Source organism: Chenopodium album, chromosome 6 (genome assembly GCF_948465745.1).
Source record: "Chenopodium album chromosome 6, dcCheAlbu1.1, whole genome shotgun sequence".
In the NCBI taxonomy this organism is placed as follows: Eukaryota; Viridiplantae; Streptophyta; class Magnoliopsida; order Caryophyllales; family Amaranthaceae; genus Chenopodium; species Chenopodium album.
The window spans coordinates 16506576-16578664 of NC_137839.1; the positions used below are offsets into that span (position 1 = coordinate 16506576).

The window sequence follows — 72089 nt, forward strand, 5'->3', positions numbered from 1 at the left end:
TTTATCATTTATTTAACTAAAAGATTATGGATCGGACTACAATTTCCCCCCAATATTTAGACCAATTACACGACGACACTTGTCATAGGTAACCGGTTTAGTAGGTTACAAGTTTTTTGTCTTGTTTAAAATTGAGACCCCCCCAAAGGTTATAATATTCAGGTATATATAATTCAAAGGTTGTATTATTTTTTATTTTTTTTTTTAAAAAAAGGGCTAAAGGTTGTATTATTTATGGCATTTTTTGCAAATATATATGGCTTCACTTATTTGTTTTCTCTCTTCTTTTTCTTCAAGAATTTTTTTCTTCTTCTTCAAGAATCGGTTCATTTTTGTTGTTAAAACTTTTGTAAACTGAAAAGAAAATCTATGTTATTAAATATCTATATAAGATTTTTATATGGGTGAACCTTAATTGTATAAGTTTCCAACGGTAAAAGTTTGTAACATATTACATCATTCACCATTATTTCAAGCACATTATTTTTTAATCCACTAATAATGTATTGATAGAGACCTGTGCATTGCACGATATACTAATCTAGTTCTAAGAACGTTTATGTGCCACATCGACCCCTTTCATTACATCACGTTACCTACTCAACCTTTTTTTTATGTCAGATCACCACTCAATCCACTTAATCAATATGCCACGTCACCCAATTACAACTATCAATCATGTTATAAGCATGAAAGTAAATGTATATAATTGCAAATCACAAGGTCTAACTAAAAAGAAAAAAAAATAAACACCATTAGGGATGAAAGTGATATGGACAAAAACTGAAAACCTAACCAAACCAAACCGAAATTCGGTTTCGGTTTTGGTTCGGTTTGGGGCTGTCAAAAACCGAAAATCGAAATCCAAACCGAAGTTTAATTTTAGAGCCCAAAGATTTCCAGCCCATATATCCCCTACATATATATAGCAAAACCCTAATTTTTTACTTCCCCTCTTAAACTATTCCAGGTTCTCATTGTCGCAGCCTTCCTTTGTTCCTCACCAAAACCCTAATCCTCCATTCCTCACTCAACACCTCACTTACTCCGGCCACCTCCTCACTAACTCCGGCCACCTCCTTCCTCAGTTCGACAGTTCGTGTTTGTGCTCCCTCAAGTCACTGTTTCTCAAAGCCGCTCGCGTTCTGGTGTTCGTCATCACCACGACACCACCTCCCTCAATCCGATCACCACCTCCATCACTCCTTCAGTCATAGTTTGTCACCTTATTCCATTGTTACTCGTGTTCACCGCTACTTATGTTCACCGCCACTCGTGTTCATCGCCGCGTTTCGCATTCAATCACCACCACCACAAATTTTCTGGGTTATCCTTGATTTTTTTTAATTATCTTTTATATTATAATCTATAGTTGTAGATGTTAGTCTTGTAATCAATACAATTTATTAATTATTATAGTTGTGTTAGTGTATTACTTCTTTTTTTAACTATTTTTTTTTTTTTAGATCTATTCATTATAAATTTGACAGTTTTTTTAAAAAAATTATTTTTCTTCAACAATCTAGAAAAATCCCCTTAAAAGTTCGGTTTTTGATTTGGAACCGAATTAGGTTTTTAAATTTGGGTTTAGATTGGTTCGGTTTCAAATCTAGTTCGGTTTGGATTCAGTTTGAAAAATTCAAAACTAAATTAATTCGGTTTTGATTCAGTTTGGGTCAAAATCAAAACGGAATACCGAACTTTCTCACCTAGACACCATAAATATTAAATATTAAATACATATATTCACAAGATTAAATTAAAGTAGCAACTTGGTACGACGATAAGACCAAATATTAAGCTAATTGGTGATTAAATGAAATAATTCACTAAGGTAGGGTGGTTCCGAAACCTTAACCTCATTCAAAACCCTAAACGAATATTAAGCTAATTGGTGATTAAATGAAATAATTCACTAAGGTAGGGTGGTTCCGAAACCTTAACCTCATTCAAAACCCTAAACGAGGTGGTTTGGTTTCGGTCTAGGCGAAGGAGAAAGAGAGGGGGCGGGGTTGTGTGGTTACGGTGCGAGGAGAGTGCTCGGGGGTAAGAAGAAAGAGGGAGGGTTATGGATGGGGTTTTAGGGGGGCAGGGCGATGGTCGAGATAAGGAATAGGGTACAGCCTGGGCGCCGACGGTGAATCTAAGGGGAAGGGGAGAGGTCGTGAGGGTGGTTGACTAGTGGGGTGGTGGTGTGGGTGGATAATTGGTGGTTGTTAATCTTTTTTTTTAATAAAAAAACTACCCTTAGTTAATTTAGTCCTTGTTTGTTTTTTGATTTTCTGTTTTTTTAAATCAAAAAACCAAAAATAGAAAACAAGAAAATTGTATTTCAACTTTTTAGCTATCATTTATCAAATTAATCATGATTTTGAAATTTTGACTAATTTATGATTCATTATATGATTATAAAAAAAAAATTAAAAAACACCAAAAAACTAAAAACCACGCACATCAAATCATCAACGCCAAATGAGCCCTTTATTAACACTTTAATGAAATTAGGTTATAAGACGGTAAAATTCTTAAATAAGGCCATATTTTGTATAATTCATTTTTATGAGGGTTACCAATTTCGTATCTCACAAATTGAGGATCACCATTGAAAATTTCCAAAAATAAAACTACTTCCAACGTAACATTGTTATTCTCCAAAACAATTCATTAACTACCTTAATTCAACAATTCTTAAAAAAAAAAAAAAAAAAAAAAAATATTAAACAAAAATAAACAAGAAAAACAATATTATTCCATAATATATATCCCTTGCATAGTAAGGGTACAAGCTAGTATATATAATTTATGGAACATGCATCATTATTTACTTACACAACTTGAAATGAAATGGAAAAAAAAAAAAAAAAAAACAACCTTAAAATGGAAAATTCATTCTATGGCAAATTAAACTTGTGAAGCAATCGATTTAATTATGTATCAACCTTGAAAAATTCACATTCATAATCAAATCTATCATTGCCAATCAACTCATGCAGATTAGGGACCATTTCTCCAGGAGCAACCCCAGGGGTCACGGCAGGTCGGGTTCGTCACCGTAATCAGTAGGACCAACAGTTGATGGACTTGGAGCGTCAAGTAAATGGCGACTTGTTGTAGATTGGCACCCCTCCTTGGACTCTGGTAAACAAAAGTGAGAGTTTTATTAATGAAGTTTCAAGACAATTCGTAATTAAACCCGAGGTTTTAACGGTAGAAGCTACTTGTAACCATACATCACCCTCCAAAACCACTAGACCCACCATGCAAACTACTCAAAAAAAAACCCTAACCATCTCCATAAACACCCCTAACCACCTCCAAAAACTGGACTTTATCTCTTCAATTGATAGAATTCGAAGGTTCGTTGCTAGGAAGAAGAGAGGAGAGTGAAAGTCTAATTAGAGAGGAAAGGGGAAAAATGAAAGGAATTCAAGGGGTTTTTTCAAGTGGCTGGTGATGGCGGCTAGGTTGGTGGGTGGTGGTGTCGGCCGTTGGGTTGGCTAGGCGGCGGTGTCGATGTCGACGCCTCGGCAGCTAGGTTGTGGTTTTGTGGTTCTGAGGAGAGAGAAAGTAATTGGAGAAAAAATTGGGAAAAAAAAAAAAAAAAGGTGTGGACACGTGACCTTCATCTTCATGTGATGGTCAACACCGAAAAACCGAGTCAATCCCCCTAAAATCGCCCTAAGGTGTGTTCTCGTAAAAAATTCTAATTTTAGGTTTAAAAGGTGTTATTTGACAAATTTTCCATAAATAACAAAAAAATAAGAAAAAAGGTATTTTGGTTAATAAATTTAAAAGGCATTATAAATTATAATACTACATGTTTTTCAAAAAAAAAAAAAAAAAAAATTATAATACTACATCAATAAAAACTGTTTTTTTTCAAAAAATTCAAAAAAAAAAATAAAAAATATATATCAACTTACAAAAACTGCTATTTTAAAAAAAAAAAATGGCTTTTTTAAATTAATAAAAAACAACTACTCTCTTCTTTTTTGTTTTGAACGGAAAAACAACTACTCTCTTTAATCATACATATTATCTTAAGAAAAAAAATTAACCAGTTCAAAACACAAGGATCGATTTTTTTTTTTTTTTTTTTGGTGCTTAGAGAGCCACAAGGGCGGGTGATGAGAATCGATCCCAAGATTATCTTGTTGCCATGCTTAATTTTGATTATAAAAAAGTTTATTAATTTCTTTTTATATAGGTTCCATTATTTACAGAAATAAAACTATAAATTACAACTTTACAAGTAAGCCAAAATAATAATCCTCTGAAAAAAAAAAAAAAAAAAAAAAAAAAAAAAAAAAAAAAAAAAAACTCACCAGCATGTAGGTTGTAACGGTTAGACTCAACCAGGAGTCGAGTTGAAACCGCAGAGGGGAAGAGAAGAGTGAAGGCTAGAAGAATGCCAACAAGATAAACTGATTTTGAAGAGATCATCTTACTTATTTTGTCTATGTGAAAGAGTCGAACATGTATTTGTAGCCCGTCAAAGACTTGAGGGTAGGGGTGTCCTTATCAACCCGGTCCTACTTAACCCAAATCAAACTTAAACGTTTAAAACCCCATATGGAGAATGATTTATAAAACTATCTATATTTGTTGTATATTAAAAATCAAGTATATACGCCGCGTGTCACCCTCCATTCCACTAACAGAATGTTACACTGAACTGCTATTTGTCGCTCCCAAATTACCAGGTAACACTCCCTTTTTTACTTGAATGGACCACTATGCCCTTTATGCAATTTGGGTTATAAAAAGAACCTTGTTCCCCATTTGGACACCATACATGAAATGGTCCCCTTACTTCACGACATTACTGTCCCGAGCTTCCCAAAATCGGTCCCCACGACCTTGCAACCAAATCGGTCCCCACGACCACCTAAATTTTCTATTTTCAAAAATCGTTAAATTTTCCGACGGGTCTTGGGTCATGGACGGCGAGTGGAACATACGTACGCCGGAGAATGCGTCGGATCATTCTGTAAGTTTTTTTTTTTTTTTTATTTTCGGTAATTAGGACATCCGCCTAAAATTTCCGGATGTCCTAGGTACATCCGCCTAAAATTTCCGGATGTACCATGGAACATCCGGGAATTTCAAGCGGAAGTAGGATCCGCCTAAAAAATCCGGATGTTCCATGGTACATCCGGAAATTTTAGGCGGATGTACCAAGGGACATCCGGAAATTTTAGGCGGATGTCCCTATTAATTTTTTTTTTTTTAAAATGTTAAGTACGTTTATTAAGTTTTTTTTTTATGTATTTTTTGTTCGTGATCTTGTGATTATTGTTGTGATTTAGTATTTGATAAGTAATGTTATTTTGTTGTATTAATATGATTATTAGTAATATGTTTATTTTTTGTTTCATTATTATTATTATTATTATTATTATTATTATTATTGTTATTATTATTGTTATTATTAGTAATATGTTGATATTATTGTTGTTGTTGTAGTTGATATTATTATTGTTGTTGTTGCTGTTATTTTTATTGTTGTTGTTGCTGTTGATATTGTTATTATTAATTAGTAGAAATATAATTTTAATATTAATATTATTATTATTATTATTATTATTATTATTGTTATTATTATTATTATTTATTTATTAATTAATGTTATGGTCTTATAAATTGTTTTGTAGTTGTTGTTATAATTTTTTTATTATCATTAATATTGTTATTGTTTTGTATTTGTTGTTATTATTATTAATATTGTTATTAGTATTGTTATTATTATTATTATTATTATTATTATTATTATTATTATTATTATTATTATTATTATTAGTATTGTTTTTATTATTTTAATTATAATTATTATTATTATTGTTTTTATTATTATTATTTTGACATAAAGCATGTTTTGTTTAATTTGTATAGGATATGGAATCTGAGGAAGGCGGTGACGGTGTGAATTATAGTGGGAATTTTGTCACCGATACGTTATTTCCTACATTTGACGATGCTGTTACATGGGCTGATGGTGTTTCCATAAATTTGGGATTTATATTGGTGAAATCGTCTTATAACAAAACCAGAGATGGTCGGCCGTATCGGTATTTGCGATGTGATCGGTCACGAAGGAGCAAGCCGAGAGATTTGGAGAACGCGATACGGAAGGACACCAAAACCAAAGCTAATGGTTGTCCATTCTACATCAAGATATATTATGATGTCAGCACCGAAAATTGGAAGATCATTGCGAAAAATGATCACACCGGGACACATAACCACCCAATGATTGTGTACCCAGAGGGTCACCGTAAAGTGAGCGGATTGAGTCCGGGTGCAAAACAGGTTGTGCGGGACATGACAAAGTCCAAGGTTGCTCCCCGTAACATCATGTCCACTATTGCCGAGCAATTTCCTGATGATCATCCAAACATCCGACATATTTACAATTGCCGAAATGACTTCAGGATGGAGATGTCCGAAGGAAGAGGAGTTGTTCAGCAATTTCTTCATCTGGCGAGAGAGAGTAAATACATTTACTGGTTCACGAACGATGATCACAACGTTTTGCAACATGCATTTATGGTGCACCCGATCATGGTCAACATACTCCGCACATACCCACATGTCATAGGTATGGATTCTACTTACAAGACCAATCAATATAACATGCCTTTCTTTGAGATAGTAGGCGTGACACCGACAAACCAGAATTTTTTAGTTGGATATGTTTTCATGCGCGACGAGTGCACGGCTAGCTATCGGTGGGTGTTGCAGAGATTAAGGGAGTTGATTGGGTTTGATAAAGAGCCATCTGTATTTATTTCAGACCGTGATCTTGGGCTATGTGCGGCTTTGAGAGAAATCTTTCCAGGGACGTCACATTTACTCTGTCTATGGCACATCAACAGAGATGTGGAGGCTAAGGTGACGAAGATGTTTGGAAACAAGAAGGTTGGTGTCAGTTTTAGAGCTGGGAGATGGTTCAAAATCGTGAATGCAACAACACAGGCGGAGTATGATCGTGCTCTAACTGCCATGCAAGTGAGGTGGGGAAAATATCCGGAAGTGATTCAGTATGTTGAGAGAACTTGGCTTTGTCATAAGGAGAAATTTGTGAAATTTTGGACGAACCAGGTTCTTCATTTTGGTAACACCACCAACTGCAGAGTTGAGAGCCAACATTCAGCAGTGAAAACTTGGTTAGAATCATCCACAGGTTAGTTGTATTATTTTATTAGTTGTTCTCGTTGTTACTTAATTGTAATTGTATTAATTGTAATTGTATTTGAATTTACTAATTAGAATCATTGGCAGGTGCTTTGGATACCGTATGGGCCCGAGTCCATTGTCATATCGGTAATCGCATCATACAAATTCGTAATGACTTGGAGGCATCAAGGTCTAAAATTGGTCAGATGTACAGACAGTTGCCACTGTCACGTATAAATGGCAAAGTGTCTCAACATTGCTTGAAAGTTCTGGATGACGAGACGAAAAGGATGCGAGATTTGAGTTACCAGGTCCATGAACGGTGTGGATGTGCTATGCGTCTGACCCATGGTCTTCCATGTGCTTGCCAGATACATGATTCGATAGTTGCACAGACAGGATTGTATAGCAGCCAAATTCATTCTTTCTGGAAGATACTGGTTATTGGTGATGGTGTTAACATTCCTGAAGTGGTAAATGATTCGACCGAGGAGGCTGCACATTTTCGGTCCCTAATCGACGAAGTCATGGAAAGTGACCCGGCCGTACGTCGAAATGTAACGCGAATCATTGAAGAGGAGCTACATCCAGATCATTCACACCTTGAAGAACCACATATCAACCTTAACACTCGTGGTCGACCGAAAAGAAATAACACCAGGCGTGATCATAGCTATTTCGAGCATGTGAACCGTCAACACACTCAACGTGGTGGTGACCCAGAACCAGGTATTTTCGAAAATTCTATATTTAATATAAAAATATGTAAACTTAATACTTGTAGCTTTACTAATAATTTATCTTTTAATTTTGTGTTGTAGATCCAAGTGACATTAGTCAATGAAGGTATTTGAACTTGCTTCCAGCCCCAATGTTGCCGTACATTTCGTCTTGGAAGGATGTGATTGGTGATGGGAACTGTGGCTTTCGTTGTGTCGCCGACTTCTTCTTTGGCGATCAAAATAAGTGGTTTGACGCTCGGGAAACAATAGCGAACGAGGTCGCTGGTCATCCTGATTTGTACGAACGGATTTATGGGCTTGGGCGACTTTGGATGAACGTGGAGCGTATTCGATGGGATGGTGGGGCTGTCGGGGAGCGGCATTGGATGGTTACAATTCAAGATTTATTTCCTATTGCTACGTGGTTCAACGCAAGGGTGATTTGTCTCGGAGTAGGCCTAGTACCAACTTGCTACTACCCATGCATCACAGTCTTACCGCTTAGGGCACGCAACGGGGTTTGGTCACCGACTCGAGAGTTTGTGATTGCTACAGTTGGTGGATCACATTTTATCCGTCTTGACCTTGTACCTGATTCACCACTCCCGCCGATCGCCGGTTGGTGGACGCAAAACCACGAGGATAGTGTCAATGGATGGGATCAAGCATATCAGTTGAGAAGGGACATGTGGGATGCATTAGTTAGGTAGTTTGTAATGTACATTTACTAACTTTGAACATTTGTAAGAAAATTAGAATTACAAAATTAATTTTAAATGTATTTGCTTTTAATCTAACATGATATGAAACAAAACATCAAATATAAAATAAAAGAAGTGTCCAGTTTATACAGTACATTTAAAAAACAAAAAATAAAAATAAGTTCATAACATAAGTAAAACCACTAACAGAACATCTAATCAAAATAATCTAAAGTCCCATTTTTGACTTCCAATCAAATACAAGCTGCTCAGTCATTGTTCGAGTCTCACTCGACATTTCAGGATACTCAGCTAGTGCTCTTTGGTGAATCTCCATGGACCGACCCATCCACTGCAAATCAAACAATAACATATTTTAAACACAAAAATTCATATAAGTCATTGTTAATATAATAATAAGCATAAATACTTACGTAATCAGTGTTAGTCCGCTCAGGCAGGTTGCTTGTAACTCCTGGACCTGGAGATACCCGCGGGTGAGAAAACCTGTACAGCCACTGCATGTAACCGGGCGCAACCGAAGGAGCTGCAGCACTAAGCCTGGGTAGGGCACCTAAAACAACACTCTGAGATACCCCAGGGACAAACCTCTTCCACATCACAGCTGTCATCTCAATCGGGAAGTCTACCCGATACATCTTCAAGTTAGTCGGCCTCTTGGCCTTCTCTGGCCTGATGATCTCGCGGGGAATGCCTTGCACGAAACCAAGCTGGCGCACCACTCTATCAGGCATGTACGGCTCAATGATGTTACGGTACTGGATGCAGCCAATGAATAAAGTGGGGGGCACTCGTAATGCAGGATCAGCTCCGTACGGTAGCCAGTTCACCTCACGGTCAGTAAGCGCATCAATCCTAGTACGAAAAGCTAACAGGCGCTCCAGGTTCTTGCTAGGACATCCCGCTCCTACATCCCAAGCAGACGCACGAGGCATTTGAAGGTCCCGGGTCAAGGTACCCTGCTGTGGCCGAAAGCACGGAAAGTACTCGTAAATCCACGCTTGCAGAAGCGTGAGACAACCAGCAATCGAATCAGCACCTTTCCGTGATGCCGTGCCCAGTTGCCGATACAAGTAGGCTAGTGCAGCTGTTCCCCAAGCATACTCGTTAATAGGGACATCCGTGTGACATAGCTCGTGGAGGAAGGAAGGATGCGTACGGTTACCACTCTTGTCTACAAACAGTGTACCTCCAAGCACTAACCACAAGTATGCATCAAGCTGCTCACTAAAATCCCGGTCGACCGCCAATGTGGACTCAAAAATCTTATCAGTCAACACCCCACTACCCTGCCAAATGGTCTTTGTGCCGCAAACCTCAGACAGATCATCTGGAGTCATATCCATGGTGACCGAGCACGCGTCCCGTAACACGTCCGTGCTAGGAGTAGTGGACACCATATTGCCTGCAACCCGTAACCCAAGTATGTTGTACACGTCGTGCAGCAAGATCGTAATCTCCCCAAATGGCATGTGAAAGGTGTTCGTATCTGGCTGCCACCTCTCAACAAAAGCAGAAATCAACGGCCAATCAAGTCTCTTAAACATCAGGCCGGGCAAGTGAGACAACCAACTAGCATCAATCGCCGCAATGTCCTCCGCAGATTGACGGCCTCGCCAAGTGAACAAGTCAGAACATAACTTTGTCCTACTCAAACAGCGTAAAACACTACGCTCCTGCTCCATCCAGATATACCGTGCCACGTGACCGCCAAAACTAGGGATAACTGACCCATCCTCAGGCCCACCCGGCATCGGTTCCTGCACTAACCATGCCTCTGCAGAGCTGGAAGTAGGCTGACTCGACCCACTACCAACAAATCTCCCAAACTGACCCCTATATACCATATGGAAATCCTGAGGGTCCTGTTCTTCATCTCGGTCACCAGCATGACTAGCCGAACATTCGTCTTCATCGTCAGATATGGGTGCTCCACTTGCAGAGTACAAGGGCCGACTATTACCAGACTGTTGGTCTCTCGACCAACCACTAGTAGACTCGTATTGCTGCTGCTCCGGCTGAACCGGTGAAGATCGAGATGTCTGTCTCCTAACAGATGCATTCAGACGTCGTGATATTGCATGTCGAGCACCAGAACCCTCGATCTACATAAAATTAAAAAATAATCCGATTTTAGTAATAACAATAACAATAACCATAATAACCATAATAACAATAACAACAATAATAACAACAACAACAACAACAACAACAAATACAAATTAACAACAACAAATATAACCTTAACAACAACAATAACTAACAACAATAACTAAAAACAACAATAACTAACAACAATAACTAACAACAACAACAACAACAAATACAAATTAACAACAACAACAATAACCATAATAACAATAATAATAACACTAATATCAACAACTATAATACTAATCATAATTCAAAATATTAATAATAGTACTACTAATAACAACAACAACAAAAAATTAAACAACAACAATAACCATAAAAACCCTAATATCAAATTAGTTTAATAATAATACTAATCATATTTTTAAAAATAATAACAATAATAATAATAATAACAATAATAACCTTAACATTAATAATAAAAATAACAAAATCCAAAAAAAAAAAAAACAATAATTAACAACAACAACAATAACCTTAACATTAATAATAAAAACCTAATATCAACAAAATAATAAAAATTATCATATTTTTTTAAAATAATTACATTACAAAATATAATAAGCACAATAATAACAACAACAACAATAATAATATCAACAATAATCACCATAACACTTCAAAATAACAAAAAAAAAAAACAAAATCCGAAAAAAAAATAAAATTAACAATTTTATTAACGGGCCAAAAAAAAAAAAAAAAAAAAAAAAAAAATGGAACTTCCGCCCAAAATTTCCGGAAGTTCCATGGAGGATCCGCCTGGAATTTCCGGATCCTCCATGGAACATCCGAAAATTCTGGGCGGATGTCACTTCCGCCCAAAATTTCCGGATGTTCCATGGAGGATCCGGAAATTCCAGGCGGATCCTCCGTGGAACTTCCGGAAATTTTGGGCGGAAGTTCCTGGATCCGAAATTAAAAAAAAAAAAAATACCTCGTCTCTACCATCGCCGCCGCCGCCGCCGCCTCCGCTGCTGCCACCAGCGCCGTCGAAGGTCCTCCCTCCAAATCTCAGCCTAATCCGCCTCGAATCACCCATTTTATTTTGTGTTTATGATGATTGTTGTTTTTTAAAAAAATGAAGAACAATTTTTGAATTTTATTAAAAAAAAAAGAAAAAAATAGTTTTAGAGAGTTAGAGAGTTGAGAGTAAGAGAGTTAGAGAGAGAAGTAAAGAAGTGAGAAATGTTGGTAGGGAAGGAAAAAACCGTATTTATATATTAGGGGTAAAATTGGAATTTCAAGAAAAAAAGGGAGCGTTACTCGGTAAAATGGGAGCGACAAATAACAACCCCCAATGTTACATCATCCAATTAGAAACAAATTAAACAAGATGTCATATCACCCAATTAGAAATATAAACAAAACATATCAATTAAAAAATGTTTATGTCAAAAATTGATTTGGGTCAATTGGAAAATGAATAAGATGTCATATCAATTTTTGCTATCTAATAATTTTGTTTATTTAATTTTCTTAAATAGTTATGTGGACCATAAGAGTGTATTTATTTGTACTTTAAATTGTTTTCTTAGATTAAATCTAAACTAAATTGATGTACTTAAGATTATTATGTATATAAAAAATAATACTATAAGTCAAATTCATCTACATAAAATATAACACATGAAAATTAAAATACAATAATATTTAAAGTATTGATATATGCGGGACATCCCCGCGGTTAAACACTAGTTAATACTCTTTTTTTTTTTTTTTTTTTTTTTTTTGAAGGGGGGAGATTAAAATTCATTAATAATAAGCCATACGGCACTTACATAAGAGATCGTAATCGAACAATACAAAGACAAAAGAACCAATTACAAGTTCGAAATAAAGGAAACTACAATTGCGCTCGCAAAATGACTTTCTTAAGTACCCTTGGCTCATATAACGCTGTCCTATGCAGCCTCTTGCAAGGGGGTCTGACAATATGTTGTAGTTTCTGACGTGAACCTTCATTGGCTCAGAATCCCGTACTCCTCGACCCGAAATCAAAATTGGTGTCGTACACTTCACCTTAGACAAGAGAATCTCCGATTCAAACACGGATATCGGCATGGAAGCATAACCCTTTAGTTCAAACCAACAGAAGATCAAATCGAAGCCCCATAGCCAAAAAACCCGGCTTAAATCCTGCACCAGAAGATCGGTAAACCGATCTGCATGCCCCATATCACCCAACCACACCACACAGACAGAAAAAATAACAAAACTAAAAAGCACACAAAGACTCCTAAAAGAGAAAACAGGAAGAAACATAAAAACTAAGACAACGAACGAAACCCTAACAACCCACCCCGCCGCCACTCCGAGCTCAACCACCAAAGCTCCAAGGTTCACCAACCCAACCCACATGCCGCCTGACAATAAAACCCGAGCCACCAAGGCCCGCCCGAGAAGCCCATACCCCCCATACCCCTGAACCGCGGCAGCGACGGCCCTACGCGAGGGACTAAGAACGGCCCTACGCGAGGGACTCAGAGGGATCTCCCTCCCCGTTCTCGAAAACAACGGCGCAACGACGGACAAAACGGAGGGGCATAGCCACGGCGGGGAAGCGGCAACGAAAACCGGCGGCAAGCCGGCATCAAGGCCGGTGAGGAACTGGAGCGGCCGAAAAGGGGAAGCGGTGCGCGATGCTAGGCCGGAAATACCAAAAACCAAAACGAAAACTAAAACGCAAAAGAGAAAAGAAAAAAACATACTAAAGGAATAGATCGGAGGCTCGCCGACGCCGTGGCATGGGCGGTGAGCCGCACGCTGGCCGGTGAGCCTCATGGCTGGAGAAGTTATGGGGAGGCGAAAGGGTTGAGGGGCGCTAGAGAGAGAGAGTTTTTTTCCTTTTTTGGTTTTCTAGTTCTATTTTGACATGACATTTGAAATACTTGATATTACGTAAAACTAGTACTTGATTTTGATCCAACTTGATGATATACGCTAAGTAACAGCTACAACTACATTTTCATTAGTTTAATTTACACTAATTAAATTCAACTAGTTTATTAGAATGGTAAAGAAATAATAGTTTATTTTGTTTAAAACTACTATAAAGATAGCGTTATTTGTGAATAACTACTTTTTTTTATTATTTGTTTAGAACTACCGCAAATTATGAAACGTTTGGATAACACTACCGAGTAACGTTTTTTGTCCAATTAAGACATTATTGGGCTCACTTTTTCACTTTTCCTACCTAATTAATACTCATATGGTCCTCTGGATTCTTGTAGAGATTATGAAACCCTAGATTTTCAAATCTCGTCATACAAATATAAAAAGAAAATAAACTCAAGAGAAAAATAAATCATCTTAATAAGGATGAAATCAATCTATTTATTGAAATCAATTAAAAGGTTTTTAGAGCTTACCATCGGTAAGAACACCAGTGGAAGCCCCTACAAAGATTCACAACTTAGACTAAGAGAAAAGAGATGGTAGAGATGGAGAGAAAAGAGAGAAGAGAGAAGGAGAACTTTAAAAAAAAAATTGACGAAACCTAGCAATGGAGGTTAGAAAAAACCCTCCTAACACAAAACACCCTCCCACCATTTAATTTAAGTTTTAGTTTCATATTATTGTTCAAATACAAGCTTGTATTAGTGCTTGTTCATATACAAGCTAGTGTTAGTGCTTCTTACTTTATTAATGACAATTTTTTATATATATTACTCTCTCCGTTTCATAATAATCGCAACACTTTGACTGCTACAAATGTCAATGCACAACTCTGATCATTTGTATTTCTAGAAGCATAAAAGGTTAGCATAATGAAAATATACATAAACACTAACCCAAAAATATTTTACATGTATTTAACCATATGTGGTTTATATTTTTTTATGTAAAAGTATAGTCAAAATAAACATGTGAGTGCAAAAGTAAAATTGTTGCAATTATTACAAAACCGAGGGAGTAACATCTATGACAGTATGTATGGATAATAATTACACTAATATTAATGTATATATTAATTATTATTGATTAGTCATGTTGGTACTCGTTTTAATTGTCTCAATAATGTATATTTTCTAAATATAAAATAATTTAAATGACACAACCCTATATGAAGTAAGCCTCTGATGGCTATATAAGAATTTGTGCAAATAATTTATGATTATCGATAATAATTAAAGATATTTTTGTTTACACGTCTTGATTGACAAATATGCCGGTTAAAGTGGGGGATTTATTTTCAAAGATGAAGTAAAAAACTCAAAGTTGAAAGTTCAAAGTCTAGTCTTCTCATCCCGTCAAAAAAAAAGTCTAGTCTTCTCCAAAAAAATAAAGCCCTTAAGGAAGTGCAACCAAAAAAGAGGGGGAAAAACATAGTGTCTAAAATTCAAAGTTGAAAGTTCAAAGTCTAGTCTTCTCCACAACTTGCCTACTTGCATGTCTCTACATCCTAATCCCTATTAATAATGAATTACGAGTATATCTTTCTTCCAACTTTCACCTTGACTATCATAGTATCATGTATGCTTTTGTTTGATAAGTGTTTACAGAAATCCGATCCATTACTGAATTTACACCATAGTTTGTAAGAGTTATCTTTCTCTATTCTTTTTTTCGAGAAGTTATAGCAATTATCTTGAAAAATAAAGCATGTCCGGCTCAAGCATTGTATTTAACTTGATCGTTTTCGCCACGTCTATGCTGTTGTGTTTTCAGCACTCTAAAGTGGGCGGGAACAATGAAACAGAGAGATTGGCATTGCTTGAAATCAAAGCACAAATACGCGATGATCCCTTGGGTATCATGACCTTGTGGAATGACACCCGACACTTTTGTAAGTGGCACGGTGTTACTTGTAGCCGTAAATACGAGCAAGTGACGAAACTAAACCTGTATTCAGCACATCTCACGGGTACACTCTCTTCCCATATAGGAAATTTAAGTTTCCTTACAGAGTTGTACCTTGAAAACAACTTTTTTTATGATAGGATCCCGAAAAGTCTAGGAAAATTAAAGAATATGACCTTTTTATCTTTAGAAAACAATATGTTTCACGGCATAGTCCCTCCTTCAATCTTTAAACTCTCGTTATTGAGACATTTATCTTTCCTAAACAATGACTTAAAAGGTAACCTACCTTCAGATTTAGGCAATACTCTTCCTCATCTTACATTCTTGTCATTAAGCTATAATCAATTCACCAGTCATATTCCGGCTTCAATATCCAATTGTTCAAATTTAGAAACTCTCCAACTCCATAATAACAATCTTCGAGGACAAGTTCCTTCTCTAAACAAGTTAGTTAGACTAACTCACCTCGTCCTTTCTCATAACAACTTAGGTTATAATCAACCCGAAGATTTTAATTTTGTTTCATCCTTGGCCAATTCTACCAACTTAAAACTATTAGAGATTGATCAAAACAACTTCTATGGAGCTTTTCCTCAAGTCATTTGCAATTTCACATTGCTTACTTACTTGTTTTTAGATCAAAACCACATATATGGTGAAATTCCAATGTGCATCGAAAACTTATTGAAATTGCAAATTTTTTCGGTTTATGATAACAATCTTTCTGGGGTCATACCCCAAAACATAACCAAGCTCCAAAATCTCTACAACTTGTATTTGCATAACAACCATCTAACTGGGGTCATTCCACCTTCAATCGGAAACTTAACTAGGTTGTCAGCCTGTTACCTAGCTAATAATCAAATTCAAGGCCAAATACCTTCGAGTCTGGGAAATTGTACATCACTAACATCATTATATCTTGCTAATAACAACCTTACTGGCAAAATACCCTTAGAACTATTTAACCTCCCCTCCTTGTCAGTCCAAGTGGATTTATCCAAAAACAAACTAGTTGGTTCTCTACCTGATGAAGTTAGACAACTAACTAATCTTCAGACCCTTCTACTCTCGAGCAACATGCTGTCTGGTGAGTTACCAAACTCTATCAGTAGTTGTGTCGCGCTAGAGTACCTGTACCTAGCAAAAAACAAGTTCCATGGAGCTATTCCTGATGCATTGCACTCATTAGAGGGTCTCATTGAACTCGATTTGTCATACAACAATTTGTCAGGTCCGATCCCACAGTTTCTAGAAAGTTTGCAGTTGCGATGGCTGAATATATCACACAATAACCTTGAAGGTAAAGTACCCATTGGCGGAGTGTTTAGCAATGCAACTAATATTTTAGTCGATGGTAATAGTAGGATCTGCGGAGGCATACCTGAACTGAAGTTACCCCGCTGCCAAAACAGTCAGAAAAGAAGTTCAGTGCAGAGGAAAAAATTGACAGTCGCGATTCTTTCTGCATTTTTTGGAGTCATTTTTCTGCTAGCTTCACTTGTGTTTGTGTATATATTCTGCAAGAGAAAGAGGATTCAGGAGCCTACACCTTTCAATGGCACGGAAAATTTTCCAAATTTATCATACCAAACTCTGTTTCATGCTACAAATGGATTTTCTGCGGAAAATTTGATTGGCAGTGGTACATTCGGGGTTGTGTACAAGGGAATTCTAGAGAGTGATGGATCAACTGTTGCCATCAAGATATTTAACCTTGAATATCGTGGTGCTTCAAAGAGTTTCATTGCTGAATGTGAGGTCCTTCGAAACATTAGACATCGAAATCTTCTGAAGGTGATAACAGCTTGCTCAAGTGTTGATCATCAAGGTAGAGATTTTAAGGTATTAGTCTATGAGTACATGGTGAATGGAAGTTTGGAAAATTGGTTGCATCTATCACAAGCAATAGATAAGGTTGAAAGTACATATAAAACATCGAGAACCTTGGATTTTCGCGAAAGACTTGATATTGCAGTTGATGTTGCATTATCCTTAGATTACCTTCACCATCAATGTGGTGCCCCTATAGTTCATTGTGACTTGAAACCGAGCAATATCCTCCTTGATGATGAATTGGTTGCTCATGTCGGCGACTTTGGGCTAGCCAAGATCCTCCTTGAAGGCATCAAAAGTAGTCATGCAAACCAGTACAGCTCTGTTGGAGTTAGAGGAACTATTGGTTACACACCTCCAGGTAATAACTCAACTTAATTGGTGTTCTTATTATTATTTGCTCATAAATTCTATGTTTTCATAGTACTAATATTTGAGGCATGATCTGAAAGCAGAGTATGGTGTGGGAAATGAGGTGTCTACCATTGGCGATGTCTATAGCTTCGGGATTCTTTTACTCGAAATGTTTACAGGAATGAGGCCTACTAATGACAAGTTCAAAGGCGGCTTGAGCCTACATAGCTTTGTGAAAAACGCTATACCTGAAGAGATCGAGATGATTGTAGATCATACTCTAATAGAAGACATAGACAAAGAGGATGAGACGCACAAGAGTGTGATGTTGGAGGCCTTAACTTCTGTACTTGTTGTAGCACTTTCTTGCTCAGCTGAAGTGCCACAAGAAAGGTTGGACATGAGTAATGTAGTTGCAAATCTATCAATAATCAGAAATAAGCTTCTTGATTAAGATTATGTAATATAGTTAAAATCCATGTTTTCGTCTAGTTTGTAATCTAGTATGATTATCAATGTATAAAAAGAATGAATTTATAAAGGAAGGACTGTTCCTTTCAAACTTATTTTATTATTAATCACTCAGTTCAATCAGTTAGTCATTTAGTTCATTATCCACACTTTTGGCTATATGAGCCAAAAATACCAACTAAATAAAATTAAATCAAAGATAAATAATATTAGGGGATGGTTCAACACCAACTAATCATGGAACAAGCATTACAGAAACAGAACTTAACCTTTTTCTGCAAACTGCAAGATAGTTGATTGGCACAGCTGAAGGGCATGTCCATCCTCAGCTTATCCACTTTCCTTGTAAAATTGCAACAATCTGGTACATCGCGTGAGTATAAATAGCATCCATATATGAAGCTGTTTCAGAGTACCTGGAGGCAACTCCAGAATCCTGTCATCCAATTCCTGAACTATGCTTTCACACTGGTCCCAGAACTCGTATCGTAATGTCTTACCACAACTCTGAGCCAAGATCAATAAGTCCTCAATAGTTTCTTGCCATCCAGGATGATTTTCTGTATCCTTTTCTAAAAGACCAACTAAATCTGCTGCAAAACAGCTAAATCGTAGTCTACTTCTTCCTTGTCTTTCTCAAACCTTTCTCGTATCAGGACTAAAACCTCCTACATATTATATCGATTTCAAAAGGTAAAATAAGTACTCAAAGGAATCATAATGTATAACATCCAGAGAAGGATGAGACTACATAACAGTGTACTTACCTCCTAATTATTTAAGCCAAAGCATGTGCATAGACCAAAATCCTTAAAAGCAAAAGAGAATTCATGTACGGGATGCAGAATTTCAGAACTCCCAAATTTAGCTCTTAGCTAAACTTGGGGATGATGCCATTTTCTTAGCTCTTATGGGTCTTTGATAAAGTCAGTAGGCATCCATCTATTTTGGATAATACTCAAAGAATTAGAATATGGAAAAAAAAAGTTTGCAGTGTAGAATAATATTGTAAATAGCACACAACATTTGTCAACAATAACTTTCTTTTCAATGAAGGAGTGCAACTGAATTGATGTAGTTAAAGTTTCATAAGAAATCACATAGATATCCATTTTGGTCTTCCCTATAATAGCATACAGAGTAGAAATTTGGATGCTTTTGCTTAATACTTATTCTTTATACAGCTCTTTCGATAACAAACCCTTGACAGCCAATATTGAATCATTAAAAGCTACTAAAACAGCTTGAGCTAGACCCTTAATCAGCCTAAGTTTTATAGCTTCATGATTCAGCTTTTATAGAAAAAGTGTCATATAATGTGTGTTCAAAAGCAATACAGAAATAAATGAGCAAAAGACATGAATAAAGGACTCTGGTTTTAAGCCGAAAATTGAAGAAACAACCTCAAACTATTTTGCAGCCCCATGTGGTAGAAGCGCTAGTTTGTGCTCAAGACTGGTTTCACTTCTTATGATCCTCTCATAATTCATGAAAACTTGCTTAAATTAAAGAATATGGAGGATGGTTAGATCTTCTCAATTAAAGTTTAAAATGACAATTACTTTCATACTTGTATTTTTAACCTTATGTTGATATATTTCTCTCCTTTTTTGTGATATTTCAATTGCAGGTAGGCCAGAGTAACCAACAATTACGATTAATGTCATTGGAAAGTACCATTTATAAAGTTCCAACTATGAGGTACTGTAATATTTGTATGTAAACTTGGATATTTAATGAAGAATTTGCTTAATTGCTGAACTTTATTGTACATCGTATCATTCATTGTACATTTGCTGAACTTCATTGTACTCCTACCTTAAACGAATTAGTAGTATTTTTCAACATTACTGATCAAAAAAGATTATCTTAAGGGATTCAATGCGCTAGTATAAAAATTTCGGATAGCCCATATGAAGAAATACCCCTTGTTTTATAACTGCTACATGAAATAGGTATCCCTATTACCCAGTTATACGAAAATTGTTGTATCTATTATATCCCAGCTATATGAAATAACATCATGTATTTTAGCCAATCTAATTCATAACAGTTATATGAAATAGATATGATTGCATTACCCAAGCTATCCGAAATACTACTCTTCTTTGTTCATCCCAATTTGATTTATTCAATGTAATTAAAGTTGGATTGATTTGTCATAAAAAATTTATATTCTTCAAGACTTCAACATCTTATATGAAAATTGCAGCCCTTAATATTCAACTAATAAGCAAAATATCAAAAATTCTGGGAAAACTGAATGAAAACACACAAATTTAAAACATCTTTTACAATTGTTCATTCAAGAGAAGCTAATGTCAGCAAAATTTTATTTAAAAAACTAACACTCTATAATTACTCTGCAATTGAATACTTAAAGCACCAAAATTCTTAAACTCTAGCGCAAAAAACCAAGAAAATAAACCCTAAAATTAAATGAAAAAATGAGGGAGATTGTGAAGATTACCTTTACTACAACAATGAAAATTCAATTGGGGCATTATATGAATTGGATGTATGAAAAGAAAAGAAAAGAAAGAAACAAAGTTTTATTAGTTTCATGGGTTGGCAATTTAGCATGGTATTGTGTATTTGTGTTCAAGACTCACTAGTCACAACTAACATTAGTTTAGTAGGATAGCTGAATAAACAGGATTGGCCCTCTTTCACAAAAAAAAAAAAAAAAAAAAAAAAAAAAAAAAAAAAAAAAAAAAAAAAAATTAAAATAGGATAGCTCGTTAAATAAGACAAACAATTGGTAGCGTGTGGAATAAGCCAAGCAAGATAGTGTGTAGAATAAGTCAAGTGTTGACTTGGTTGCTTTTGTGGTAGCATGCTTTGTACACTTTGTAGTTGGCTTGTAGAATAAGCCAAGCTTGATAGTGTGTTATATAAATTATAGCATACTACTTGTATAAATAATACAAGTAGAAGTGGGATGATATACTTCTTACTCTAAGGTTTCGATCTGAGTAAAAACATAAGAGAGTGAGTAGTTGTAGTTAGTAGCATGTGAGTGCATAACTAGAGAGCTTGTGAGCTCATTAAGAGTGTTTGTAATTGTGGTTTTGTAGCTCAAATTCAATAGTGATGAGATTGTTTTTGAGAAGGGTAACAAAGTTACCCATAAATTGCTTTGTGTTGTCTTTTATTGTTCTTTGGAATTGTTGTTAATTATAGCTTGCTTTCGATCCCGATTTCCTAACACATGGAAGAAGTTGTGCAAGCCGAAGTGTGATGGTTTCCTGGGGTTCCGAGATTTCAAATTGTTTAATTGGGCTCTACTTGGTAACAAGCTTGTAGGTTGCTTAAAAAATCCGAGAAGTTTGCTTGAAATTAAAGAGGGGAAAATTAAAGAGGGTTCCTGGTACTCAATCACTTCGGGTTATTTCACCTCGAGGTGGGTTTAGTACGAAGATGAAAGTGAGTGATTGATCGATTCGGAGAATTGTTGCTGGAAGATGGATTTACTGCCCCAAGTCTTTTTTACCTTTTGAGGTGGATAGGATTCGTAGTATTCCTATTAGTAATCGGCTACCATGTGATTATTTTTGTTGGGGTTTTGAGAAAATAGGGAGAGTATAATGTGAAGTCAGCTTATTGGGCTTTGTTTGATGATGCGTGGCGAGGTGAGGAGGTGGCTTCCACCAACTCCTGTTCTATTTGGAAGAATATCTGGACCCTTAATGTTTTTGCCTCGGGTCAAGATATTTTGGCAGAAATTTTGGCAAAATCTACAAATTGCTGCCAATAAATTTATACTAGATGTAAGCCCGTGCGATGCACGGTTTTTAAATATTTCATTTTTGTATATATATATATATATTTTTTTTTTGTAATTTCTTAATATTTTTTGTTTTTATTTTCTATTCTATTATTTTAACATTAATTTAAGATAAAATATTTTGTTAAGTTTTAAATTATTCTTATTCAAATTTCACGTATATAGAACTTGAATTTATAAATTGAAATAAATATTATCTCATTCATCGGATAATTAGATAAAAACATTAAATCAAAATATATTTTTTAATTTCTAAATATTTGTTAAAATAATAAAAATCCTAATGTAAAAGATAATATAATAGATAATTTTTGTTTTTTTTTCATTATTTAAATCTTAAATTACTATTTTTTTGTTTTCAATTCTCAAATTTCATTTGTTAATTTTTTTTTAAATGGCAACTGAAAATATAAATTCTAAATTAATATATAATTCTAATTTTTCATTGGTCAAAATATTACTTTTGCTTATGTGGCGTGCAATGCACGAATTTTCATATACATTTTGTATATAAATATTTTTTTGGTGATATCTTAATTGTTTTCTTGCATTATAAGTTTTAAAAATTTTGTATGAAAATATCATAACATCAAATGATAATTTCAATTTTTTAAATATCAAAAATATAATTTTTAGTTTTTTAAATAATATAAATCCTAATATCTAAAGATAATTTTTAGTTTTGTAACAAATAAAAATGATAAAATTTAGTGTTCTTAAATAATTAAAATCCTAATAAATTACTATTCGTCGTTTTTACCTACGTGGCAAAAATTTAAAATTTCATTCGTCACTTTTGTTTAGGTGGCGAGTGATTTTTTTAATTCTAAAATAAAATAGAAATCTAATTTTTAATTGGTCGAAAATATACCTTTTCTTATGTGGCGCTCCCAATGCTCTCCAAAAATGCCTACTTTATTTATATAGATTAGATTAGGAAATTTTGCAATGGTACTAATCCGGTTTTTTTAAATTTTTTATTTTTTTAATTTTCAATAGTAATAAACACTAAAATATCAAATTATCTTTGGTAATTTATAATTTGTAAAACTAATTCAGTGACAACATTAATTAAACATTTTAAGGAAATATTAACCATGGTTAATGTTTTAAAATGGAGGGAAAAGTTCCTCAAAATAAAATAAAATAAAATGGAGGGAAAAAAGAAATGCCTAAAATACCCTTTTTAACAAAACCCTACCCACACCACTTCTTCCCCCTGCCACCCCTGCCCGCAAGTCCAATCCCCCAACTCCAGCCACGCCTACCAAGATCCCCTCTCTGGCGTCGGCGCTAGGCTGAACCCCCAGCTCCCCCTTGTCATCGTGTTAAATATTGGGGAAAATATGTCTCTCATTGTATTTTCTCATTCATAATATTCGACCACATTACAATATACATAGACAATAAGAATTCTTAATCCTAATATTCTTAAATATCTTAACTTCCTAAAATCTATCACAATATATCACATATCTTTTCACAAGAATATGTCATATGATATTATTCTCATAATATCATATCACAATATATGTTCCTATCTCAATACATCGCAACTCCTAAACCACCCAATTCCATCGATTCTCGACACCTTCAAAGTTACACTGTCAATCGTCTCTTGCAAACTCCGATCTCACCGTCAATCATCTCGGTACCACTAAAGATTAGTGTTAATGTTTAGTGGTAGTGCGTGGAAGGATGAAACAGTTTGGGTACAATTTAATTAAAAGACAATAGGAAGACCTCCAACACGTTAAATACGGTTGAATCACTAGTATGGATACTTGATTGTTTGACGGGCATTCTTGTAGCAGGTGTGACATTTCAATTGTTGAAAAACATACTTTGACAATATAAATTGATTCATGATAACTATGTTTATGACTAATTTGATACGAAGATAGGTACGTAATTACGAAGAAATTAAACAGAATAGTTTTCTCTGTCTAGTACCCCTTAAATACATGTCCTTTGTAATTTTGGTATTCTCATCCGAATATCAAAACCAAAATCAAAAGCAAGCTTTTTTTATAGCTCAAAATAGCCGATTAAAATGGCCTCTTCCAAGATTATTTTTCTTATTGCCATTCTTTTTGCAATTACACTTCTTAATTCTTCACAGGTCTCAAACTCAGCTCGGCACCTTGTTGAGTTAAACTCAACTAAAAATCCAGGTTAGTAACCCGTTTCCAATTTTATCCATTTGTTAATACAATTTGCAACACTTACACTTTGTTTGGATTGAAGGAAATGGAGGGAAAGGAAGAGAAGGGAAATGAAGGGATGAACTTGTTAGTTGAGACGAACTCTACAAGAGGGGGGGTGAATTGTAGATGAGTTCCTAGTGACTACTTTTCTAAATATAAAACTGAATAAAACAAGAACTTGTAAAGCACACAGTATTTTACGAGGAAACCTTCTAGTGCCCAACTAGAAGTAAAACCTCGACCCTACCTTAGGGATTTCAAACACAAACACTTTCACTATAATAGGGCAAACACCAAGTTACAACCTATTATAATTAAGTCCATACTCTCAAGTTCCTAAACAAACTCTCTACAGAACAACACCCTGTTCTACCCAGTCTAAGTCCCACACTTAGACTCTCTCGTACTCCCCAAGTACAATCTTCCCCTTCTCACCAGAAGCTTTCTCTATATGCAATAATAACAAGATACTCTCACCCAAATAACCCAAACCAAATACAAGAATTAACACCTAGTATATGATAGGCAAGCTATGCATGAAACCCGAAACTAATATGACAAGATTATAAGCTTTTCAAACTTACACAATTAAAGCTCTGTAATTCTTCACGCATAAAACTCACAAAAACCTTAACTCATTTCGTTCTCTACTATTTATACAAGCATGACTCGTATAGAAAGTAGGTTTTCATAAACATAAATAAGTTAAACTTAACTTATCTTAAAACACGGTTTTTGTAAATCTTTTAGAAGAAAATCTTTTCAGAAAATAAGATAGATATATTAAGTTAAAAAGCATAATATCTTTTCAACAAACTGATTTTAAGAAATAAACATTTAAGTTAAAATCTTTTTCAATTTCTATCTTTTATCTTTTCCGATTTTAATTTATTTGCCAAGCTATCTCGTCACGCCTCTAATAAATTCCATGCATATCCTACTTAACATATTTAACAATGAATCTAGAAGATAAAATCTTAACTAAAACATTGCTGCGCTGCGCTCTTGATCTGGTAGGATTACTTGGGCTCCACGCTTACTAAGTTCCTCCAAAGATCTTAGTCAACCATCTTCAGGTTCCTGTTAGGGAACGTTCCTGTTAGGGAACTCAGTTCCTGTTAGGGAACTCTTCTTCTATTGTGAATAACTTTCTGGATAAAGAACTTCTTCAAGTCTTCCTAGCATCAGCTACTTCTTCCATCTCCAAGATCTATTTCACCTTAGCTAAACAAACACTTGAAAAACCTTTATGAGATGAGTTTGCTGTAGTTTAAGTTCCTCATCATCAAAACCTTTAAACATCAACAATTTCCCCCTTTTTAATGATGACAAACTTAAGCAAACTCTTTGAGAAAGTTAAAACAAATAGAAGGTCGTATTTTTGTATTTTTGAATAAAAGACAGAAAATAAACACACAACAAAAACTAAAACAGAAATAACTAAGACAGAAAGTAAACTAAACTATAAGCATCATATCAGAAGAAAGTTCTGATACTTTCTCAACTGGAACCCAGAACAACTTCAGCCTCCATGTTTGCTTCTTCTTTTCCCCCTTTTGGCATTATCAAAAAGTCCTGCTTTTTCAAGTTTATTAAGCATCTACCCACAGCCCCACAAGCAATTCATCGAGTGTGGGAAACTGAAGGCAGCGCTGCTAACTTCCCTTAGGAAAATTCCACTCTCCTGTTTAAGCATTCATAATAGACAAATGTACATATGTATAGGCAGTTCCAAAAGCATTCATTCAAATCAAAAGAAGTTAACATCCTGCTAAAATTATTACAAACCAACATATTTTAAACATTTAAAACAAACAGAAAATGTTCATGACTGCTAAGAAGTTAGGATAGGCTATTTAGGAAAGCTAGAAAGGAAGTGGCTAGGTCTGCAATAGGTCCAGAATCTGCTTGATGTCTGCCTTCTGCTGTGCAATGAGAGCTTCCAACCTTTTCTCAAGACTCTCCAGTTTCTGATGGAACTGCTCCTCTTGTTCCTTCAGAACCTTGTCCTGTGCTTGCACTGATTTCTTCAATTCTTTTAGTGCCTTCACCTGCTCCTGCACTTGTTTTTCCAACTTCTGGAACTGAGACTTGCCAGCAGACTCTTTGGCTTGAATTTCAACCCTCTCCATTCTGTCAACCAACTCAGCCACTTGACCTTTGAGCACCTTATCATCAGTATCCAACTCTAAGGGCTTCTCCATGCTGGTCTGAGGCAGAGCACTTGCAGATAGCCTCCTGCTCTTCCTAACAGGTTTGTCACTCACTTCCTTTTGTTTTCTCTTCCCTGTTGATTTTTCAGCCTTCTCTTCTTTCTTCTCTAGTTTTTGAATTTTTCCTTGAACAACCTCCAGACTTAAACCTACCAGAGTATCCCCATCAATCACATTCTCTGGCTTCTCATCCAAGCCAACATACTTCCCTTTAAGCTTCACACCCAAACTCTCAAAAACAGTTGACAAAATAGCACCATAACCTACTTTTGTTCCACTTGGAACACAATGAGCTAAATGCTGATACATAAGTGAGGGAAAATTAATTTTAATCCTCCTTGACAGACAAAAGATTACAGCCATGTCCATCAAACAAGCTTCACCCTTCTTTGCAGTTCTTGGTAAGATGGTTTTCTTAACAAGATTGAATAGCAGTTTATTTAAAGGACTTAGATCATTATGACTAATAATGTTCTTCCCCCTTTTTCCTCCTAGGGCTTCAACTATGTCTCCACTTAAGTAATTTCCAACTTTGACACTTGACTTACCCTTAATGTAAGTCTCATACCCTTCCATGGGTGTCCTCAAAATTTTACTCAGAGTTTCCACATCTAATTCAATGTTAATTTTACCAACCTTACTTGTTATAATTCCTAATTTTGCTTCGAAATTTTCACAGAATTCAGTCATAGCACTCGGATACATCAAATTATTAGAAACTTTAACCAACAGATACTCCAAGCCTTGGAACTTAATTAAATCAATAAATTCAAGAAACCTATCACTCCTACACCAATCTAAATCAATACGATGACTAACAACATACCTATCAGCTTGCACTTCAAGCTCAGCTTGATCAATTTCTTCCTCGTCCTCTGATTTCTCCTTTTCGGAACCCTCCTCTTCCAAATTGCGAGCAAACTCCTCAACTTCCTCAATGTGATCCTCCAATGACTTTTCTTGACCTTTCTTCGCCTTCCATTCTCTCAATTTGTCAAGAACTGACTTGGTGATGTTTTCCAATTGTTCGGGGTTAGGGTTTTGCATGGTGGAAGATGGTGGGTTAATGATTTGTGTTTCGGAATTTGAGACAATCAGAAGTGATGAAACTTCTTCTTGTTCAGAGGTTTGGTTATGGTGGGAATTTTCAGACGAGCTTAGTGAGGTGATTATGGCCATGGTTTCTTCTTCAAGAGTGTTGTAGAATAGTGTAGAAGGTTTTCACAGTGGAGTAAATGATTTTGACAGCGTGATGATGTAAGGTGGTTGTGGGTGCCTTTTATATTTAATGAAGCGGTGTAAGGAATTTAATAAGTTTACTGAGAAGTCATTAATTGAACAAATTCAATTAATTTTCCAAAAATAAAACACGCAGGATGTATTTACCAAAATCAATTTCTTTCTAAATTCATTTAACTTTCAAAACAATATCACTGTTCACAAATACGCAATTGGAACACGCTTTCTACACATATACAATGTACATTACTACTAGCGAAATTAATTGAGCGTTTTAATGAACTTACCTTCAGTAATTAACAACGGTGACACTTCAGCTATGTTTAGCACACCAAAGTTGTGTTAAATGCTCTTTTTGCTTTATTTACATTATTTTTGACTCTGCCATATCTTGGAACTTCAGAGGCTAGTACTTCAGCTTGATCATCCCAAGTTCCAGTCTCAATTTCTCAAACCTTTCTCTGATCAAGGGCTTGGTTAGAATATCTACGATTTGATTTTCAGTTTGACAAAATTCTAACTTAATATTCCCTTGCTCCACATTATCTTTTAGAAAGTGATGCCTAATGTGGATATGTTTTACCTTTGAGTGTTGAACTGGATCCTTAGAAATACATATAGCACTTGTGTTATCACAATAAATAGGTACACATTTAAAAATAATACCAAAATCTCTGACCTGTTGTTTTATCCATAGAACTTGTGAACAACACGCTGCTGCTGCCACATATTCAGCTTTAGATGTAGATAAAGCAACTGTGTTTTGCTTCTTGGAACCCCAAGAAACTAAGCAAGGTCCTAAAAATTGTACCATACCTGAAGTGCTTTTCCTATTTACCAAATCACCTGCATAGTCAGCGTTAGTAAAACTATTTAAATCAAAAGAATCACTTCTAGGGTAGAAGAGACTCAAATCGTCAGTTCCTTTCAAGTATCTAAGGATTCTTTTTACTGCTGTCAGGTGAGACTCCTTTGGATTTGCTTGGAACCTGGCACACAGACCTACACTAAAAGATATGTCAGGTCTACTAGCTGTTAAGTAAAGTAGTGAGCCTATCATACCTCGATACATAGATTTGTCTATGCAAGTTCTAGATGGATCTTCATCCAATCTAGTAGCAATTCCCATAGGAGTATTATTGGTTTTGGCATTTTCCAACTTGTATTTCTTGATTAGTTCCTTAATATATTTTTGCTGATGAATCATAATTCCCTCTTCAGTTTGCTTAATTTGCAAACCAAGAAAGAAATTTAATTCTCCAGCCATGCTCATTTTAAATTCTCCACTCATAAGGTCAGCAAAGTACTTGCACAAAGATTCATTAGTTGCACCAAATAAAATATCATCAACATAAATTTGTACAACTAAGATATCAGTTCCATTTGACTTTAAAAACAATGTTTTATCAATTTTACCACGTTTAAAACCATTAGCCAAAAGGAACTTAGATAATTTTTCATACCATGCTCTAGGAGCTTGCTTTCACCCATAAAGAGCCTTGTCAAGCTTATAGACATGGTTTGGGAACTCTGGATTTTCAAACCCAGGAGGCTGTTCCACATAGACTTCCTCATTTAAGTACCCATTTAAGAATGCACATTTGACATCCATCTGGTACAACCTAAATCCCATATATGCAGCAAAAGCAATAAGTAAACAAATAGCTTCTAACCTGGCTACAGGTGCAAATGTTTCTTCATAGTCTATTCCTTCTTGCTAATTGAAACCTTGTACAACTAGTCTTGCTTTGTTCCTGACAATAATACCATGTTCATCTAGTTTGTTCCTGAACACCCATTTTAGTCCAATGGACTTCTTGTCTTTTGGTCTAGGTTCCAGATGCCAAACTTTATTTCTTTCAAATTCATTTAGTTCAGCTTGCATAGCATTAATCCAGTTAGCGTCAGTCAAGGCCTTAACATAGTTTTTAGGTTCCATGGAAGAAAGGAAAGCATTGAATGCACAGAAGTTCCTAAGCTGAGATCTGGTTTGAGTTCCTTTGGTTATGTCACTCATGATTGCATCTACTGGATGAGATTTCTGATGTTTCCAGGGCCTTGGAGTGAAATCTTTGATTGGATACAATCTTTCTTCATTATTGTTGACTGGTTCTTCTGTAGGAACTTGATTCTGGATCTCAGGTTGAACTTCTTTAGGAGTTTCCACTTGTTGTCCTTCATTATAATTTTCGGTCTGTTCTTGAAGTGGAGTTCCTGGTGCATTCTCCAACTCTGGTTCAGCATTTGCTTCAGGATTCGTTACATCTGCAATTTCAACTTGCTGCTTCTGCAGTGATGCTGGTTCCTCCTCTGGATTCTGCTTGCGCACAAGTCCAATCTCGAAATCATCATCACAATCCTGTACATCAACCAATTGTTCAGTCTCATCAAATATAATATGTACAGACTCCTCAACACACATTGTTCTTTTATTATAAACTCTGTAGGCTTTACTGTTTGAAGCATATCCTAGGAATACTGCCTCATCACTACGTTCATCAAACTTTCCCAAGTTCCTTTTACCATTATTATGAACAAAACATTTGCAACCAAAAGATCTAAAGTAAGAAATATTAGGTTTTCTCCCTTTCATAAGTTCATACGGAGTTTTGTTTGTGATGGCTCTAACAGATACTCTATTGAGTATATAACATGCTGTGTTTATTGCTTCTGCCCAGAAGTTCCTAGGCAGTCTGCTTGATATCAGCATTGTCCTCGCCATATCTTCAAGACTCCTACTCTTGCGTTCCACCACTCCATTTTGTTGTGGAGTTCTTGGGGCAGAGAAGTTGTGATCCATACCATATTCATTACAGAATTCATCAAATTTGGAGTTTTCAAATTCTGTTCCATGATCTGATCTTAGATGAATCAAGTGATTACCTGTCCTTCTCTGTTCTTTCTTTACAAAAGCAACAAACTCATCAAACGTTTCATCCTTGCTTACAAGAAAGAAAACCCAAGTGAACCTTGAAAAATCATCAACAATAACCATTACATATTTCTTACTACTTCTGCTTTGAATCCTCATTGGACCACAGAGATCCATATGAATGAGTTCCAAAGGCCTTTTGGTACTTACCATCTTTTTGGACTTAAAGGAAATTCGGGTCTGTTTACCTTTAGCACAAGCTTCACACACTTTGTCATACAAAAACTTAATGCAAGGAAGTCCTTCCACTAAGTTCTTAGATCTTAGTTTATCAAGTAAAGAAAAGCTTGCATGACCAAATCTCTTGTGCCATAACAGAGGATCATCCTCAATAACACTAAGACATGTTAAACTGCTGTTAGGAACCACGTTAAGATCCACAACATATGTGTTCCCTTTCTGAGTTCCTTCTAAAATAATGTTCCCAGTGTCATTGTGGATGATTCTACACTTATTTGAAGTAAAGCTAACAGAATTACCTTTGTCACAAAACTGTGAAATACTTAACAAATTGTGTTTGAGACCCTCGACTAAAAATACATTATCAATAGCATGGGAACGTGACCTTCCTATTTTTCCAATAGCAATTATATCTCCTTTCATATTGTCGCCAAAGGTCACAGTTCCACCATAGTAGGCATCCAGTGAGAGAAATCTAGTTTTATCTCCAGTCATGTGTTTAAAACAACCACTGTCGCGGTACCAAGTGTTGTTCCCCCTCACTGGAACCTGCAAGAAGAATTAAACGTTAGAGTCAGGAACCCAGGTTTCCTTGGGTTTCTGTGTAACAGGAGTTGATTCATTTTTCTTAACCCAGATTTGTTCTACATGTTTGACATTCTTCTGAGTGCACTTCTCTTTCTTAGGACATTTAACCTGCTTATGTCCAGTATTGCCACAGAAATAACAAACAATACTACTAGGCAAATTAACATACTTCTTTTCTTTCTGGAACTTCTTCTTAAAACCTAAACCTTCAGTTCTCTTGGTCTGAGCTTTAGTGATTCAATCAGGAACTCTATACTCTATTGATTGTTTACCTTTCCTAGCTCTCTCAAGTTCCCCCTCAAGACGTGCTTTATCCGTTTTTAGATCTTCCAAATCATATTTTAGTTTTTCAAAGTTCGGATATTCAGTAAGTGGAGGAACTTCAGAGTTAGGAGTATCTACACTGAGCTTTAGTAAAGATAATTCCACATTTAGAAGTATATTATCATGTTTCAGATTTTTAATAGTTTCTTTTAAAATTTTATTATCATCGAAAAGACTAATGAACCTATATTGAATGTCAAAATTCATGTTATCAACCCATTCACTGTTCTCTTTGTAAGTTGCTAAAGCTTTATCACTTTGCTGTTTGGATCTATGTAATTCCTTTAAATCTTCTTGAATTTCCAGAACAGCATTTATTAGATTCTCTTTAGACAGATGTTTTAAACCATTGTAAGAGTACCATACCTCATATTCTAGCTCCTTTAGTTTGGCAGCTTCATCAGTTTTTGCCATCAGACACAGATGAGCAGTCTCTTCTAAAGGTTGGTCCTCTTCTTCTTCTGAATCTGTATCTCCCCAGGTAGCTAGCATGGCTTTCTTGAAATTGTCCTTGGTGAAGTAAGGCTTGTAGACTCTTGACTCTTTGGATTGCTCCTTGCCTTTAGTCTTTCCTTTCTCTCCATCCTGAACAGGACAATCTTTGATAAAGTGATCCTTTGACCCACACTTAAAACACGTTGTGTTTCTGGAACTTGTGAACTTCTTGTTCCTATCAAACTTCCTATTGTTCATCATTTTCTTAAACTTCCTTACTAGCAAAGCCATTTCTTCCTCATCAACTTCTGATTCTTCATAGTCTTGAGCCTTGAGAGCCAAACCCTTATTTCTTGAATTTTCAGTGTTGGAACTCAGATGAAGTTCATGTGTCATCAATGACCCAGCTAGTTGTTCCATGTTGAACTTGGTAAAGTCCTTAGCTTCCTGCATGGCAGGCACCTTGGATCTCCAGCGTTCATCTTGTGGTAGGCTTCTTAAGATTTTCCTTTCCTGTTCATCAATAGGAATATGTTTGCCAAGGGAGTTCAGTTCATTAATAATATCATTAAATCTAGTAAACATCTCCTCTATGGTTTCTTTAGATTGCATTTCAAACCTCTCATATCTAGACATTAATAAATCAATTTTGGATCGTTTTACCTCATTAGTACCTTCATGAGTTACCTGTAGTAAATCCCAAATCTGTTTAGCAGACTTGCATCCCATGATACGATTATGTTCATGAGGTCCAAGTCCACAGTGTAAATACTTTATTGCTAAAGCATTCAGTTCAAGTTTTTGATAATCTTCCTTATCATAATCAGAAATGGATTTAGAAACTACCTCATGTTTGTCATTGGTTTGATTTATTTCAAAATCACCAGCTTCAATAACACGCCAAACCTGGTAATTTTCAGCCTTGATGAAAATCTCCATCCTGTTATTCCAGTAGGCATAGAACTTACCATTGAACATAGGTGGACGTTGGGTTGAGTACCCTTCTTCTAGTTTCTCCTTGTAATTCATCTCTCCAGGAACTTACTCAGCAAAGTTATCTGCAAACACGTGAGAACCTTGCTCTGATACCAATTGTTAGTTGAGACGAACTCTACAAGAGGGGGGGTGAATTGTAGATGAGTTCCTAGTGACTACTTTTCTAAATATAAAACTGAATAAAACAAGAACTTGTAAAGCACACAGTATTTTACGAGGAAACCTTCTAGTGCCCAACTAGAAGTAAAACCTCGACCCTACCTTAGGGATTCAAACACAATCACTTTCACTATAATAGGGCAAACACCAAGTTACAACCTATTATAATTAAGTCCATACTCTCAAGTTCCTAAACAAACTCTCTACAGAACAACACCCTGTTCTACCCAGTCTAAGTCCCACACTTCGACTCTCTCGTACTCCCCAAGTACAATCTTCCCCTTCTCACCAGAAGCTTTCTCCTATATGCAATAATAACAAGATACTCTCACCCAAATAACCCAAACCAAATACAAGAATTAACACCTAGTATATGATAGGCAAGCTATGCATGAAACCCGAAACTAATATGACAAGATTATAAGCTTGGCAAACTTACACAATTAAAGCTCTGTAATTCTTCACGCATAAAACTCACAAAAACCTTAACTCATTTCGTTCTCTACTATTTATACAAGCATGACTCGTATAGAAAGTAGGTTTTCATAAAGATAAATAAGTTAAACTTAACTTATCTTAAAACACGGTTTTTAAGTAAATCTTTTAGAAGAAAATCTTTTTAGAAAATAAGATAGAGATATTAAGTTAAAAAGCATAATATCTTTTCAACAAACTGATTTTAAGAAATAAACATTTAAGTTAAAATCTTTTTCAATTTCTATCTTTTATCTTTTCCGATTTTAATTAATTTGCCAAGCTATCTTGTCACGCCTCTAATAAATTCCATGCATATCCTACTTAACATATTTAACAATGAATCTAGAAGATAAAATCTTAACTAAAACATTGCTGCGCTGCGCTCTTGATCTGGTAGGATTACTTGGGCTCCACGCTTACTAAGTTCCTCCAAAGATCTTAGTCAGCCATCTTCAGGTTCCTGTTAGGGAACGTTCCTGTTAGGGAACTCAGTTCCTGTTAGGGAACTCTTCTTCTATTGTGAATAACTGATAGGGTAAAGTCGTATCCCCTAATAAAAAATAATTACCTAATTCACTAACTAAAGTAGATAGGGAAGTAGGGTCGATCTCCACAGGGAAACAAGTCTTTTTACTCCTAATTAAATATTATAATCTAAATTATTTAAGTAACCAATATTAAAAGTTGAATATGAAACTAAACTAAAAAGAGTAGGAAAAGGGAGAAAATAATATATAAAAGGATCTAGGGCATAGGTTCACCAATAAATAATATTCCGGGGTAAAATAGGGTAATCAATTATTGACATTGCATAAATAACATGATTAACAGGCTCTCGCAATTTATTAACCAACATAGACCTAACAGGCTCTCGCAATTTACTAGATCTAAGTTCTTATTGAAAATAGCCTTTAATATCAAATTAACATCTGCTCGATTCATCAATTTAATATTGCTATACTTTTACAAGCCGCAATTGTAAAACATTAAAACAATCCAATAAGAAATCATCATGCAATACCAACAATCAATAATAGTCAATCATCAATGCATCAATTAATCAAATTGTAAAGGGCTCTCGCTACTTATTACAATCACACAATTAAATTACCGGTATTAAATCTCATCTCACGAATCTTGACTTAACCATTTATAAATTAACTTGCCTATTGAAACTAGACCTAAACATTAATTCTCATCTCTCGATTCTTGAATCAATATTGTCAAACTCATGCATAAAAGATAGGCATAATCTAGTCACAGAGCATTAAATCAATCAATAGGAAATTAATCTAGCATTGATAAATAACAACAATAAATTTACCCCTTCATATTATTTATTAGATCCCCATAAACCCTAGAAATTAAACTACTCACACATAATTAAATATAAACTAAGCAAAGCAATAAAATAAATCATGATCAAAGGAATAAAATAAATAACTAAGATTAAGGGAAGAGAAATCGTCACCAAAGTAAATCTGGAATTAATCAAAGAAATAAGAACAAAGGTTTAGAGAGAGATTAAGAGAGAGAAAACTAAGTAGAGAGAGAAAGTCTAAGAGAAAGGATTAAGAGAAGAAGAAGTCGTGCTAAAATCGTATTACGGAGGAGTATTTATACTCCGTACAAAAATCCTAAACTAAAACAAATTAAAACGACTCTAATTGTCTCCTAAATAAACACGCGCCCGATCGGGCGAGGCACCGCCCGATCGGGCGCGCCTTTTTTTCACCTCTAACAACAATCTCACGCCCGGCCGGGCGCGTCACCGGGCGCTCCTCCCGCCCGGCCGGGCGCGCCTCCGGGCGCCAGCCTTTTTGGCCGGGCGGATCATTTGGGCCAATATTTGGACTTCGATTGGGCTCCAATTCTTCAGGCCAATCTGGGTTTCTTCTTTGGGTCTTGAATACTCGGTCCAAACGCCCCGGTATCACCTCTACCAAGCCCTTAATCACCGGTTCGATGGCTCCAACCGGCCCTGGGCTATAAAATCTGGTCGTGCTTCTCCAGTGCTCGTGATTGCTCCAAAATATCTCGGGAAAATACTCCAAAAGCATAAATCCCTGCAAAAGTCAACCAAATCTACGAAAACACTAGAAAACACCAATTAGTAATAAAAGTGGCTCTAAAGAGCCAAAAACACTACTAATTATGACCAAGGGACGGGGGTAAAATACTATATAAAATGAATACATCAAACTCCCCCAAGCCAAACCTTTGCTTGTCCCTAAGCAAAGATCTCATCAATGAATCAATAAATATGCTTCACCCCTAAAGGTAAAAAAAATCAAGCACAAACGATCCAGGGTAAATCAAATAAACACGCTTCAGAGTCAACCAATCAAATCCATCCAATTACCTTTCTTCCCTAACAATTGTCAAACAGAGCAAACCACAAGAGCATATAGAATTCAAGACTAGTGCTCACACACTCGACTCTCATTTATGTGGTGAGTAAAAGATGTACTCGATCGCTCTCCAACCACCCCTTTATTGTGAACAATGCCCTCCCAACTCACACTCTCGTGTGTATAAAAACAATGAACGCTCAATCCTACTAGTCGACTCGAAATATGCCAAATCATAACTTGCATTGATAAGCAACACTTTCACATTCATACAGTTCTATGCACAAAGGTCGGAAGGTCTTTAAAGCTTGTAATGTAAGGCTAAGGTAAAGGGTAGGATAAATTTGGAAATACGTGAGAGAAAAGCTATGCTTAAGGGAGAAATATCCTAATAAAACTCATGATCAAAAATAAATAATGATCAACATCTCCTACATAACCAACTCTAACATCAACCAAATATACTCCAATCATAATAAATAAACCCAACTCTTACAATTTCACTCATAAGATATAATAATGGAGTAATAGAGTGAATAAACAAACTTTATTTTCCAAACTTGAAATTTTTCCATTGAGGTATCAAAATTATTCTTTACAAACCTCCAACTAGAACATTTGAACATTTTTTTTCTTTTGAAGTTCGCTTATTTTTTCACATTTTTTTTTTCTTTGAACTTCTCTTTTTTTTTTTCATAATATCATGCTTTATTTTTTCAAGAAAATATAACTCTCAAACTCATCAAAAATAAACATGAACAATCAACAAAACTACTTCTCAAAATCCCACCCAAATTGTGCAAATAAATAGCACACTACAAACTCCCTCACCTCACTCACTAATAGCTCCCCCAAGCCAAGCTTGGGACTAGTAACCAATGGGGCAAAATAGGCTTGTAATGTGGCTAATAAACAATAAAAAGTCAAGGCAACAACATGGGTAGCAAGAAGGGAACAAATGTATCTACAATATCTGGAGGCTACCTAAAAGAACAAATGCCTTCGTCCTCCACAATGTGCATAATAATGAATCATATAAACATTACTAGTAGTTGCAAACCAATACTCAAATTCATTGACATACCAGGAAAAATGGAACTATCACACATTTCCTAACCAAATCAACTAGTCAAGCACTATATTCACAAGTAGTTGGACAAAATTGACGCATGTTAAGGTTTCAAGGCACTCAAACATCAAATCATGATCAACTAATCCATAATGCTTATCATCAAATCATGATCAACAAAATTGACGCATGTTAAGGTGTGGAGGTGTTTGGGTAAGATTGGTATTGATTGGTTAACAAACCTTTTCAACAAGATATGGACGGCTACAAGGATCCCACAAGATTGGAGGAAGAGCACCTTGGTCCCGGTTTATAAAAACAAAGGAGACGCTCAAGATTGTTCTAACTATCGAGGAATTAAGCTTATGAGCCATACTATGAAGTTGTGGGAAAGGGTGATTGAACAAAGGTTGAGGGCATGCACAAGCATTTCAGATAACCAATTTGGTTTTATGCCTGGGAGATCTACTATGGAGGCAATCCATTTGATAAGACAAATGATGGAGTTTTATAGGGTAAAGAAGAAAGATCTTCATATGGTCTTTATTGATTTAGAGAAGGCATATGACAAGGTGCCAAGAGAGATACTTTGGTGGGCAATGTTGAAGAAAGGTATCCCACGAAGGTATGTAGACCTAGTTAAGGATATGTATCGGGATGTGTCAACAAATGTGAGGACATGCGGAGGGTTGACAAAAGATTTCCCTATTACAATCGGATTGCATCAAGGGTCTGCATTAAGCCCTTTTCTTTTTGCAACGGTTCTAGACGAATTAACTAGACCAATTCAAGATGAGGTTCCATGGTGTATGCTGTTCGCAGATGATATCGTTTTGGTGGATGAGACTAAGGATGGGGTTAATGTCAAGTTGGAGCAATGGAGGCAAAGGTTGGAATCTAGAGGGTTTAAGCTAAGTCGGAGTAAGACTGAATATTTGGTATGTCGTTTTGGCACTCAGAGGGGGACAAGCAATGAAGTGGTGAGTTTGGATGGAAAGGATTTGACCATGAGTGAATGTTTTAAGTACCTAGGGTCGATCATCCAGAAGAATGGTGACATTGATCAAGACGTGACCCACAGGATTAAGTCAGGGTGGCTTAAATGGAGAGCGGCCACGGGAGTGCTATGCGACCGCAGCATTCCCTTAAAGTTGAAGGGAAAATTCTACAGGACTGCCATAAGACCAGTGTTGCTCTATGGTACAGAATGTTGGGCTTCTAAGAAAGAGCATATTAAAAAGATGGAGGTTACGGAAATGCGCATGTTAAGGTGGATGTGTGGAAACACTTTAAGAGATAGAATCAGAAATGAGGTTATTCGCAAGAAAGTAGGTGTGGCGGGCATTGTAGATAAATTAAGGGAAAATCGTCTGCGTTGGTTTGGACATGTAAGACGGAGACCCGAGGGTGCACCGGTGCGAAGAGTGGAAGAGTGGGACCATGGAGGGATTAAACGAGGAAGAGGGAGACCAAAGATGACTTGGTTGGAAGGAGTGAGGAAGGATATGAAGTGCATGGATTTACGTGAGGATGAAGTTTTGGATCGTAAGGGATGGAGGAGAAAGATTTATGTTGATGACTACACGGAATAATCAAATTTGGTTCATGTTAGCCGACCCCACTTTTGGGATTAAGGCTTTGATTGATTGATTTATCATCAAATACCAGGAATCAAAACAATTTTTCTCAAGTAAGGGGCACAGGGAAGCATAATTTATAATTCATTGGAACGTATTTTTGTATTTTTTAATTTTTCAATTTTTTTTGCATTTTTATATATAAAGAAAGCAATAAAGCTAACCTAGAAAGCGAAAAATCTAACCTAAGAAAACACACCAAAAATAAAAGAAAAGAGAAAAAGAAAAATACCAAACCAAAATCTCCCCCAAGCCAGAATCAGACAATGTCCTCATTGGCTCGGAAACTAGCCCAGCATAGCTAGTCCTCATCATCCTCGTCCATCGAGCCGAAGCCCGCACCTCCACTGCCACCTGCACCACCTGCACCAGAAGAGCTACCACCAAAATAGTCAGCGTGAAAACTCCCCCCCGCCGGTCCCCCGAAAGGAATGTCCTGCCCGTACCCGAAAAAGGAAGAATAGTCAGAGTAAATACCACGGGCAGTGGGATCCCTACCGTATCCCTGGGGTGGAGGCTGAAACCAGTCAGGGTGGATAGCGTCGTCGGGAATGTTGCCCCGACGAGCATAATCATCGTACATAGGGTAGAGAGCTCTACCCTGGTTCCTCTTTAGGTACCCTAACCTGTGGTCAATAGAGCCCACCATCCTCCTAAGGTCAGTCTGTGCATGCTCAATACGTCCTAGGGCCTGACCTATACTCTGAAAGTCCCAAACTAGGTCAGAGTCAACATGAGGGACGGAATGAGACATACGAGGTGGAGAGAAAGCCACCTCGGGCTGGGGCTGAGGTGGTGGAACTGGTGGTGGTGGTGCCTGTCCCCTAGCGTTGGCAACTAAAGCATCATAGGTATAGGAAAGTTGCCCTGGGGGAAAGGCGGTCAAGTCTGGACTGGGAAGGGGAAAAATAGGCAAGGGTTGCTCATTCCCAGTCCTAATACACCAAAAGGGTGTCTGCTCGCTATCCGGCCTAACCCACCCCACATCTTCAAAATACCTAGCAGTCATGTAGGTGTCTGGTCCACAGTTAGTCAGCTGGTGGGGTCCGTCTACTACAAAACCGGCCTTTTTCACCGCTATTCGAGTGATAAGGCCACCTAAACGGATAGTGGACTTGGAAGTGGTGCTGGCTGTGGCATGCCGACTCAGGTGATGAACTATGAACCTGCCTATGTTCAATTTCCCGAACCCGTATACATAATGTCCTATTATAGCTAGTTCGTTGGTTTGAGCGTTATGAGGCTCGGCCCTACCCAAGAAACACAATCCCGCAAACCTTTGCCAGATTTTCGGGACAGGGTGGTGAATGGGTTTGGTACTAGCATGTTGGGGGTCGGGGGCAAGTAAACCAGTCAAAGCAAAATATAAATCACCCATTTTATAATCTTCATGCCACTGGTGAGATAATTCAGAATTTAATTCAAAAATTTTACAAAATTCAACAAAAGTTAAACTAATATTTCTGTTATTTAACCTGAAAAATAAATTAGGTCCATTTCTACTACTAACAACATGAAAAGTGGACAAAAATTCACATGTAAGTTCTCGGTATGTAGGATAATGCATGTCAACGAATTTTCTCATGCCAATATCATTCAAAAATCGTTTAACATAATCAAACAAACCATATGATTCTAAGGTAGGGCGGTGTAACCACCGAGAAGGGATTACCTCACGACCAACCAAATGCTCCAAACGTTCTTTCTGTTCCCGGCTCACGATCCGGATCGTCGGCCAATACGGGAGCTGTAAGTCTGGGTCGTACTCCTCCCTCGAGCTGGAGCTCCTACCAAAAATTGATCTTGCTCTCTTTGAAGCCATGTAGAGAAATGGGTCGAAAATTTTTTGGAATTAAAACTGAAAAATTTTTATATGAGAGTGAAGAGGATGAAGAGAGGATTACAAATATATAAAAAGTTTTGAATTTGGATTGGTAATGGAGGAGAAATCTTAGAGAGAAGTCAGAGAAAATTTGAGTTTTAGAGAGAGAAAGTAATGGAGGAAAGAAGAAATGAAGAAAGAAAGAAGAAAGAAAGAAGAAGGGACGCGTAAGTGGACTCGCGCCCGGTCGGGCGGTGGTTCGCCCGATCGGGCGATCTGGAGAATGTTGGGCTTTTTCTCGCGCCCGGTCGGGCGGACTTCGCCCGGTCGGGCGATAAAATTTGTCACGTGTTCGCGCCCGATCGGGCGCTTCTCGCCCGGTCGGGCGATCTGGCCAAAATTTTCCATCTTGTTCTCGCGCCCGATCGGGCGAAATTTTGCCCAGAAATTCTTCATTTCTCGCGCCCGGTCGGGCGAGGCTTGCCCGATCGGGCGGACAAACTAGTCCGTATACGTCAAAATTTGCGCCCGATCGGGCGCCTCTCGCTCGGTCGGGCGAAATTTCCTATTTTGAAATATTGCTCTCGCGCCCGATCGGGCGAGCTTCGCCCGGTCGGGCCCGAGACTAATTCGGTGATAGCTAATTTCCTTCTGTTCTCAAAAAGTTGTCTAACTATTTTCCTTCAAACCTGTACAAATACTCAAAAAAAGACTCATTAAATTCCCTCATCTCTCCTCACTTAAGAAAACGAAAAGAAAAACTGGTCCAAAAAACATTAAAAATACGGGTTGCCTCCCGCAAAGCGCTGGTTTATCTAGGTCCCGCACGACCTTCTTACCAAGTACAATTCCTAAGACCCTTGGCCTAACGCTTGATCGGGTGGTTTCTCACCCGGTCTAGCGATGTTTAGGCCGCAATGCGGCTTCCTGACATGTCCTGTGGGACGCCAAGTCGCCTTATCTGGTGGATCCTCCATGACTTGGACAGGGGGATCTTCAATGCTACGCACTAAAAACCCTTCTTCGATTGAATGTTGCTTCAAATTGTCATTGTGTTCAACACTTGCAACTCGATCTGGCGGAACACTTACCGTAGGCTCGATTTGCACAACTTGCTCTATCGGTTCCACTTGTTCATCCTCGAAACCAAGACCAACATTGTAGAATGCTCTTTCTATTGTATCGACTTCCTTCTTCCATTTGTCTATCTCATCTGAAAGGGATACAACACAAGATACCGCCTCCAAGGGATCTTTTTCAAGAGCTTGGGGCTTATTAGAATAATTTACAACCACATTAACACTGAAACATTTCTCCTCAGTCATGGAGCTTTTGAGGGTATTATTCAGATTAAAAACCACTTTATCATCCCCTACAGATAGTGTTAGCTTACCACTTCTAACATCTATGACTGCTCCTGCAGTGTTAAGGAATGGTCTACCCAGAATAATTGGGGTTTGCATATCCTCAGCCATATCAAGAACAACAAAGTCTACAGGTATATAAAATTTACCTACTCTAACGGGGACGTCCTCTAAAACACCTGGGGGTATTTGAAAGAACGGTCGGCCATTTGCAGAGTTATATTGGTAGCTTTTAATTTACCCATATTTAACTTAGAACACACAGATAATGGCATAACGCTAACACTAGCACCCAAATCACATAATGCATTATCGATCAGAAGATTACCGATATGACAAGGGATAGAAAAACTACCCGGATCTTTCAATTTAGGTGGAGACTTATTTTGAAGTACGGCACTACACTCTGCAGTGAAGGCTACTGTCTCTACCTCACTAATAGACCTTTTTCTCGTCAAAATTTCTTTCATAAATTTTGCATATGAGGGGATTTGTGTGATCAATTCAGTAAAGGGGACTGTTACCTTCAAATCCTTAACCACCTCCAGGAACTTACCAAACTGCTTATCCAAGTTTGTCTTCAATTGACGATTGGGGAAAGGAAGTTTGATAATTGGCTTTTGAGCATTTTTCTCTTTGTCTGGAGTAGCCACCTTCTCCGGAGTTTTACCCTGCAATGTAGGATTAGATGTGTTAGTATTATCTTCTAGCCCTGCAGGGCTAGCAACTACATTGTTTGGTTCAATGGAATCAAGATTAGCATTATTTAATAAAATAGGTTCATCAACTCTGGGCATAGAGGGCCCTTCATAGTTTGAACCACTTCTTAGAGTAATCGCAAATGCTTGATCCGTAGGCCTAGTCAGCTGTGCCGGCAGGGCTCCCTGTTGGCGTGCTTGTAGAGTAGCGGAGAGTTGCGCAATTTGATTATCTACAATTTTGTTATGCGCTAGAATTTGATCAATTGTCGCATCTTTGCTCTCCATGTGCTTTTGCATATTAACCAACATTGCTCTAATTTCCCCTAAAGAAGGGTCTGAAGATGAGGGGGGTTGTTGTGGTTGATTCTTTTGGCCAGCATTGGGATGATAGTATTTCTGCTGCTGTTGCTGTGGCACCTGTGGTTCTTGTGGTGGGGGATTTTGAACATTAGTGCTCCGGTAGGAAAGGTATGGATGATTCCGATACCCAAGATTGTAAGTGTTGGAGTATGGGTTATTCTGCCTATAAGCTTGGAAGGCATTAACTTGCTCCACGGAATTCCTGCAATCCTGCTCCCAATGACCTACAATACCACAATTTTCACAGAAAGCCTCATTAGAATTATTATTAATCGCAGAAACATTGGCTACGTTAGCAGTGCTCAGATTATCTAATTTTTGACAAATAGAGGTCAGTTGAGCTTGCAAAAAGGATACAGAATCGACGCTATGTTTCCCCTTGTTAGCAAATCCTCTTGGATTCCCATATTGGGAATTGTGTATCGCCATATCTTCAATAACCTGACCTGCGTCATCAACATTAAGATTCATAAATCTCCCACTAGCTGCAGAGTCTAAAATTATTCTAGAAGAATTTCCAATGCCGTTATAAAAGGCTTGGATTAACTGCCATTGTGCTAAATTGTGGTGAGGGCATTCTCTTTGTAAGTCCTTGAACCTCTCCCAAGCCTCATATAAAGACTCATCGGCTTCTTGGGCGAAATTCTGAATCGCACTCCGTAGTACTACTGTTCTCTCTGCAGGATAATATTTGTTATAAAAATTCAAAACAAGAGTTTCCCAGTCAGTTATACCAAGCGTAGTTCTATTTAGACCATTAAACCACAATTTAGCTTTTCCAGTTAAAGAAAAGGGAAAGAGAATCTCCCTGATTTGGTCTTGAGTGACCCCGGCTTGCCTTATGGTGTTGCAATATTGACAATAGTCGGCAATGTGAAGATTCGGGTCTTCACCCTTGGCTCCACTGAATTGCTTCCTCTCTATCATCGTTATAAATTGAGGCTTAATTTCAAATTGAACCCCATCAAGAGCCGGAGTGGGAGTGAGATGTGGGAAATCCGTAAGCTTTGGTTGTGAATAATCACTAAGTTTCTTTGGAACCGCCATCTCTGATTCTGTGTCTGATGATGCCTCTGAATTGCTAGAACCAGTTGGAGAATCTCGGTGATTATTGTTATTATCACCAGAATCCGCCAGGATTTGCTTGTAGAAGTTTTTCTGTCTATGGAAGGAACGTTCGATCTCAGGATCGAATGGGATGTAACCTGATCTGGAACACCTGGGCATAAACAAAAACTAGAAGCAAATATGAGATTTGTCTCAGAGAACTAACGCTCTCTGAGACAAAAAGGGAAATAATCTAGACTACAAAAATAATCAGAAATAAAAATAAAACCGTTTCCCCGGCAACGGCGCCAAAATTTAATAGGGTAAAGTCGTATCCCCTAATCAAAAATAATTACCTAATTCACTAACTAAAGTAGATAGGGAAGTAGGGTCGATCTCCACAGGGAAACAAGTCTTTTTACTCCTAATTAAATATTATAATCTAAATTATTTAAGTAACCAATATTAAAAGTTGAATATGAAACTAAACTAAAAAGAGTAGGAAAAGGGAGAAAATAATATATAAAAGGATCTAGGGCATAGGTTCACCAATAAATAATATTCCGGGGTAAAATAGGGTAATCAATTATTGACATTGCATAAATAACATGATTAACAGGCTCTCGCAATTTATTAACCAACATAGACCTAACAGGCTCTCGCAATTTACTAGATCTAAGTTCTTATTGAAAATAGCCTTTAATATCAAATTAACATCTGCTCGATTCATCAATTTAATATTGCTATACTTTTACAAGCCGCAATTGTAAAACATTAAAACAATCCAATAAGAAATCATCATGCAATACCAAAAATCAATAATAGTCAATCATCAATGCATCAATTAATCAGATTGTAAAGGGCTCTCGCTACTTATTACAATCACACAATTAAATTACCGGTATTAAATCTCATCTCACGAATCTTGACTTAACCATTTATAAATTAACTTGCCTATTGAAACTAGACCTAAACATTAATTCTCATCTCTCGATTCTTGAATCAATATTGTCAAACTCATGCATAAAAGATAGGCCTAATCTAGTCACAGAGCATTAAATCAATCAATAGGAAATTAATCTAGCATTGATAAATAACAACAATAAATTTACCCCTTCATATTATTTATTAGATCCCCATAAACCCTAGAAATTAAACTACTCACACATAATTAAATATAAACTAAGCAAAGCAATAAAATAAATCATGATCAAAGGAATAAAATAAATAACTAAGATTAAGGGAAGAGAAATCGTCACCAAAGTAAATCTGGAATTAATCAAAGAAATAAGAACAAAGGTTTAGAGAGAGATTAAGAGAGAGAAAACTAAGTAGAGAGAGAAAGTCTAAGAGAAAGGATTAAGAGAAGAAGAAGTCGTGCTAAAATCGTATTACGGAGGAGTATTTATACTCCGTACAAAAATCCTAAACTAAAACAAATTAAAACGACTCTAATTGTCTCCTAAATAAACACGCGCCCGATCGGGCGAGGCACCGCCCGATCGGGCGCGCCTTTTTTTCACCTCTAACAACAATCTCGCGCCCGGCCGGGCGCGTCACCGGGCGCTCCTCCTGCCCGGCCGGGCGCGCCTCCGGGCGCCAGCCTTTTTGGCTGGGCGGATCATTTGGGCCAATATTTGGACTTCGATTGGGCTCCAATTCTTCGGGCCAATCTGGGTTTCCTCTTTGGGTCTTGAATACTCGGTCCAAACGCCCCGGTATCACCTCTACCGAGCCCTTTATCATCGGTTCAATGGCTCCAACCGGCCCTGGGCTATAAAATCTGGTCGTGCTTCTCCAGTGCTCGTGATTGCTCCAAAATATCTCGGGAAAATACTCCAAAAGCATAAATCCCTGCAAAAGTCAACCAAATCTACGAAAACACTAGAAAACACCAATTAGTAATAAAAGTGGCTCTAAAGAGCCAAAAACACTACTAATTATGACCAAGGGACGGGGGTAAAATACTATATAAAATGAATACATCAATAACTTTCTGGATAAAGAACTTCTTCAAGTCTTCCTAGCATCAGCTACTTCTTCCATCTCCAAGATCAATTTCACCTTAGCTAAACAAACACTTGAAAAACCTTTATGAGATGAGTTTGCTGTAGTTTAAGTTCCTCATCATCAAAACTTTTAAACATCAACAGAACTATCTTTCATTTGAATAAGAAATGAGGGAGGAAGGGAAGAGATATGTAGGGATTAAATTGTGAGAAATTGATCTCTCCAACAATGGAGAGATTTGGAAGGAAAACTCATCTTTCTTCCCTCCCCTTCACCTCCCTTCCCTTCTTTTCAGTCCCATTTCTTTACCAAACACACCGTTAGGGCTTGTCTGGCATCATTTTTGGTTTTCAGTTTCCTTTTTTTTGAAAACTAAAAACCAAAAATAAAAAACAAGAAAAAGGTGTTTTCACTTTTATGTTGTCAGTTTCAAAATTATGATGATTTTAATAAGTCTAAATAATTTTAGATTCATTATGTGACATATATAATATATTTTAAAAAACAAAAAACCACAACAATGCCAAATGAGATCTTTTGATGATTTTTTTGTATTGTCTACAACAACACAACAACAACAATAATAATATATGCTCGGCTCGACTCTGCTCTGTAGAATCCTGTTCTACTCTGCCCAAAAGAGGCCCTTAGTATAAGAATAATTATCAAATAATAAAAATTGTAAAATACTAATGATAAAACTGTAAAATATGATTTTGTATCAATGATGTGTTAAGAGTTTGTATTAATATTTAGGGCCCTAATTTATTAAACAACACGGACATTATGTGGGTGCAAAACTTGTATGTTAGTAAGCATAGCAAGTACTCCATACCATTAAAATAAATAAAAATAAATTTTAACTTTTTCCATATAACATCTTTGCTAGATAATGATTATAAATAATTTATTGTGCAGGGACCGTGGTAAAGTCACATTTTCGCAAATTACAAACTGCATATGCACCGACACAACCACCTTACAGTCCTGTTGAGGTCCAACCTCCGGGCATTAAAGTTTAGAATTCACAAAAACGAAAAGAATGAAGGGAAAACATATGTACTTATATAATTTATGTAGTACTATATATGTATCGGCGGATAATCTAGCTTCTTTGTTGATGTTTTTTTAATGGTAGTTTTTTTTTTTTTTTTTTTTTTTTTTTTTTTTTTTTTTTTACAAGTTTTTTAATGGTAGTTTAAAACCTGACTACTTTTTTTTTTTGACAAATGATACAAACAGCAAATTACATATTAATACTAAAACAAATAGAGTTAACCGCTGCTTCCCCTGCAATTAGATGAGCTCTGTGGACGCGCTGGCGATCCGCCTTATGAATACTGCAAACCCAAAACCTTGAGCCAAGTTGTAAAATCCTCCGAATGAGCCATATATAAGCGATATTACCTTGCTCCTCCCCACGAAGCACGATGACCAGATGATATGAATCAGTAAAAACCGTGAGAGACAGAATTCCTCGATCAAACGCCCACTGTAGCCCATACATGCAAGCCAACGCCTCTGCATGTAAAGCCGAGGAACAAACCCCGAAGTTACTACCTCCACTGATCCGATCATCAGTGGGTCATCATTATCCAAGCACCATCCCATTCCTGCTCGTCGAGAATCTTTGAACAAAGAGCCATCTACTTGAAGAGAAAGCAAAGCACTCCCATAGGGAGTCAGGACAAGCTGAGCAATGTAAAAACCAGGCAGAGAAGAGGCACCGCCATCTGTCGCCGCAGTAGTAGGGATACTAATAGGGGCATCAGAGTTGACAAAGATTGAATGATTATCCATGACCTCCTAAAACAAAGACTCAAAAGGCCGAGACGCAGAGGAATCCCTAAAATTCTGGAATTACAACATAACCACAAGCTCCACAGTGTACCTACCAAAGCGAGAACTAGAAAGACCATCCTGACTGATAAAAAGTCGGATATAATCTTGGATCTAATCTGAGAGAGAAAGGTCTCCATTAAATACTGAGGCATCCAGCCCTCCAAACCTTTCGTGCAGTAAAACACATTCTAAAAAGGTGTTGTAAATCCTCCGGTTCCGTACGGCAGAGGTAACAACACACGCCTAGAATCGGAACTCCTCTATGATTGAGTTCCACCTTGACCGCAAGAGCGCGGTGTAGCAGTTTCCATAAGAACAACTTCCATTTAGGCTGCAACGGGAGAGACCAAAGAACCTTCTAGAAAGAGTCAGTAGCGGAAGGTGTAGAAGGAGGGGAAAGTTGTTGTTGAAGCATAGCATACCCAATTTTAACCGAGTACTTTCCAGAAGGAGTACCCGACAAATAACGGAAATAGTTCGAGTCGTATCAGGGATCTCCATTGCCAGGATTGTTGAAGCATCCGCAGGAACAAACCAATCAACAACTTTAGTAGTATCCCACCCCATGGTCTGAAGATTGGTGAAAATACTAACAGTATGAGGAGCCGAATTTGGCAAAGGAATTCCTGGTTTGAACTCAGGAATGCAACCATTTACCCACCTAGCTGACCCAGCTAGAGTGGACTTGCCATTACCGGTTTTCCAGTTACAACCGAAATTCAACAGAGTGTCCGCCTTGAGCAAACCCCGAAGGCCATAAGAGTGGCGACCAGAATAACGCGGCCGAGTATTAGGTTTGTTGGAGAGAAAGGTCGTACGAGCACTAAAAACTTTAGAAACTACCAACTGCGGGTTGGTAAAGAGTCTCCAAACTTGTTTCATGAGCAAAGTCTTGTTTAAGGAAGATAAGCAGCGAATCCCCAAACCACCGAGGCCATGAGGAAGGTGCGTGGTATCCTTATTTACCTAGTGCATACCTTTAGTATCAGAATGCGCCCACAAGAAGCGCAACAATAAGGAGTCGATTTTCCCAGTCACAGAGACGGGGAACTCATAACAAGCGAGAGCATGGAATGCCTTAGAAATAAGGATAGAGTTAATAAAAATTAACATCTGCAATTGTGCGAGGCGTATGGCAAACAATTAATTCGCCCAGTAATTTTGTCGATGATAAATTGAAAGTGATCTTTCTTTCTTCCGACGAAGTCAATTGGAGCTCCCAGATGATGATCGAACACCTGAACATGCTTCATTTGGAAAATATATTTGAAGCCTTTCTGAGCAGACGTACAGATTAATCAAGGACTTGGACAAGTTTAGTTGTTCGCCTGATATCTTAGTAAATCGCTGAATAATCTGCATGATATTAGTACAGGCCGTAGACGAAGCCCGAAAAAAAGATGAAAGCGTCATCCGCAAAGAATAAACGCGAGACAGTAGGACTCATTCTAGACAGCTTGATTCCTTGAAAAAGCTTCAAATCCTGTCCCAAATGCAGCATACGAGAGAAGATATCCATGCAGAATAGGAAAAGGTACGGGGAGATGGGGTCACCCTGGCGAAGACCACATTGTGGTTTAAAGGTAACCGAAGTAGAACCATTAATCAAGGATTTGTAAGAAACCGTGGCAAGGTATTGTTGGATCATCTGTAACCAACGGTCCAGAAACCCATAGGCTTTTAAAACCTGCAAAAGAAAACTCCAGTGAATTCTAACATAAGCCTTGCTTATATCAATTTTGATCAAGGAGAGCCAATTAGTTCCAGTTTTTGAACAATTGATTTTCTCCATTAACTCATGACTCATCAAAATATTATCCATCATAACGCGTTCTTGAACAAAGGCGTGATGAGAATTTGAGATGAGAAGAGGAAGACATTGCACACCCTGGCCACCAAACACTTGGAAGCACATTTATACACTGTGTTACAAAGGCTGATTGGACGTAAATGCCCCACCTCTGTTGGTGACCAATCTTAGGAATTATAACAAGAAGGGACTAATTTCACTATTTCAGTAGAAATCCCGTGCGGAAGAAACTTTGAATGCCGGAAATAACCAAGTCGCCCACAACATCCCAGAAAGATTTGAAAAATTCGACTGTAATTCCATCCGGACCCGGAGACTTACTATTCCCTAAAGAAAACATTGCACTTCGAATCTCAGAAGCAGAGAAGGGACGATCCAGGTTTGCAAGTTAAGAAGTATTGAATCGTGGAAGATCTAATTCACGTAAAACAACGTCAATTTCCAGATCATAAGGAGGCATAGTATCACATTGAAAAGTATCTTTTAGGGATTTCACTACCACACGCTAGACATCCGTCTGGCCATGCTGAAGAGTTCCTTGGTTGCCAAATAAGGAACTAATCTCATTCTTCTTTTGCCAACTTTTAACCTTCAAGAACAAAAGTTTATATGAACAATCACCTTTAAGTATCCAGTTTTTTTTACAGCGTTATCTCCAGAATTGCAGTTGCAACAAAATACTATCTTTTGAAGTAACTATATTGGTCATATAGAGAGAGGCATCAGAAACTGGTTGGACTAGCTCTCCCTCAGTTGCAAGATCCTTCGAAAAAAATTTCCAATCTATGCCCCAAAATTTCTTATTATTAAGACACCACCTCCTAATGAGAGACTTGACGTGTTGCAGATTCTTAGAGAGAATGAACATTGGCGAGCCAGTGACGTTTCTTTGCCAAGTAGTAAGGACAAAGTCATGTATATCCTGATATTCCAAACACTAGCTGTCCAGTTGGTAAGGACGGTTTGAAAGTTGTATAAACGGAGAATCATCAAAGAATATAGCAGCATGATTAGATATCAGAATCGGTTGATTGAGTAACCGACTATCGGGATAATTATGAAACCAATTAGAAGTCATGTAAGCCCGGTCCAGTCGTGTAAAATAAGTTGATCATCGTCCCTATTATTCGTCCACGTATATGGAGGACCTTTAAAGGGGGTAGCAAGTGTAGGGAATATTTCAAGCACTATAACCCCAAAGCTTGGACCCCACTGTGATCATACACTTAAGTATGGTGGCGTCCAAAACGAAAGAAAAGAGAGCAAAAGGGTCGCCAACAAGTTTTAGGAACTTGTAAACCGTTCACAGGGTGAAGGTTACACCCCTTAAACGATCCAGGAGATCGTCAACTCCATAAGGTCTAGAATCAAATAGGGTTTGGGGATGAGGGTACGAATCCAATCTACAAAAGAAAGAACTCGCCCTATAAAATAGGCCTCTACTTTATTCTACTCGTATTCATGTGTGCTTTCTGACTAACATGCAATCATTAGATTAACCCTAAACCTGTTTATCTATGTTGGTTGAATATTAATGCACAAACAAATCTATTATTGGCGATCACTTGAGTTAAAATCATATTAGCCTAAACCAAATTATTAATTATCTTATTAAGCGTGATTTCAAGTACAAATTCCCTTTAAACATGCATAAAAGGTGTGATCAAGCAATAACAATAAATAAATAATATCAAGCAACATAATAATAATCATAATCATGATAATAATAAGGCTTAAATATAATAGCAAGATCCTAGGCATGATACTAACAAGATTAGTAACAAATCCTAGCATGTCACTAAACATTAAAGATCAAAGCTTTAAACCTAACATGGTACTAACATGATATTGGAAAGAACAAGAGGCACCCTAAACATGATTCTAGAAAGCAATAAAAACATCCTAACATGATACTAGGAATTAAAACAATATAAGCATGTTTTCTACAAGAATAGAGCAATAAGATTACATACTTTGACGCCTCGTACCTCTTTCTAATAAGAAAATACACACGTTAGTAAACTTCAATGAAAATAAAATCAAAGAATTAAATTAAATAATTGAAAGAAAGAGTTAAAAAGTTTAGACTGGATTTGGGACCAAACCCTCAGAAATTATCAACCTTGCACGTATAGGGCGAAGGCAACTTCGAACTTGGCTAAGTGTTTCACAATCTTGTGAATGCGGAATTGTGTTTAAAGGGGTAGTTTAGAAAGAGAGAGAGAATATCAAGTAAGCCTTGATGAGAGTTGATGATTGTTGATTATAGATTGTAGATTGTAGATTGTAGATTGTTGATTTGAAAAAGAGAGATATGACCTCTATTTATAGGAAAAAAAGAGGGTCGAAAAATTAATAAAAGAATCCAAATTCGAATCGAAATAAAACTCGTAGACAGTAGTTTTTGCGTATTTTGTTTATATCATATCTTTTGATCCAGAAGTCCAAATAAGGCATATAATATGTCGTTGGAAAGATCTTGAAGTATACTTTGCAACCAAATTGGAATCAGATTAAAATATTTTGTAGATAAAAAGATATAGCCGAAATAGTAGGACGGTGTCAGTTTTGGATAGAGTTTAGTATTTCTTTCATATCTTTTTCATTACAGCTCGGAATTAATATTATAATATATCATTGGAAAGATAATTTCAAGATCTATCCAACCATATAAAATTTGGATAAAAAACATGAGGCACGAAAATAATATCTGACTGTCTTTGGACATGTTTAAATCCGAATAGAATTAGGACTGTTAAAAAAGGAAAGTTTTATAAAAAAAGGAAAGTTTATATTTAAATCAAATTCTATGATCTTATCTTTTGAAAAAAGGATAATTAAGATTTTTTAGAATCTTATAGAAGATTCTAATCAATCCTAATTTGTTTAGGAATAGGATTAAACCTTTGGACCCTCCTCATGATCATTGAGTCGTAGGAAAAATCCGGTTTGGGCCCAGTTTAGTATTTTGGCCATAACTTCCTCATTATTCATTGGAATTGGGCTTATAATATATCGTTGGAAAGTTCTTTTCAAGCACCATCCAACTACACTATTATTGGACCCTTATCATAGACCAAACTAAACTGGATTGAACGTTTTCATAAAATAGAATGGGTTTTCGAAAACGGAAAGAAAGATTTTTAATAAAAACAACCGCAACACTAAACTTTTCACACTTTCACCTCATTCGATTATGGTTTGACGCGAAAGGTATTCATCACTGGGTTTGGTTTTGAGGAGACACAAATGGGTGTCTACAGCAAGTAAACTTGATTTCATCCTAAAATTAATAAAGGAGTCCCAACCTTTATTAATATTAGACCCTCCCAACCTATCATAGTGATGCTCTATTTCATTTATATCTCCAAAAATCAAACAATTAAGAGCAATAGCAAATAAATCTAAAATCAAACCCTAGACCTGAGGTCTATCTTCAAGAACATGAGCACCATAAACAAACATCACACATGTACTAGTTCCATTAGTAAGTTTAACATTACATAGTACAACATTTGAACAGCAAAAAACACAAGAAAGTTCTTCCGAACCATATCAAAAAACCACTAAATTAAACCCCCGCTAGTACTTACTGCATCAACCCCAAAAACCGAAGTAGGACTAGAAATACTAAGTAAGCTAGTCACAACTATTTTAATGATCAACCAATATACATATGATGTTTATATATATAACTATATATATCATATAAACAATATGATCAAACAATACTAGTTTATATATATGACTACTATTTAAATGTTTATATACTAGATATATATTATGTATTAGGAAAATTTGAATTTTGGTACCTCAAATATAGGGGTAATTGAATTTTAGTACCCATCTAAAATTTTATTTTAAATTGGTACCTCCAAAAGTGTAACTTTATAGGTTTTGGTACCTCCGTCCATGTTCCGTTAAGTTTTCCGTTACTGGGGTCCATTATCTAATTATTTAATAATTTAAATTATTAAAAAAAAAACATTTTTAAAATAAAAAAACAAAAAAAAACTAATAATAAAAAAAAAACAACCAGCCACGCGGCCAACGACAACCACCAAGCCACGACGACCACCAAGCCACGAAGCCCTGCCACGGTAGCTGCCGCCGCGACCAGGCACGAAGCCCAGCCATGGCAGCTGCTGCCGCAGCCAGGCACGAAGCCCAGCCACATCTGCTGCCGCTGCAGCCAGACACGAAGCCCAGCTACAGCAGCTGCCGCCGCGGCCAGGCACGAACCCCGAACCCAGAAACCCAAGAACCCACCACCCACGATCCCCGAAACCCACCACACCCCACCACCCACGAACCCCCGAAACCCACAACCCGACCACCCACGAACCCCTAAACCCACCACCCACAACCCACGAACCCAGAAACCCACCACCCTACCACCCACGAACCCCGAAACCCACCACCCACAACCCGAAAATTTAACCTAAAAACCCTAAAAATTGATTTGGGAGAAAGGGGGAAGGGTGATGTCGAGGCAGCCAAGAGTGAGAAAGAGGAGGGAAATCGGCGACGAGTTACCATGGTTCCTAATACCCTCCGGGAGTCCAATTGAGTGGGTGGAACCATCCAATATGCCTTTAAACAGTCAATTTACCCGTTCCAAACTTGCACCGATATCGTGACCTCAAGCCTACCACGGACATTTATGGCAACATATGAGGGTCATATATGGTTCCAAACGTCATTATATGACCCTAAGATGTATCCCCTAGGGTTTTCGATGTGGTGGTTTTCAGATTAGCTGGGTGGGGGGTGGCGTCGTCGCGGGGAGGCAGGGCTGGTGGGGGGAGGGGGGTGGCGTCAGCGCGGGGAGGCAGGGCTCGTTTCTGTAGCTGTTGATCAGGCTGGGTGGGGGGGGGGGGGTGGCGTCGGGTCGGGGTGGCAGGGTGGGTGGCGGGGAGGCAGGGCTGGGTGGCGGGGTACTATTATTTTTTTTAAGTTTTTTTTTTATTTTTGTAAGTTTTTTTTAATTAAATGTTTTTTTTAATGAATTAAATTATTAAATAATTAGATAATGGGACCCACTAACGGAAAAGTTGACAGAATGCTAACGGAGGTACTGATATCTATAGTTTAGTCATTTTTGAGGTACCAATTTAAAATAAAATTTTAGATGGGTACTAAAATTCAATTACCCCCATTTTCGAGGTACCAAAATCCAAATTTTCCTATGTATTATGTGCTAAAATTTGTTATATATTTAGATTAAATTCTTAATATCAAAAGATAATATTTTATATTTAATTAGTTTAAATTGGGAAATCTCATTCGCCAATTTTGCTAAGATGTAATTTAAATTATTTAATTCTAAAAGAAATTTATAATCTCGTATTTAATTGGCTACCACTAAAATTTGTTATCCTACATGGCGCGCTAAAAAAATTAAAACCTATGTGGCTCTCTAAAAACTCGGGAAAAATTTCCCCTTTACATATATATATTAATTGAAGAAAAATAATAAAAAAAAAACCTCGAGAAATAAACTTTATTAATTGAAGAAAAATAAGTCAATTATAAACCGCATACTCGTTAAAACATTATGGTAGCTTTACACTTATATATCAATCGACCACTATAAAATCTTTGTCGTGGTGACGCCGTGACGGTTTCTAACAATTTTACTTTTTCTTACCCTTTAATTCTTTTTGCCTTTAATTCTCTACTAGTGTGTTTTGTGCAGGTGATGCGTGCAAGCATACGTTTAAATATACATGTAAGTCAACATTAATAAATATTGTAAATCCATTATAGATATCGTTAAGCTCAAGAGAAATCAAAGAAAACAACTTAGCTTGTACAGATAATCTCAACTCAATATATAGTACGAGTACATACAATAGCAAACCCTACTTGACTTAAAGTCTTCAATATATTTACCAAAATAAATCTATAAGAATATTAACATAACCACAAGGAAGACTAGTATACATAGAGTTTCTAATACTCGCTCTCAAGTTAGAGGACGAAGACCACAAATGCCCAACTTGATTGTATAAAAGAAACCCAAATTGTTGCCTTCAAAGAGTTTTTGTAAGAGAATACGCCAATTAATTAGTGTTGTATCAGAGCATACTACGTAGTAACTAGTAAGTAATCTTTAACAACTAATGACGAACAAAATGACAACGTTAGCTATCTTAATTTGTTTAGTCCAACCATGAAGCAGCTGGTTCTTAGCATTATGATATGTGTTTTTGGTGTTTTTAGTCCCTCAAGAGAGTTACAGCTCAAAGACTGATACGGTGGCGCATGTACTTGCAAAACAACGGAGACTCCAGATGGTTTGTATTCCGCCTCTAACGATCAAGTTAGAACGTGCTAGAGAATATAAAAAGGGTGCGAAAAGTAAACTGAGATCTTCTCGGATTTCGAGATCAGTTGCTCTTTGATGTGAGAGAATGTAGGTTAGTGTAACGAATGAATGAACGTGCCCCAAAATGGGGGATATCTCCCTATTTATAGGATCATGGGAATACGTGCTCATTAGGTCATTCTGACCTAATGGGTTGCGTCGTTCTTGAAGGCCGCAATTTCAACTGACATCTGAGGCTGACACGTGTCAGCTGCTAAGTGGCCCATGTTGGACCTGCTAGGCTTGACACATATCCCTCTCTAATTGGTCCACGTTTCTAGGGTTTTTTTTTACCCTAAACATTTGCCCTTCATAAGGGTGACGTGGCAGGCCACGTAGCGCCTGTGACACGCGTCTTCTTGTGAGTAGTGAACAGTAAAAAGAATGTTCACCTACTGGGGTGTGACGGTGAAGCCCCCTGTTTTACCTATCTATAAATTGAGATTTACCCCCCATTTTCACTCTCACTTTTGACTCATTTGCAATTCTTAGAGACGGAAAGAGAGATTCAGAGAGAGAGAGAGAGACTCTGACTCCGTCTATTGTAATTATTTTGAAGCTTCCGTCTGCGTTTTAGGCGAAGACAACCGGTCATCGTCTGAGGCTGTTTTCAGAGTTTTTAGAGTTAAGCTAAAGGTAACCGCCTCTACCCTCTTCAAGATTTTTATGCTTTTTCCATTTGTGTACATAAACTTCTAAAATAAAAATGGACTCTTCATTGACACACACGGCACTGCCTAGGTCATTCAGCCGGTCTCCTGGTACGGCTGAGTCTAGAACCGGGGGTGCCTTTTTTGGACATTTGGGCTGCTTTGCTCATCCCCAAATCTCTTCATCTCTGTGTCTATGTATGACATAATGGCTAGAGTCAAGCAAACGGCTACCAAGCCAAAGAGGCGGCATGCTTAGGAAGTGCCCCAATAAAGTCACCCCGGATGAGGAGTATGAGGGATCATAGGAGCAAGCAGGTTCTCCTCCGGGTGGTGCTCCTTCCACCCTAAGTGATACAATATTAAGAGAGTCAGACGGCGAGGAAGCCGCGTCTACTCAAGGCTCAGATGAAGAGTCAGGCGGTGAAGAGGCTGCTGAGCGATCCGGGTTGGAAGCGTCAAGTTCTGACCAGGAAGATATTGCGGCTGACTATCAGCAGCCGCCTAAGGGGCCTTCCATGTTTTCTCCACCTGGTGTGTCGTGTATCTTTGTATTTACCGATTGGGGAGTCGAGTAACAGTTTTAATTTTTTGCTTTTCACCGGATGTCAGTTCGGTTAACAAAATCTCCCAGCTTTTTGGCCGATTTTGGATTAATGAAGTATGCCGACTGAGTCGGTTTGTTCAATTGTTTCAATTTTTGCACTTTTTCCTAAGTCTTTAATAGCACGAGGCAACATATAATCCAGATGTACCTACCCAGCTGCCCTTAGGCGACTGTGTGATTAGTTTCCAGGTTTAATTGATTGATTGACTTGGGAACTTTTGATACTTTAAGGAGTAAGAGATGTTCCTAAGTCAACCAATCACAGTAGTGATAGCCCTAAATCAAGTACACAGCCGTCCAATGTTGCAGGCGGTTTAGCCTCTTACCTAGGCGGTTAAAGACCTCCTGGGTTGTTTGCAATACAGTTATGCTCAACGTCCTTTTTCCCCAATTGGAAGGACTTGCGTAATTTCAAGAAAAAAAAATCTAATTTAGAACTTCAATCGGTCACCGGCTGATATCTTTGTACATCCGGTCTTTTAAAAATTGGGGCATTCTTTAGATTATTCTAGTCAGACAGCTACGAGTTGACTAATTTTGTCTTTCAATTTTTGCCGTCTTGTAGGGAATAATTTCAAGCCTTTAAAATCCCACTAGCTTGAACCCCACTGTGATCATACACTAAAGTACGGTGGCGTCCAAAAGGGAAGAAGATAGAGAAAAAGAGTCACCAACAAGTTTTTTAAGGAACTTGTAAACCGTTCACGAGGTGAAGGTTACACCCCTTAACGATCCAAGAGATTGTCAGCTCCATAAGGTCATGAACCAAATAAGGGTTCGGGGATGATGGTACAAATCCAACCTTAAAGAGATTGAACCTTCCCTAATAATAGGCCTCTACTTTATTCTACTCGTATTCATGTGCGCTTTCTAATTAACATACAATCAATAGGATTAACCCTAAACCTGTTTAATCTATGTTGGTTGAACATTAATGCACAAATAAACTATTATTGGCGATCACTTGAATTATAATCACAATTAACCTTAACAAGATTATTAATATCTTATTAAGCGTGATTGCAAGTACCAATTCCCTTTAACATGCATAAAAGGTGATCCAGCAATAAAATAAATATCAAGCAACATAATAAATAATCAATATCATGAATAATAATTATAATAATGATAATATCAATCATAAATAAAATAATCATCATAATCATGTTAAAGCATAGCAAGATCCTAGGCATGATACTAACAAGATTAATAACAAACCCTAGCATGTCACTAAGAAATAAAAATCAAAGCTTTAGCCCTAACATGATACTAACAATCATAAATATTAGGAAGAGAATAAAAGGCATCATAGCAATCATATTTAATATTAAAGTTACCCTAGACATGATACTAGGAATCATAATAACAATTTAAACATGATATCTACATCATAATATCAATTAATCAATAAAATCCCTTAAAGTACTTACTTGGATGCCTCGTACCTCTTTCTAATAACAAAATACACACGTTAGTAACTTCAAGGAAAATAATAAACAAAACAATTAAATTAAATAATTGAAAGAGAGATTTGGGACCAAACCCTCAGAAATTAAAACCTTTCACGTCTAGGGCGAAGGCAACTTCGAATATGGCTAAGTGTTTCAAGATCTTGCGAATGCGGAATTTTGTATGAAAAAACAAAGTTAGAAAAGAGAGAGAATAATCAAGAAAATCCTGATGAGAGTTGGTGAATTGAAATAAGAATTGATGAAATCTTAAGAATAAAGAGAATTGGTGAACGATAGATGTAGATGATGGTTGATGATGAATGAAAACGGAGTTTTTGATACGATATTAATAGAGAAAATCATCCAAAAAAGATAATTCATCAAAACAGAGTCTGAAGACCACAAAACCACCTTGGCGTCAGCCCTGGCTCATTGGCGCCAGGACCAGTGGCTAGCGCCAGGCGCCAATGCTGGCGTCTGGCGCCAATCCTGGTTCCAGGCGCCAAGGCCTGGGGTTGGAAGCCAATTTGGAATTCAACGCGTTTTCGAAAATCTGATAAATTTCTCGTATTGGAAGATAAAATAATATAATTTCAGTCGAAAATGCTATTTGATCCAATTAAAACTCTGAAGAGTCCTAATTAAATTAGGAATGAAAAGAACCTTCTAGAATGTTCTAGAAGACTAAAACCATTCCTAATTGCATTAGGAATGATAAATCATATTAGGCCCTCCCCTAGATCATTGGGCCGTACATAAAGCTCAAACCGGGCCCAGTTTAGTAAATTGGCCATAATTTCCTCAATATTCATCGGAATTGGGCTTATAATATATCGTTGGAAAGGTCTTTGCAAGCCCCATCCAACTACACCACTATTGGACCCATATCATGGACCAACCAAACTGGATTGGCTGTTTTCTTAAAATAAAGTTTTCAAAAACAGAGAGAAAAGAAAAGAAATAAAACTTTCCGCAACACTAGACCTTTCCACACTTTCGTTTCATTCGATTATGATTCGACGTGAAAGGCACTCATCACTGGGTTTGGTTTTGGGGAGACACAAATGGGTGTCTACACGTCTGTATGCGCTTGTAGAGCAATGAAAGATGCTCTCTGCGACGATTCCACCTGGATGGGCGTCGCCGGACGCCGTACTCATGTTGGAGCAGAAGGATTTATAAAATAAATTAGCATCCGGCCATTGGCCTCATGTCTTTTTAAGACGGTTGTTTACTGCTAAGTTTTTAGCTTAACTTATTATTTGTGAATGAAGGTGAGCCATCTGTGCATTGCACAGGCGGTACTCAAGACATTACGTATGTAAATAAAGCAATAAATCACATAGTTGGAAACCAAAAGCGACTTTTTTATTGATAGGCTTCTGAATTACAAAAATTTACAATTCTTAGAAGTAGTACTTTTTTAAGTTGTCTACATTCTAAGTTGTAGGTAGCCGCTGCCGTTTGGAGTTTCCAGGCGGTAGGTGCCGTCTCTTACTTCTTCGTAGATTCGGTAGGGTCCTTCCCAATCAGGAGTTAGCTTTCCAAGCTCATTAGCCTTGTCGGTTGCTTCAATTTTTCGTAACACAAAGTCCCCAACTTTCAAGGGACGTTTGTGTACTTTCTTGTTGTAGGTTATTGTCATTCTCAGACGTTATATCTCATGACACAAGGCGACATTGCCCCTGCGCTCCGAGAGTGAGTCCAATGCTAGCCGCATGACCTCACAATTTGCCTTTTCATCGTATGGCATGACTCGTAGAGTCGGCTCATAATGCTCGATGGGCAAGACGGCTTTAGCACCTAATACCATGAGAGTGACGCGGATGCATGGAACTTGGTGGAAGAAATTGAAGACGTGCCACGTGTCGTGACACAACGTCGGGCCAAGCTCCTTGGAGGTCACCTTTCGGGGTTGACCATCATCACACTTGAAGACAAGAAGAATTGAAGAGGTGCGGCCGAACCAAGGAAGTCCGACCGAACCACCCAAGCAATTTCAAACCCGATTTTGTCAGTTTTACAGCAGTGGCAGAACTCCAATAGTTCGACCAAACCAGGAGCAGGACAGTTCGGCCAAACTTACCCAGCAGTTCGACCGAACTTACCCTGAGTTCGGCTGAACCTTCTCCTGTTTTTCAGTCAGCTTGTACGAACTATTTAAGTTGTTTTTAAGACGTTTTTGCATTTTAATTAATGTTGAACTTTGCTTGATTTTGTAATCAAAGAGACTATCTCTCTCTACCATAATCTTGTGATTATTTAGCTTTCTTTGTGATTGCTACCTTGTAATCTTTGTGGTTACACCTTAATCCTAGCTTTACTTGGTGTAAGCTTTGATTAAGACCCCTATTTCATTTATCTTGGTGATTTTGAGATAGGTTTGCCTTATTTGTTGCATTGGAATTTATGCTTGTTTGAAAGTTTTCCTCTTTTACTTGTCTTTCCTTAGTTATTTCATATCATTTGGTATCAAGAGCCTAGGTGATTAGCCTAGAAAGATCCTACCTTTTTGAATTTCTCTTTCCCCCTCTCAAAAGATCTTATCTTTTCCCATAAAAATTGAAAATTTTCTCTCAAAAATACATGCTTTCTATCTAGAAACATGGGTGATAAATACAATTATGAAGATGATAAAGGTTATAATGAGCACTCTAGATTGGATGCTCTAGAAAGGAAGTTTGATAGACTTCTTGAGGTCTTGGAGACTAGAAGAAGCCCTAGAAGAAGTCTTAGAAGGAGGAGGAGCCCTAGTGAAGAAGATGAATCTCACTCTCCTCACCGGAGAAGGGAACACCGCCAACGACACCATGAGGACAATCGTGACCAAGACATCAAGTTGGAATTTCCGGACTTTGAAGGTAATCTTGATCCTAATGAATTTCTTGATTGGGTTAGCAGTATGGACAATGTGTTTGAATATAAGGGTTATGATGATGAAAAACGTTTCAAATTGGCTATCCTTAAACTCAAAAAACATGCTTCTTTGTGGTATGAGAACTTAAAGCATCGTAGGAGAAAAGATGGAAAATCAAAAATCACTTCTTGGGAGAAATTAAAGAAACATATGAACAAGGCCTTTGTGCCTAAAGATTATTTGCAAGATGCTTATCTTAAATTGAACTCTCTTAAACAAGGAACTATGTCGGTAGAGAAGTATATTAGGGAGTTTGAAAAACTTTCTATCATGAGTGGAATTGAAGAAGCATCGGACCATAAGATTGCTAAGTATAATGGTGGTCTTGAAAGAAAGCTTGGGCAAAAGGTTGATTTGCATGCCCATGGAAGTTTTGACCAAGTGGTGCAAAAGGCTTTGAAGTTTGAGAAGTATGACAAGGTGAGTAGTGCTAGTGGGTATCCTAAGCCTACCTTCAAGAACTCTTTTGCTCCAAAGGGTGAGACAAGCAAGCCCATTGCCAAGGATGACAAAGGCAAGGCTCCCATGCATTCTTCTAGCAATGATGATCACAACAAGATGAGCAATCGGAAGACTTGCTACAAGTGTAGCTGGAGGTTATGGACATTTTTCTAATGAGTGTCCAAATAGTAGAGCTATGATGATTCGTGAAATGGATGATAATGAGTACGAAGATGAGAAGATGGATGTTGGAGACCTTATATATGATGAGGAGGTTGAGATTTTATTTGAAGCCAATTAGTGTCAAGTCCTTGTTGTGAGGAGGGCACTTCACTCCATTTCCACCCCTTTAGCGGAAGAGCAAAGGAAAAACATCTTCCAAACTCGTTGCACCATCAAGGATCGAGTTTGCAACCTTATCACTGATAGTGGCTCTTGCACTAATGTGGCTTCAACAACATTGGTGAGCAAGCTCAATCTTGAAACTACCGATCATCCTACTCCCTACAAGCTTCAATGGATTAACAATCACAATGAGGTGAAGGTAACGAAACAAACTCTTATTTCTTTCTCAATTGGCAAGCTATATAATGATGAGGTGCTTTGTGATGTATTGCCTATGAATGCTTGTCATGTATTTCTTGGAAGACCTTGGCAATTTGATAGAGATGTAGTGCATGATGGAAGAAAGAACACTTATTCATTCATGATGGATAAGAAGAAGATTGTACTCAACCCCTTGTCCCTCACCATTAAACACAAAGAACCCTTGGGTATGGGAAACACTATCAAAGAGAACTTTCTCATTAGGGAAAATGAGATGGGAAAGGAGATAAATCAAGGACACTGTAAGGAGGGTGTTCCCATCGTAGGGGATCTTCCCCTTAAATGCTCATGGCCCTTTAAAAGCCTAGGACTTTACACTTGTTAAGGTGTAGTAGGATTTGAATTCCTGACTGTTTGGGGGACCTTGAATTAGAATTGATCTTGTCATCACGCTTTTTTATAAGAAACAAGTAAAGAGTCGCCAATGAGTTTTAGGAAAACTCATAAACCTCGTTCATGCCTTTCTCCCATGTGGAGTTCATGGGATAATTAGCACGAATCGTAAGTTTACCCATGCCCAAATTGGTCTACATAAACCAGAAATGAGTTCGGGAGCGAGGGTACTAAAATAACGTTTCTTTTAGGGAGGAATCGCTATTCTAGCCCTAGTGCGGCCTCTGCTAACTCTTCCTTTTTCACAATTTCATCACCAAACAATATATGCAACGTGATACCTAAAGACTAAGTTAGTTGATTTTATTTACACGCATTAATCATATAGAAATTACATTGCAAAAGTCGTCATTCTTATTTAATCAATATTCGTGAATGAACAATAGATAAATAAGATTCGTCTTGTCTTAAGTGATAAAACAACAATTAATTATTCAAATTCTAGTCTTGATTAACGAAAGAGTACTATGTGAATTTAATTAATTAAAAGTTTGTTTAAGGTGATCAAAACAACACTAATTAATCAATTAAATTTATTTAAACAATAAAAGTAAAGTGATTTATCTAAGTGCTCAGGAAACTAACCGTTCTTCTTTGTATGCTGAGATCTTCGTCTAAGATGTTTATGGACCTTCTTTCTTCTTTGTACCTCCAAGGATTTCAATGGATTCAATTAGGGTTGGAAAGTATTTGGGAAAAGAGAAGAAAAGTAGTATGATAGTAAGAGGGTTTGAGAGATTAAGGATTTCAGAATTTAGGTTTAGAATTCTGATTTTTCTATCTCTTTAGTGCTGAACGAAGACCCCTATTTATAGACGTAGGAATCTAGGTTTAGGGTTTTAGAGCCACGGCGTCAGGTGGCGGGGCGCAACTCTCTAAGTCGCATTGGGTGTCGCACGCATCTCAATGAGTCGCGCGCAACTTATCGAGTTGCACTGGTTTGCGGCTTGCCTTATAAGAAAAAGCGTTTTTTAAAAACTTCCATAACTTTTGATTGAGGAGTGTGAGATATCATTGGAAATCTTTGAATGTCTACTTTCCAATGTCGTTAGAATTAGGTTAAAATATGTTATTGATCAAAAGTTAAGGCCGTTGGAGTGCAAGGGTGTCGGTTTTGAGCCCGGTTTAGTGTTTTGATCATAGCTTCTTCGTTTTGGCTCGGAATTGGGCTTATAATATACCATTGCAAAGCTCTTTGAAAAGGCTATCCATCTGTATAGGCCTTGCACTGTTTGGCTAGGTTTTCAACAATGTAGGTCCAATTGGATCTAATCATTGCATTTGACACATTTGGGTCCGTTATTAATCAAGTTTAAACATGTATGAACACATTTTACGCCTAATTAGTAATCGGACAAGGCTCTAAGATAACTTGGTCTCAAATATGGGTTTTAACGTACTTCATGTAAACACCCATTTGTGTCTCCCCAAAACCAAACCCAGTGATGAATACCTTTCGCGTCGAATGATAATCGAATGAAGTGAAAGTGTGAAAAGTCTAGTGTTGCGGCTAGTTTTATTAAAAAAAACCTTCATTCTATTTTCGAAAACCTGCTCTCTTTTATGAAAACATCCAATCTAGTTTAGTTTGGTGCATGATAAGGGTCCAATAATGGTGTAGTTGGATGGGTCTTGCAAAGACCTCTTCAACGATATATTACAAGCCCAATTCCAATGAATAATGAGGAAGTTATGGCCAGAATACAAACTAGGCCCAAATCGGATTTTACCTACGACCCAATGATCATGTGGAGGGTCCAAAGGTTTAATCCTATTCCTAAACTAATTAGGATTTATTAGAATCTTCTATAAGATTCTAAAAGAAATTAATTATCCTTTTTTGAAAAGATAAGATCATAAAGTTTGAATTTGAATAAAACTTTCCTTTTTAAGTCCCAATTCTATTCAAATTTAAACATGTTCAATATTTGTTCCCTCTAGGTTTTGCCTTGGGAGGGTTTTTTCTAGTCGCTTGGGGCTAGGGTTTCATGTTTTTCAAGGTTTTTCTTGATTCTTGATCGAGTTTTATTGTTTTTTGGTGCTTTCTTCCTAGTTTTTCCTTGTAATTGGCTTCCAATTATGGGGGATAGTGATAAAGTTTTTTCGTTAATGGAGAAAGAAGGGTCTGAAAGCAGAATTTTGGAGAATATTAAGAAAGATGATCCGAACGAAGCTATTGAATGGGATGAATCTGGCGAGATTGATGAGGAGGCTAGGGTTGAACTTGCCCTTGTAGGGAAGGTTTGGACGAGTAGAAAAATCAATACTAATGCTTTCATTGATACAATAAAATCTGTGTGGCAACCAAAGCATGGGGTTGATATTACAAATATTGGCAAAAACCTATTCATGTTCCAATTTTACCATTGGAGAGACAAAAACAAGGTACTCGAAGAACAACCGTGGCACTTCGATAGGCATGCGCTGATAGTGAGTGAAGTAATGGACTCGGTGAAACCCTCGGAGGTCGAATTATTTTATCTGCCAATGTGGATCAGAGTTTACAATCTACCACTTAAAGGCAGATTGAATGTCGCAAACATTGAGAAAATTGGCAACAAATTGGGTGTGTTTGTGAAGATGGATAGTGAAGCGAAGGTGGGTATTGACAAATCCATACGTCTCCGAGTTATGGTTGATGTGCGAAGACCTCTTGCAAAGAATGTGAAACTGAAATTAAGAGGTGGAATTGAAGAGCTATTTGAGGTAAAATATGAAAAACCCCCTCTATTTTGCTACTTTTGTGGACTTATGGGACATGGTATTAAAGATTGTGATGAACATAAAGATTGGGACAACCCAATAATTCCTTATGGGGAGTGGATGAAAGCTTCACTATGGAAATATAGACCAGGATTTAGAGGTGATAATGATGGGGAAGCAGGAAGATCAAGTGCAAGGGTCTTGTTTGTTACAAAACCGAAGACGAGAGAAATAAGTCAACAAGATGTAGCTCATGTACGTGAGTTAGCTAGTAAAATAAGGGAGGTGGGGTTGGATTCTGAGGTGGGGCTGGATATTGAAAAAATAAAAAACAAAGAAAATAGTAGTGAACTCATTTAGGGGTCTGGTGCGAAGGTGGTGAGGAAAAAGCATGATGAAAATAATTTGTTTGTCTTCACTAGTGGGGAGGATGTTATAACTGAAGGTAGTCAGACTACCCAAGTTGTGAAGTAAGGTAGTGAGGAAGGAAAAATAGGAAAGGGTTGGAAGAGAAAGCCAAGAGATACTGATCATATTATGGAGAGTAGTGTGATTATTTCGGGAGAAAAAAGGAGGAGTAAGGAGATGGATAATAGTAGGAGTGGTGTGATGACTGATGATGAGGGAGGGGGAGCAAAAAAACAGAGAGTATCATCGATGACGGCTGAAAAGGTGGCGAGCCCCACAAATTGGGCTCTCGGTGATAAATGAGTTACATCCTTTCTTGGAACTGTAGAGGTTTGGGGAGCACCGCTACAGTTAATGCACTAAAACACATTGTTTTTCTTGAGCGTCCCCAGGTTGTGTTCCTTTCGGAGACTAGATTGAAGGCTTTTGAGATGGAAAAAATTAAACAAAAAATAAAATATAACTCTTGTTTCGTAGTTGAGTGTGACGGTGAAGGGAGGAGAAGGAGTGAAGGTCTTGCACTTCTATGGCAGAGTACTATTGATGTAGTGGTGAGCTCCTTTTCTTTGAATCATGTGGATGCTTTGATAGGGGTGAGTGAGCAAGAGGAGTGGCGTTTCACGGGCATTTATGGGCATCCAGAGGAGGAGAACAAATACAAAACTGGGCAGCTTCTTGAAAGTCTTCGTGATTCAAATGCAAAACCTTGGCTTGTTGGAGGTGATCTCAATTTAATGCTCCATTCACATGAAAAAAAGGGAGGGAGAGGTTTTAGCTTTGAGGAGGCCGATATTCTTCGAAATGCGGTTGACAGTTGCCAGCTTGAAGACCTTGGTTTTATTGGTCATGAGTTCACATGGACTAATAACCAAGGGGGGTTGAAAAATATACAAGAGCGCTTGGATAGATTCCTAGCAAATCATGCCTGGAGGGAGGATTTTATGGGTTCTTTTGTTTCTCATCTTATGAAGAGGAGATCCGATCATTTGCCCATTCTCTTATGCATCAAAGAAGCTGTGCCGAAACAGAAAAAAAAGAAAAAGAAAAAATTGTATCGTTTTGAGGAGATGTGGCTCCGTGATGAGAATTGTGCTGGGATTGTTTCAGAGGCTTGGGAGTGTGGAGGAGACCTTTGTTCAAAAATAGCTTTCACTTCTTTGAGGCTAAGTGCATGGAGTAAGGAGAAGTTTGGTGATTTTTTGAAGGAGCTAAGTGATTGCAGAGCGCAAATGAAACACTTGATGGGGGAGGATCAGTCAGAGGAGGTAATTGCGCAGATGAGAGCCATAGATGATCGTATGGATGAGCTTGAGACGAGGGAGGAAATGTATTGGAAGCAACGAAGTAGGCAAGAGTGGTTGAAGCACGGTGACAAAAACACATCTTTCTTTCATCACAAGGCTAAACAAAGAGAAAAGAGAAATCATATTTCTCTTATAAAGGATGCTGCTGGTAATTTGTATAATGAAGAGGAGCAAATTTCAGAAATTTTTGTTTCTTCTTTCGAGGATTTGTTTGCGGAAAATAGTAGTATCGAGCCAGAGCCTGTGTTAGAGAGAGTGGATCCTATCATTGATGAGAGACAGTTCACAAGCTTGGCAGCCCCATTCACTTCTGAAGAAGTCCAAGTTGCACTCTTCCAGATGCACCCTACAAAGGCCCTCGGGCCGGATGGTATGTCTGCAATTTTTTTTTCAAAAATTTTGGGACATTGTCGGGGTTGATGTTATTGGGAAAGTACTTGATATTTTAAATAATGGAGGGGATGTAGGTGCGATTAATCAGACTCATATTGTGTTAATCCCGAAAAAAAAGAATGTGAGTCTCCTGTTGATTATAGGCCTATTAGCCTGTGTAATGTCTTATATAAAATTGTTACTAAGGTGCTAGAAAATAGATTGAAGGTGGTGCTTCCTTACATTGTTCATGAGTCACAGAGTGGATTTGTTCCGGGACGTTTGATCACGGATAATGTGTTGGTGGCTTATGAATGTTTTCATTACCTTAGAAAGAAAAAAACTGGAAAAAAAGGCTACCTGGGTCTCAAGCTAGATATGAGTAAAGCCTATGATAGGGTGGAGTGGGCCTTTTTAGAAAAAATGATGTTAAAATTGGGGATGCCGGAGACTTTTATGGGGTTGATTATGAATTGTGTTCGTACTGCATATTTTGATATTCTTGTCAATGGTCAACCTTCGAGAAAGTTTAAGCCTAGTCGGGGTCTTAGACAAGGCGATCCCATTTCCCCTTTTCTGTTTATTTTGTGTGCCGAGGGCTTGTCTGCTTTGATCCGGGATGCGGAGCGCAGGAACCATATTCATGGGGTGAAAATTGGTAGACATGTTAAACCAATTTCTCCCCTATTTTTTGCAGATGATAGTCTTCTTTTTGTGAGAGCTACAAAAGAGGAAGTTGAGAATGTGCTTGGAATTCTGTCTACTTATGAAGTGGGTTCGAGTCAGAAACTGAATATGGATAAATCAGAGGTGTCATTTAGCCGAAACATTGATCAAGAACGGAAAAACATTCTTCAGATGAAGTTATCTTTTAAGGCTGTCGAAGGACATGACAAATATCTCGGGTTGCCAACTTACATTGGTAGCTCTAAGAAACAAGTTTTTCAGAATATTCAGGATCGGATTTGGAAGAAACTTAAAGGGTGGAAGGAGAAGTATTTGTCTCAAGCCGGGAAGGAAGTCTTGATTAAGTCAATTGCGCAAGCAATCCCGACTTACACTATGCAATGTTTTGCAATCCCGGATAGCATTTTAAATGTTGTTGAAAGATTGTGTCGCCAATTTTTTTGGGGTCAAAAAGGTGAAGAACGGAAGATTTGTTGGATTGGGTGGGATAAATTGTACGATTCAAAAAATCAAGGAGGGCCTGGCTTTCGGAATATGAAATTTTTTAATAGGGCACTCCTTGCAAAGCAAATGTGGCGCATTCTCACAAACGAGGACTCTCTCATGGCAAAGGTCCTTAAAGGCAAATATTTTCCGCACACATCTTTGTTGGAAGCAAAAGTGAGCTCAAATGCTAGCTATACTTGGAGATCGATATTGGGAGCTCGAGATGTTCTGATAAAGGGCGCTAGAAAGAACATTGGTGATGGCACATCTATTAATATTTAGAGGGATCCCTGGATACCAAACATGCCTGGGTTTATGGCAGGGACGAGCCAAGATAACAATGCAACGGGTATCAATTGTGTGCGCCAATTGTGGAGTAATAGGGACTGGGATACGAACACTTTGAAGGCCATTTTTCAGAAACTGAGGTGAGTAATATTCAGAGTATCCCCATACCTCAGTTCGACCGTAAAGACTCGTGGACTTGGCATTACACCAAGGATGGAAACTACTCTGTGAGGAGTGCCTATCATTTATTGCTTGAAAATAAAAAAACGTGAGGTGGCGTCCCCTTCACATGGTGGCTGCTCTTTTGACTGGAAATCTATATGGCGTATTGATCTCCCCCAAAAAATCAAATTTTTTGCTTGGGGTGCTATTAGAGATGCTGTTGCTGCAAAATGTAATTTAGCTCGAAGAGGTATGAATGTTGATCAATTATGTCCTCTGTGTGGTGAATATAAAGAATGTACTCTGCATATGTTGGTGAAATGTGGGGATGCGAAATTTATCTGGTATATTTCGCCTCTAAGATTAGATGTATCGAATTTTGGTGGGGAAACCTTTAGGGAGTGGTGTAACTCGGTCAGGGAGACTTACAAAGATGCGGCTTGGTGGAACATCTTTTGGAGTGTTGCGTGGGGAATATGGTTGAAGCGTAATAGATGGTGTTTTGAAGGAAAGAGGTGTGAGAGTAATGAAGTCATTCGAAGAGCAGTGAGGTTGGTTGGGGAATTTGAGCAGGCGCAGGATATAAGCAATACAAATACTCCTTCCCCGACCCTGGACTGGAGTTGGAAACCTCCTGTGGAGGGTGTGATTAAGGTAAATTCGGATGCAGCGGTTTTCGTTCCAAGTGGGGTGGGCCTTGGAGGTGTAATGAGAGATAGTGCTGGTGATGTGGTAGCCTCGACATGTTTGAAATTGGAAGGCAATTTTGAGGTCGAGGTTGTTGAGGCCCTTGCTATGAGACATGCTCTTAACATTGCTATTGAATCTGGGTTTCGCAAAGTTTGTCTAGAGACTGATTGTCTGAAGCTACACAACCATTTGGTGAAGAGTATCACGCCTAGTACAGCTTTTGGGACGGTTGTGAAGGATATCCTTCTGCTATCTATGTTTTGCAATTTTGCTTCCTTTTCGTTTGTGAGGAGGAGTGGTAATCGGGTTGCTCATAACTTAGCCAAATTATGTCTTTCTTTTAATGAGCTTAGAGTTTGGATGGATGATTTCCCTAATGATGTAACTGAATTTGTTGTGGCTGATTTGAGCCCCGTTGTTTTATTTATTAAAGCTCTTGTTTCCCGTAAAAAAAAAAAAAATTTAAACATGTTCAAAGATAGTCAGATATTATTTTTGTGCCTTTTAATTTTTATCCAGATTTTATATGGTTGGATAGATCTTGAAATTAATTTTCCAATGATATATTATAATATTAATTCCGAGCTATAACAAAAAAGATATGAAAGGAATACAAAACTCTATCCAAAACTGACACTCTTCCACTATTTTGGCCATATCTTTTTATCTACTAATGATTTTCATTTGATTATAATTGGGTTGGAAATAAGACTTCAAGAGCTTTCCAACAACATATTATATGCCTTATTTGGACTTCTGGATCAAAAGATATGACAAAAACAAAATTCGTAAAAACTTCTTTCTACGAGTTTTATTTCGATTCGAATTCGGATTCTTTTCTTATTCTTCGACCCTGTTTTTTTCTATAAATAGAGGTCATATCTCCCCCTTTTCAAATCATCAACTCTCATGAAGGATTCATTGATTCTCTCTCTCTCTCTTTATAAACTAGCTTTTGCAAATCTAGAAACACCTAGCCAAGTTCGAAGTTGTCTTCGCCCTAGACGTGAAAGGTTTATACTTCTCTGAGGGTTTGGTCCCAAATCCAGCCTAAACTTTTTAACTCTTTCCTTCAATTATTTAATTTAATTGTTTGATTTAATGTTTTTATTGAAGTTTTCTAACGCGTGTATTTTGTTATTAGAAAGAGGTGCGAGGCTTCAAAGTAAGTAATTAGCTTACTCCCTTTTTTATTTCAATGTAGAAAGCATGCTTATATTGTTTAATTTCTAGTATCATGTTAGGATGTTTTTATTGCTTTCTAGTATCATGTTTAGTGTGTCTTTTACTCTTTTCTATATCATGTTAGTTACATGTTAGATTTAAAGCCTTGATCTTTAATGCTTAGTGACATGCTAGGATTTGTTACTAATCTTGTTAGTACCATGTCTAGGATATTGCTATTATTATTAAGCTTTATTGTTGATATGATGATTATGATGTTTATTATTATTGGTAACATGATTATGATTATTATTATGTTGCTTGATATATATTTATTGTTATTACTTGATCACGCCTTTTATGCATGTTTAAAGGGAATTTGTACTTGAAATCACGCTTAATAAGATAATTAATTATTTGGTTGAGGCTAATATGATTTTAATTCAAATGATCGCCAATAATAGTTTTATTTATGCATTAATATTCGACCAACATAGATTAAACAGGTTTAGGGTTAACCTATTGATTGTATGTTAGTCAGAAAGCGCACATGAATACGAGTAGAATGAAGTAGAGGCCTATTTTATAGGGCGAGTTTA

General features: G+C 37.4%; 3 protein-coding genes, 1 long non-coding RNA gene and 1 other non-coding gene across 5 annotated transcripts; 3 read left to right on the top strand and 2 right to left on the bottom strand.

Annotated features, from left to right (window-relative positions):
* Positions 1–2727: 2727 nt before the first annotated feature.
* Positions 2728–4875, bottom strand: LOC145635917 (uncharacterized). Its single transcript, XR_014113941.1, has 2 exons — positions 4326–4875; positions 2728–3135 (listed from the first exon to the last, which is right to left on the bottom strand). It is a non-coding gene; the product is annotated as an uncharacterized LOC145635917 (long non-coding RNA).
* A 1020-nt stretch (positions 4876–5895) lies between these two features.
* LOC145636735 (protein FAR1-RELATED SEQUENCE 6-like) lies at positions 5896–8758 on the top strand. The gene is made up of 3 exons (XM_081688290.1): positions 5896–7183; positions 7282–7905; positions 7998–8758. The coding sequence occupies exons 1-3, from the start codon at positions 5896–5898 to the stop codon at positions 8018–8020; spliced, it is 1935 nt and encodes a 644-aa protein (XP_081544416.1). The 3' UTR covers positions 8021–8758.
* LOC145635915 (uncharacterized) lies at positions 8502–9668 on the bottom strand. The gene is made up of 2 exons (XM_081687290.1): positions 9034–9668; positions 8502–8951 (listed from the first exon to the last, which is right to left on the bottom strand). Exons 1-2 carry the CDS (start codon positions 9553–9555, stop codon positions 8829–8831), a joined length of 645 nt encoding a protein of 214 aa, XP_081543416.1. The 5' UTR covers positions 9556–9668; the 3' UTR covers positions 8502–8828.
* Positions 9669–16660: 6992 nt separating this feature from the next.
* LOC145636736 (putative LRR receptor-like serine/threonine-protein kinase At3g47570) lies at positions 16661–17612 on the top strand. Its single transcript, XM_081688291.1, has 2 exons — positions 16661–17497; positions 17580–17612. The coding sequence occupies exons 1-2, from the start codon at positions 16661–16663 to the stop codon at positions 17610–17612; spliced, it is 870 nt and encodes a 289-aa protein (XP_081544417.1).
* Positions 17613–43641: 26029 nt separating this feature from the next.
* Positions 43642–43748, top strand: LOC145637502 (small nucleolar RNA R71). The gene has a single exon (XR_014114278.1). It is a non-coding gene; the product is annotated as a small nucleolar RNA R71 (small nucleolar RNA).
* Positions 43749–72089: the final 28341 nt, after the last annotated feature.

Coding starts and splice junctions, on each gene's coding strand:
- LOC145636735 (XM_081688290.1), top strand. CDS start 5,896: ATGGAATCTGAGGAAGGCGGTGACGGTGTGAATTATAGTGGGAATTTT. Junction 7,184..7,281: donor TTGGTTAGAATCATCCACAG/GTTAGTTGTATT, acceptor AATCATTGGCAG/GTGCTTTGGATACCGTATGG. Junction 7,906..7,997: donor TGGTGGTGACCCAGAACCAG/GTATTTTCGAAA, acceptor TTTGTGTTGTAG/ATCCAAGTGACATTAGTCAA.
- LOC145635915 (XM_081687290.1), bottom strand. CDS start 9,555: ATGCCTCGTGCGTCTGCTTGGGATGTAGGAGCGGGATGTCCTAGCAAG. Junction 8,952..9,033: donor AGCGGACTAACACTGATTAC/GTAAGTATTTAT, acceptor TTTGATTTGCAG/TGGATGGGTCGGTCCATGGA.
- LOC145636736 (XM_081688291.1), top strand. CDS start 16,661: ATGCTGTCTGGTGAGTTACCAAACTCTATCAGTAGTTGTGTCGCGCTA. Junction 17,498..17,579: donor TATCACAAGCAATAGATAAG/GTTGAAAGTACA, acceptor CATTATCCTTAG/ATTACCTTCACCATCAATGT.